Source organism: Hippoglossus hippoglossus, chromosome 15 (assembly GCF_009819705.1).
Source record: "Hippoglossus hippoglossus isolate fHipHip1 chromosome 15, fHipHip1.pri, whole genome shotgun sequence".
Lineage (NCBI taxonomy): Eukaryota > Metazoa > Chordata > Actinopteri > Pleuronectiformes > Pleuronectidae > Hippoglossus > Hippoglossus hippoglossus.
Window position 1 is genome coordinate 13169929 of NC_047165.1, and position 60124 is coordinate 13230052.

The 60124-nt window shown below is 41.2% G+C and overlaps 3 protein-coding genes across 6 annotated transcripts; all 3 read right to left on the reverse strand.

The window, feature by feature from the left end:
* Positions 1-3294: 3294 nt before the first annotated feature.
* On the reverse strand, positions 3295-14857 carry bmp5 (bone morphogenetic protein 5). Its single transcript, XM_034609624.1, has 7 exons — positions 13877-14857; positions 11155-11347; positions 6837-6985; positions 6237-6434; positions 4901-4977; positions 4659-4769; positions 3295-4549 (listed from the first exon to the last, which is right to left on the reverse strand). The coding sequence occupies exons 1-7, from the start codon at positions 14388-14390 to the stop codon at positions 4400-4402; spliced, it is 1392 nt and encodes a 463-aa protein (XP_034465515.1). The 5' UTR covers positions 14391-14857; the 3' UTR covers positions 3295-4399.
* Positions 14858-16580: 1723 nt separating this feature from the next.
* col21a1 (collagen, type XXI, alpha 1) lies at positions 16581-40084 on the reverse strand. 4 transcript variants are annotated; one of them, XM_034609587.1, is made up of 30 exons: positions 39896-39910; positions 37925-38026; positions 34566-34693; positions 33800-34360; positions 33500-33665; positions 33188-33416; positions 32385-32555; positions 30864-30941; positions 29909-29992; positions 28078-28140; positions 27604-27657; positions 27461-27514; positions 27326-27379; positions 24481-24534; positions 24339-24392; positions 24204-24257; positions 23830-23883; positions 22257-22301; positions 22089-22142; positions 21954-22007; positions 20977-21030; positions 20732-20803; positions 20255-20290; positions 19602-19646; positions 18637-18669; positions 18404-18550; positions 18223-18277; positions 17950-18141; positions 17800-17877; positions 16581-17708 (listed from the first exon to the last, which is right to left on the reverse strand). In XM_034609587.1, coding segments are annotated over exons 2-30 (2913 nt in total). In that variant the 5' UTR covers positions 37927-38026; positions 39896-39910; the 3' UTR covers positions 16581-17520. The 4 variants fall into 4 exon arrangements, with proteins under 4 accessions (XP_034465478.1, XP_034465480.1, XP_034465479.1 ...); XM_034609589.1 differs by lacking the exons at positions 37925-38026; positions 39896-39910 and adding an exon at positions 40037-40084; XM_034609588.1 differs by lacking the exon at positions 37925-38026 and having other exon boundaries at positions 39896-40031.
* A 5080-nt stretch (positions 40085-45164) lies between these two features.
* zmp:0000000760 (collagen alpha-1(IX) chain) lies at positions 45165-59807 on the reverse strand. Its single transcript, XM_034609610.1, has 27 exons — positions 59732-59807; positions 59056-59165; positions 57974-58097; positions 56159-56552; positions 55978-56055; positions 55787-55882; positions 55646-55699; positions 52963-53016; positions 52815-52868; positions 52680-52733; positions 52488-52541; positions 52349-52402; positions 52215-52268; positions 51783-51836; positions 51606-51650; positions 51452-51505; positions 51309-51362; positions 51162-51215; positions 50947-51018; positions 50826-50861; positions 49041-49085; positions 48904-48936; positions 48376-48522; positions 47757-47933; positions 46989-47079; positions 45857-45934; positions 45165-45654 (listed from the first exon to the last, which is right to left on the reverse strand). Exons 2-27 carry the CDS (start codon positions 59138-59140, stop codon positions 45452-45454), a joined length of 2298 nt encoding a protein of 765 aa, XP_034465501.1. The 5' UTR covers positions 59141-59165; positions 59732-59807; the 3' UTR covers positions 45165-45451.
* Between the last annotated feature and the right edge of the window lie 317 nt (positions 59808-60124).

Genomic DNA, 60124 nt, shown 5'->3' on the forward strand with positions numbered 1-60124 from the left:
ATTTCTACTGAGACTCATGTTTTCCTGTATTCTCATGGAAAAATATGTTCATAAAAAGCTGCCTCCAATAGGAAAAAAAGAAAATGGAAAAACCCAGCTAGGATGTATGGATTTATTTAGATTTAATAACCCTCTCATAAAAGCTGTGGTGTTGAATAATGAAATTACCTCGCTCAGACATTTTAATGCACGCGTTTAACTGAAAGAACGAGATTTCAAAATACATATTTAACTGCACAGGTGCCACCCCTAATGGTAATGGGAAGTGACAGTTGAGTTTACAGAAGGTCTGTTGTAACTCCCAGAATCCAGAGTCCTCTCCTCTCTGGCTCGGGAAGCTAATGTGCATTTATGTGAATAACAAGCAAACAGAACGGAGAGCGTCTGCGTTTGCCCTCCGTTAGGACACATTCCTCGCCGGTCCTGCCGCAGCCTTGTCATACCAAACAACATGTAAAAATGTGACCCATCTGGTCCCCCTCGCTCAAGAGGGACTGATTGAGCTGTATGGAAATCATAGCCCACCCACAGAACACAAATAAGGAGAACCATATGTGGGGAGATGAATTAGGTAAACTGCACAACATTTTTATTAGATACAATTTCACTTGCCTTGTGGATGGACTGCAACGTGAGACTGTGCAAATAAACGCGGGGCGGCAGAAAGAAAAAGGTCTCTGGTTAACAGAGGGCGAATCGATGAAACATGGAGCCACTAAACCAAACGAACAGTAACTACTATGTTTTGCAGTCGTAATAAATTGAGCAGAGTGTGATCAAAATAAGCGCCGCGTCAGTCAACTGCCAACATTAGAGAAACTGAGCACTTTGCAGAAACTTCGTTAAACTAGAATTGTTTCTTTACAATAACTGGCCTTTTGAACCCTATAGACGGTGAATACATGAACATCTCAAAATAGAGTAAATAAAACCGTGATGGGAATTTAACTAAATAAATGTTTAGGGAGCCATGCAAACAAAAATAGTAAGTGGAGTTCTTACACATTTATCTGTATATAATCTACCAACTACTTCCACAAACATCTGCCTGTCTGTGTGAGGAACCCATATCTCATTTCATTTTATAAAAATAAACGTTGACTTTTAAATCTTCATTGCAGATAAACCAGGTAGGATGAGTTTTCTTACTTCACTCTGCACCATAGACAACATCCAGCTCACCAATGATAAAAAGTGTCTGAGGAGGACTCACTAATGACAAGGAAGAATTCTGATGTAGCTCCAGAGCATTAACAGGGGAAAAGATAACACAACATTCCAACAGACAAGTTTCAAACGAGCACTTCACCAGCAAGGAAAATAAACTATTTCTCTTTCAGTATTTCTATTGCATACTTATGAAGTGTTATTTATCTTGAGATGCTTTTAATCTTAAATGTTTGTAGACTATTTTACTTGGATGCCAAAGATGTAACTATAGAAGAGGGTTTTAGCTGTTGTTCAAAAAGACAAATACTCATTTTGTTGGACGACATCTTTGTGGCCTCTTTTGTCGGTGGTCTGACAAGATCATCGTCTCATCACAGCAGCCGCAACAGTTTTTGTTTTGCGGGGGTATCTGTCAATGTCCGTCCGACTGCTGGTGATGATTTGGATAAAAAAATGATCTGAATCATTAAGCATTTGTAATTTTTGACCGACGGCCAGTTCCCGCTCTTCTAAGAGCTTCAAGATGATCTCTCGTAACCAAACTAAATATATCCCATTTTCTGAAAATAAGAACATGTTCCTAACAGCCGCTCACATGGACACATCTGTTTTCTCAATCACTTTAAGGGAATAAACATGTTTGTGGTAGAAACAAAAAAAACAACTAAATGTCATCAGCTGGAAACACATCCTGACATTATGTAAGAGTGTTTATGTAAAGCCAACAGTGAGCCGCGACATGTACGGTAAACCCAAATGAATGAATGATTGCATGAATAATGCACGAGAAACCCTTCATGAAAAGTAAACTGCCACTGGGTCTGACCCTTTTTCCAGCTTGTTTCAGAAGTGGCCACTGGAAGTGCTGAATCTGATGAATGTCGAGGCACCTCTGACTCACTGCAGGCTGCGTTTTGACCACGGGGGTCTCAGAGGAGCAGAGGCCAATATATTAATCTGCCCCCGAGTAGGGCAATTGTTACCCTCTGGTTTCATGTGGTCAGGGGGCTGCTGTCGGGAGGACTGTGAGGCCGAATAGGCGCTCATTCATTGCCACTCTCCACTGCTTTACAGAAAAAGGAAGAAATGGAGTTGAATTGGAAAGAATCCATGATATTAAACAGTAGATGGGATTGTGAAGTGCTAGGAGTAATCATGCCAGGCAACAGGCCACAGGAATGCAAATCACCCTTCAAGCCAAGAGTTAAGTTAGCAGGTGGCCTCCTCTATTCACCGAATGTCAACACTCCTTTAAGATGCAGCCCACATAACATCTGGGCAGGCCAGCCACTGCTTTTAATTAAGTGAAATACAGTCACTCAATGTTCTGCCGTGTCAGAGAAAAAAAATGTTATAAAGTGGGAAGGTGGGAGTAGAGAGAGTGCAACAGTACATATCCTGTGTTCGGCGAAGGCCAACACAGTTGTGCAAATAAATATTAATCCTTAACCTAATCCCTACATTTCCAAGACCATTGAAAATCAGTGTGTTACCAGAGCACTTCTCTGCAAATAGCACTTTCTGGAAGTTCTGCTCGTCCCGACCGCGACGGAGACACAACAACTCGCTCGGTTTAGTTTATGGTCTCCACTTTGTTTCCAGGGGTGAATCCTATAGCCCGGAGCAGATGGCAAAAGTCAAAATATGACTGTAAAGAATGCAAGCAAAGCAGAGGTGTGTCATACACGACACATAAATCATGTGATGGATGGTGTCTTCCCCTCCATAATCTGGAAGGGATTGGTTACAAAATGATATACATTTCTCCACTGGCAGCCTCGCGATAATCACCCTTTTGGGGTCGGCTTTGGAGGTCGCAGCACCGCTTTACTGTTAGTGCCGGACCACTAGCATTACCACTCCCCATGAGCATGTCAACAAGCTCTGTGGGTGGACTCCCAGTTTATATCATACTTGTCAAACATTTATAAATCTGAGGCGGTCTTCTGGAAACAGGCCGCAGAGCACCGAACAGAAACACAAAAAGGAAGTGAAAAAAACAAGTTTTAAAACTTTTAAAATGGAAAAAACTTGAAGATTAAATGTATTTCTGCATTTATATATTGGGGTGCAAGAAAAGCTGTGAGGTCAAGTCAAGTCAAAACACAAGACACTGTGGGTGTTTTCAAGTGGTATATTTATTAAAATACACATCACTCTACATTGAGATATAGCTTCCTCAAACACACACTAGATTTAGCACGGAGCGTTCTGCAGCGTCGATCCGGCAGAGGAAACGAGAAACAGTGTTTAAGGAAGAGATTTACATTACGGTTGCGTAAAAGATGACAATAAATTGTAAAGCATTCACAGAGCATTTTTCATTCCAGGCCGACAAAATCCCCTTCTGAGAACAAAACGAGAAGAAAAAGAAAAAAAGCTGACATGGAAACGGTGAAACAGTATCAGTGCTGAAAGACGGTGACAGCTTGAGAATAGCTTTGGGCAGTTTGGTTTATGTTAGTGAAAACTCACTGTTTTCCTTTTTCCACTGATCCAATTTGATTTCAAATATTTCCAACAGCCCGTTCAAGTTGTGACGTGAAAGCGATAGAAGAAATCCTGAGGTCTAACTTGTTTATCAAATGAATTTTTAGCAGCACTTTCCACCCATCAATCCATTATCTATAATGCTTATTCATGGAGGGTCGCAGGGGGAGCTGGAGCCAATCCCAGCTGACGGTGGGCGAGCGGCGGGGGAGCAACCTGGTCACCAGCGTATCTCAAGGCCTAGTGCGGCATTTTGTGACACATTCAGTTTGCAGTCGCCATTTGTAATTGTTGGTCCATTAAGGAAACAAACAATAAATGAGCACCGAAGAAAAAAAACATCATATCTCAAAGTGTGATTCTAGATACCTCAATGTGCATCCACAGCACATTTTATTCAGTAAAATGGGAAAACAAGCAGAAGGGTAATCGACCTCATGTATTATAATGACTCCAGTGAATAATTTACTCCTACACGCATCATACAGACGTAACTAAGAGAGAGTATATGCCAACGGACACAAAAGTAATAAGATAACTGGCGTAGGAGTAAAATCATTTTGTCCTAATCATTTAAATATGACAATATTCAGTGCTATTTTTAAAAAAAAGAAAATAAATTAGGTAGTAAAACGTTATATATACATTAAACTGTACATCACATGACACCTGCAGCATGGGTGTTTTTTCCAGCGATTCCCATCCCAGATTACATAAATTAAAGTGAGTCCCCTGGTCGCTAATGGCAACCACAAGACCTAACGACCATATTTCTATATTTCTTGAGGATGACGTTGGAGCTGTCGTCAAAGTAAAGAACTGATATTGCGTTGAGCTTGGTCGGGGCACAACACGGTTTTGGCACGTTGTCAGGAAACATTAAATGGACCTGGAAGTGAGAGAATAAAAAAAGGTGCAACAGTTTGAATATGAATTATATCTGCGCTGAGAACATTATGTCAGGTTTGGATTTTATTGCATGTGCAAAGAACACTCACCAGGGTTTGCACGATTGCGTGATTTGTTGCGTTCATGTGTGCGTTGAGTGGAAACGAGCATTCGCCGTCACAGTAGAAAGCGGCGTAGCCCTCAGGTGCAATGATCCAATCCTTGACCAGAAGGACACAATTTACTTCCCTTATTTACGACACAGGATGCATTTTTCTTGACGTCACCGTACAATCTGAATGAAAAAGTGTGCTATTCATCTTGAGTTACTGCTGAAATCATATCGACTCACCTGCCAGCCCAGATCTCGGAAGCTGACGTAAAGCTCGTGCTTCTTACAGGCTTGCTTCTGCTCGCTGGCGTTGAAATCTGAAAATTAAGATGACTCATTATATGACTGAAAGCAACACATGCTGTTCACTTACTGTTGGAAGATAAACACGGCAGTTAAAGCCATAACCGAATGCATTAAAACCATATGCAGCGCTGAGCAAATATGGAAATGTTCACTGTGGATCCATACATTAACATGACGCTTGGAAATGCTCCCAATACATGTTGAACTAACAACAGAGAGCGAATGTTACCGCAAAATTTGATTGCACGTGGAGTCAGATGTGGAGAAGCTGTAACTGGAGAGCGGCGGAACAGGCAAGTCAAACACGGGGATAACAGTAATTCATCCAATCACTCTGCTGGGATTTTTAATTAATCTTCCAAATGAGTAACGACAAATGATTAATGAACTGAACAGCACAGGGAATTAAGGACTACACCAAAATCTGTTGTACTAATTTAGTCGCAGCAATATCAGTATCACTTAATACTTAATACTCCTGACGTGTAGATCAGAGGAAAACTTCCGAATAATAGAGTTTTACCTCCACCAAGGACGTTATGTTTGCATTTGCATTTATTTGTTTTTAGCAGGATTGCACAAAAAACACAGATTTCCATGAAATTTGATGGAGGTGTGAGACATGACTCAAAGAAGAACTTATTAAATTTTGGTCCAGATCTGGATCAGCGGGTGGAGCCCTTGATATTTTTGCAAGTTTTCAACATTTACATTTATTTCTCAGAAAATAGTTTGTGGATCTTGTTGAAAAAATGTTTAGAGGACTGATACTTACGAGCGTGCAATTTGGTGCAGATCCAAATCAAAATTGGATTGGATTTAAAATGTGGTTTTAATGAGAGGAACTGCTGGGCCTTGGCGGATGTATTCACTCTACTTTGTGCCATTCTAGTTAAAAAGTCCAAATGTTATTGTTTTGCCAGAATAACAACTTAAAAGAAAAAGTTTCGGAGGAACAAACAAAACATCAATTTGCAGGAGGAAGCTAGCGACTAGAGTAAATATCTAAAGTCATGCAAGTGTGAGCTCATTCCATCCCAAATTCATGGACGGCTGGCCTCTAGAATATATTAGTGCACATTTCTTATAAACAAGTTGAAACTGTGAACAGACAATGACATTTTTTATTTAACAGCATTCTGGTCACTGTGGAGATATACGGCTGCAGGTTAAGTCTGATAAAAGAGATAAACAGGGCAGATGGATGTGGTTTATTTAATGATTTCATGTCCATAATGTGAAAACAGCGGCAACATAAAAGTGCACGTACCTCCAGCTTTCGGTGCCCGAGATGATTCTTGTTGATTGGTTGATTTATTGCGATTGTGGCTCTTCTTTTTCCCGCCTGCAGCTCTGACAGAGCGAAGCAACACCCCGCTGGCCTTAAAGAAAGCAACCAGGAACGGCTGCTTGGACTGGGGCCCATTTCTCCCAATGATTCCAGCAGATTTTATGTTGATACTCCGTCCTTTGAAAAATCAAAAGGTAAATAAAACTTAAGAAAGAAGAAATAAAACGAAAGAAAAACAGTATATTTTATACTTTTATGACTGTTTTCAGTGTGAGTCTGAAGACCGACATTGTACAAATGTTACAAACACAAAGACTGGGTCAACCCATGAATCTTCTTTGTGGATTTATGGTCATTTACCGGTGATAAATAATCACAAACTACAGATTGTCAAACATAAAGGTTGCATTTGTTCTTAAATCAATGAAAATAAGTTTTTTATCACATGCAGACATTGTGGATTATCTTAAAAGATGAACTTCCTGACCCTTTCTAGATTCCAAGAGTCTGAGCTAAACCCGGGGAGGTAATGATGAAAGGAACAAATGTCAAACTCATTGAAAGAAATGCGGAACTTGCCATCGACAGTCTCCACACAGAGCTGCAGGCCCAGGTTCTGCTGCGGGTTCATCACCCAGTGGTTGCTGGTGGCCGTGATGTCGAACACCAGCCAGCCGCCTTCCGACCCCTGGACCTTTCTGGAGTCGAGCAGGAACGTCTCTGCATCTCTGAAGGTAAAAGAAGGGAAACAAAGGAACATCTACGTTGAATACACCGCAGTTCCAATGATGCTACACTCAGGCAGCAGCTGCCGTCACAGAACAAACAGACATACAGCGTGTCCTCTGATTAGTCCAATCACAATTGGTTTGATATTTTGTCTCCGTGGGTATGTTGGTTTTTCAAGATTGTTCCTCCCGTGTTTCACACCGGTGTCGGTCAGACAGATGGTGAAATGAATGTGGTCACTTTACAGCTGTGTTATAAACAAATTACAAAACCTCCGAGCCTGTTTCAGTTTAAGCTCTATAAATAAAAAACGGCCCTTGCACCTTAATGCAGCAGCGCAGTAATGGGAGACAGCAGAGAAACCACATGCGTCTTCGAGGCCATTCAAACTGAATCCAAGAAGTCTTAACCAGTTAGACCAGAACAGATAAACAAGGTATCACTGACTGATCACAAATGGATGCTTTCGCCAAAACTCTGCAGCGGAAACCAGAATCTGTGCAGCTGCAATTAGTCTCTTCATCTCTTTATCCTTTCGAGACTAATCATTCTCTCTCTAGAAAGAAAAAAAACCCTGGCACTGATATTTGGTGCAGCGGATCACCGCTATTGTTGAAGAAGCTGCAGCTTGTAATAAACTGCAGAGTTGTGTGGCGAGCCATGTGCCAAGGTTTCAGACATTCGATGGGCAAAAAAGAGTCGGGGAGTCGTGTCTATCAGCCCGTGTGTATTTTTAACATGAGCCTGACATAAGGCATCAATCAGCCCTGTAGTTGAAAAAGCCCAGCTCCGCAATTTGCATTGGATTCCTTTCAGGCAGCAGATCGGATAAGGCCTATTCAGTTTTTGCGGTTACATGGTGCAGCTCACAGGGAACAAAGATTTTTCCATGTGGCCTCGATGAATCAGGAACGATTCATGTGTTTATTACAGGTGTAATAAAACTCAACCTCATGTGGAATTCCATACAAGGTTAATCCTTATGACTGACTGAACTTCCTCTTTTAAATGTACAGCGTTATAAGCTTATATCCCGTGATAATTTCATTTCTGCAGGTAAGAATCCACGATTCCCAGAGGAATAGATTTTTATCCACCCTCACCCTTTAATCTGTGATTACTGGATGTACTGTTCCGCTGAAAGGAAGTTTAACTGAGTGGACACCAGCGATAGAGGAAACAGGTAACGCCTTGTTTTAAACTTTGCATTGACTCTTTAGTCCGTTTCCTACTAATTCTGTTCATACACAGCAATTATCTATTAGACGTAATAAGCTTCAGGACAGGACGTTGATGTAGTGAAGCGAAAGAAGGTCTGGTTGGTGCATAGTGACTTGTAAAGTAGCCTGAACAGTTGGTTTCAAATTCCTCCAAGAAACTGGCTCTGCACATGATATAAAAGGAGGAATTTCATTCTATGAGTTTGTTGGACCTCAGCGATAAACACGTAGCACTTCAGTGGTTGTAAACATCACTTCATATCTTGTCCAAAAGTATATCTTTCACACAAGTATCTGCAGTTTAATCTTAACCTTAATATTGAATGCAGTCTTGAAGTGCTTTTCAAAGTATTGACAGGATGTGAGAGAGGAGAGACGGCTACAATTTTATATCCTAGACCCTTGAAAAAAGCCCTATTGAAATTCTTTTAATTCACTCAAAGAACTATAACTTAAAGCTAGGGTTGGTAATCCTGGAAAAACTAGCAACAGCAGGCTACACTGAAAAATACAACCCATACATCCCCCTCTCATCAGCCCCCCCTACCCCCCCTTGAAAGCTACATAAATAGATGAACTGCAAGAAGACGACTGACTCGCTAACTTCTGACTATCATCATGATTAAATAAGATAAAAGGTTCTTCAGAAACAATTTACCAATCTTTAAATGTACTCAATTCAATTTTACAAATAAAAGGCCTTAAAAAGTATTAAATTCTGATTGGATGGGTCCTAAAATGTTTTTAGACATAATCATTAGTTCATCATTAGAATATACACTGAATCATTAGACCATCTCCGGTTATGGTTATGAGATTAACTAATGCCTTTCAAGCCAAAGTTTATGAACATGGGGAAATGTACGTTTAACAATAAGTGGTTTGAGAATGATGAGTAATCGTGGTGGTTTTAAATCAATGTCTGGAAGTGTGCTGTGTGTCAAAAGTCTTTGAAACATGGGACAATGAGGATCAAGGTGGTGGAGTCTAATGGGCTTAAATGTGTTTAATTGGAATTATATTTTCCCTTTTTGTGTCTATTTCCATGGTAAGTTTGGTCTTTCATTTGAAGTGGTGTAAAAAAAGGTCTTAAAAAAGTCTTGAATTGAATTTTTATTATAGCTGCAAAAAAACGATTTAGTCAGATACATTGAAGAAAAACATGACATATCGTGTGTGGTTTTAAAAAAGCTAATAGTACTAAGATATAAATTCACTGTGGTTTGTGTTTTTAAATCACACACTCTGATAACGTGTCTAAGATTTCTCGCACTGGGGAAGCTGAGCTTTTCGTTAGCGAACACTAACAGAAACATGTTATTCCCCATGAAAACCTGTGTGAAAACTTAAACTGCAGCCGTCTTCCCCTTTAAGATGGCAGAGTCCATTGACTTGGACCTTTTCAAAGCCCAGGAGGGCCATATCTCCCCTTCAATCACCCACACACATTTTTGGCAAGCGAATGTGGGCCCACTTTTAAATACACCCCTGTGTATTCAGCTATGTCATGGTTTAAACTTCCGGTATATTGTTAAGACAGGCAGGTGGCGGGCATAACAGTGATCAGGGGAGCACCCGAAGGAGGGCCCCCCCCTAATCTGGGCCCTCATGGTTTCATCTGGGCCCCGGCCAGTTTGGCAGGCAACACAAGACGAGTGATAACTGACGGACCTTCCAAGCTTCATAAGTGGCCAACTCGCTAATGGAGCTCTCTTTATCCGCGGACTATATTTGTAAGGCAGACATGGTGCGAATGAAGGAGAGCAGAGTTGGAGATAGAGGGACGTTCTGTGCGAGTGGAAACTTTCAGCCATGCAAGACAAAGGCTGCCGGACTGTTTGGCTTTTTTTTTTAAACTGTGAAATGAGATTAGTGCAGCGGATCAAAGCACAGCTGAAGTAACAGCTATTTCTGTTTCCTTTCAATCAATTTGCACTTTCAAACAGGGGGATGTTTGACTGCCTGATTTGTGTTTCACAGCATTTTCATTAACTGAGAGCAAACTTCAAGTCAAAGTCCTTTTCTTTGAGATGTTTGATTCTTCTGGGATCATATGAGACCAGATTCATTTTGGATGTCATCAATCCACATCTGTTTTTCCTCAACAAATGAGGACACTCAAATTATTCCATTTAATCACTGCGACAGGATGCATTAAGATCTTTAACTTGAATAAAAGTAGGAACAAAATAAAAGCATTAATGATTTTCACAATGACGTACATTAGCAAGTACATACTAATAATAAATAATAAATACTTTTAATTATCACTCAAGAGGAAACAGAAAATTCCCTGTTATATTACTTTACTATGATGCTACTGAGAAAGCAGCATGTTAATGTTTTAGCTGGTGGAGGTAGAGCAATTTGTAATCACCTCCGCCAAGAAGGTTATGTTATTATTCGGAAATTGTTTGTTTGTTTGTTTGTTTGTTGGCAGGATTACACAAAAACTAGTAAACGGATAACCACAAAACTTGCTGGAATTAAGTTGTTTGGTGTGGACTGGATCAGGGGGCGGATGCAGGATTTCTTTTTCACTTTCTTCAACATGGCGAGATTGGCCATTTTTCAATATTTGCATTGATTTCTCTGAAAATAAGTCAAAGCTCTTGATGAAATAAAATCAGGCATGTTTAGGGGACTGATATTTATGAGTGTGTTTAAAGTTAAATGTGGTTTCACAAGGCGGGTGTGGGGCCTTGTTGGAGGTATGCTCTCCGCTGAGAGCCATTCGAGTTATATATATATATATAACTTTTTATATATCGTTATTGGTTTAATGTAAAAACAGTACAACACTTTTTTTTCTGGAAAGTAACTTTTAGTATTATATTTGCATATGAATTCTTAGAACTACAAAGCTGCAGAAAATAGAAATACTCAAGTATAATAACAGTAGCATACTTTAGAATTGTACTTAAGTTTTCCCTTGGCTCGTCACTTACTTGTTCGGATACTCCTTGATGACTTGATATATGGTAACCTTCAGAGTGATATTGTCGTAGCGGGCGTGACTGCGGTCCTTGTAGATCCGAAACTCTGCTGCCGTCACGGCCTCTCCGTCTGGGATCTGAGTCAGATCGAAACGGAACTCCTTGTAGTGCCTCCGCTGATGAGAAAAATCTTTATCTTTCTCCACTGGGAAAGAAAATATTTTAGGATGAATTTCATTTTTACTGGCAGCAAAAGCTTCACACACACACACACACTGATCAGAAATTATGGCTTCACCTCCTTGAACCGCTTGCATGTGTTGCTCAAAAGACAAAATATGCCAGCGTTAGCGCGGCGAGAGAGAGTAATTTATTACATCTTCTTCGACATTCCAGCTCCAATCCAAACATTTTGACTACCAACAAAAGCACTTTCCAGTTCATTAAATCAGTCAACTGAATACAGGTAGCAGTTCCCAGACAGGCCTTCTACTGTGTGCCTAACTGCATTCTCTGGCCATGATGAATGGGCTGTCAGTTAAGAAAAACAGGCTGATTTCAATTAAAGACACTTTGGTCTGATCCTCAAGTGAGAGAAAAGAGCAGACAGGACTCCTCCACGTCATGGGAGTATCGACTCCGACCTCATTCCTGACCTCACACCGACCTCCTATAGGTTGCATACTATGTGCTAAGAGAGTTTAATGACCCTTAACCTTTGAATCTAGCCATTTCCAACATGTTGAGTTCAGTGGAATATCTTTTGGGGGCTTGTCATTTTTAAAAAACATTTGCAAACTCATAGATTTTATTGGTATGGAAGGAAATAGAAGGTGCTGCATGAACTGCTTGTTTTTTCAAACTAAAGCCCCTCAATAAAAATAAAAACCTCAGGGAATGGACACAATCCCCTGCAGACTAAAGATACTTTGATGGGGCTAAAAAGTGGCTGCCAACAGCCTCGCACCCCTGATCAGTGCGTTTTCTGACATCAGCAGTGATATCACATGGAGCACTTCCCTGATATTTTATCTAGAGCGAGCGTCTGCGGTTACTTAGCACAAAGAGGTCAGAGGTCGGGTCTGACTTTTATCCATTGAGCGTGTTCCATTATAGTAGCCACAGGCAGTAATCTGAAGCAGAGGTGCCACAGAGAGCGCAGAGCATTTAACTTTCGAATAGCCAAAGATTAAATAATAATGACCTCACTCCCTGGTCAGGGTTAGCCCAGTGCATTGTTGATGTGCTGCATATTAACCGGACTCTGCTGGTTCTACCAGGATACTGTCTTTATTCTGTTAATATGATGAATAAATAACTCATGTGTCGCGGTTAATTCTTTACCCCCCTTGCGTACAATCTCATTTATGTATTTAAACGTTTTTTTTTTTTTTAAACTGACTTCATATTTATAGTTACAGTAGGCATATTAAACTGCATGAGGCCCCACATAGACATTTCTAAAACAGCTGAGGTCAGTAGCTATATTTGAGCGTACAGTACTAAAGACAGAGGCCCATTGAGCACTTCGCTGACAGTCCCCAGAACGAGAACAGAGCTTTCAAGGCTGACAGTGTACATGCCCTGGTATACTGGTAAGTGGAAACAGATGGGCCCGGGCCAAGGTGAGGGATTATACTCCCAAGAAACTCTACGCAAAATGACTTTTAAGTGTTTTATATATTTAAGAAAATAAAAATCCTCACCACTACAGTGCCGGCATTATGTTAAGTTTGTTTTATGGTGTTGCATTTAATCATTCATTAAGGTTTCTGCAGTGCTGCATGTTCCACTTTCGAGTATGTTTCCATGCTTCGCGTATAAAGTCTCATTAAAGAACAATAAATGCTGCAAAGGCCACAAATATAAGGAATAGGTACTACTTCTTACTCTAAGTGTCCGAACCAGGAGAAACACATCGGCACCAGTCAATATCACCTCCCCTTTTAACAACAGGAAATCATTTAGACCAATTTTCCCCCAAGGTCAGACAGTCATCTGATAAGTTTCTCTGAACTGCAGGGTTAAGGGTCGTGGCTACTGAACAAACACAATCATTATACTGATCAGCTGCTTTGTTCGAATATAGAAACCAGCACAAAATGATACGATCAAACAGTTCATTCTGTTACAAATGCAAAGAAAAAAATTCACAAAAGGCAAAAGCAGCTTGTGATGCCAGACAATGACATTTTCATGTTTTAATGTAAAATATGCAACAGCCTGTAAATGTTACTGGGTGATAGGAAGCTGAAAACTAAAACTTTGATGCTCAGCACAGTTTTTGTAGTTCTTGTGTATGATTGTTCAAACAAAATCTTGAGTGTGTTAAATTATTTTGACAAAATGAATGAACTCCATGTGCTGTTATTTCCACGTACAACATCAGAGGCAGGCCAAGACAAATATAAACTGATTTAAATATGGGCCTTACTCTTGAGAGCTGACTTTCTTGCTGCAGCAGCCATAACTTCTTATTTCCTCTTGTCAACAAAATTACATCTAATGTGTATAAATGTAAATTTTCTCCTCCTGTGGATAAAATAAGAGCATCCGGTGGAGAGGGACTGTTTTTTATTTATAGATGAGGATTATGTATGGAAATTTCTTCATTGTAAATGTTACTGAGACCGAATTTCATCTAATTTGAATGAATTGACTGGTTAAAATTCATTGATTTTGATCAAATAAAAGCAGGTAACCAATGAGGCTACTTTAACAGGCCTCCACTTACCTAAATTGACAAAACTCATGACCATGTCTGCGTCATTGAGAAAGTTGGTGTCGTGCGCCGTGGTGAGCGCGGGGCTGTGGCCCAGCAGAGGGGCCGCTCGGTAGGGCTGTGCCACGCGGGAGTACCCGGCATGCTGCGGGCTGTAGTACCCCCTCCTGGAGTGCCCTTGAGCCTTGGCACTGACGCTCTTCCCTGCGCCCTGCTGCTGCTGCTGCAGCTGCTGGAGCGCGCTCTCCTCCTCCTCCACGGCCATGGCGTTGTACAGGTCGATCATGAAGAGCGGCGCGGAGGACGCCTGCTTCCCGGGAGAGAAGGGCCTCGGACGGTGGGGCAGGCCCAGGATGGAGAGGATCTCTCGCTGGATCTCCCTGCGCTCGTGATTGCGCAACCGCCTGTAAATAAAGCTGGAGTGCACATGGTTGTCAGTCAAGCCGCAGTGCGCGCAGGAGAGAAAGCTCAGGCAGCTCCACGCGAGTCCGAGCACGGCGCGGTTCAGAGGCGTAAGCGCTGTCATCTTTGGACTGACTTTGGGCGTGAGGTTGAACTACATCGCAACTCTCAGAGGAAAATAAAGCAACTTGGACGCAATCATAGAGTCTCCATGTTAGCCAGAGGCATAAAGTTTTTTTTGTTTTTTACCAGTCAACACTTTTAAAGTGAGGGATCAGCCTGCAGGAAAGTCCAGTGCGCACGGTTCCTCCAGCTCCCACTACTCCAGGCTCCATCCACAGTCTGTGCCACAGCAAGTATTTATGGAGTAATGACCCCGTCCCTCACCTTACTCCTCTGTGATGAAAAAAAAAAACACGGAGGTACGCCCATATAGAGTCGAGGGATCACCCCGCACTTCCAAGAGGATGAAATGTGTTGAACTGTGTCACAAAGTGAGCTCTCCACTCATGGCCCCCGTGCGCATTTCTCTTCTTTCCCTCTCCCCCCACCAGAGAGTGAGCGCGTACCGGGGCGAGTTGCCCTCTGAGTCCATCCCACACTCCCAACTTTTCTTTTTTTTGTTGTTTTTGCATCCACCTCTAGTGGCAGCAATAAAACTTCAGCTCCGGTCCCATGATGAATGTGGTGGCTCGGGAGTGAAAAAGGAGACACTTGAAATCCGAGAGGCCGCGTCTTAACGAGTGAAAGAATAATGACAGAGCCTGTTAATCACCTCAACTTATTGAAGTCAGAGTGTTTATGGGAGAGAGAGAGAGGCTCTGCAGCTGCATTCAGCCACAACAACAAGGATCCTAAATGTGTTTCTTTAAATACTGGATGAGTATAATGATTGCTGCAAAAATAAACTTCATTAAGTTCACAAACAAATGAGCCAAATTGCCCCAAATGATCTTATTATAATATGAGATTACAAAAAGATTGATGTAGATACTGCACATTCACTCTTAGGAACCACAGACCGAGAGCATGTTCCAAAACCATCTTCATCGTTTATGAGTTTAGTTCCCCAAAGAGGAAAAACGTGAGTGGCCTACAGAAAAGTTCATTAAAGCCACAACCTTTACGCAGAAAGCTCCATCCCCTGAGGAGCTTTAAGTTTAAGTTTAAGCATAAGTATATGCTGGAATAATCAGACACATTAATAGTTAGAGGTTTCCATGTGATGGCTGGCTGCTGTCCAACATGGAGGAAAAAAGGAAGCTCCCACTCAAGTTACTCCTGGACACGCTGCTGTGGATTACCACACAGCGACACCTAGTGGACAAACTGATAACAGTTAAATTGGTATTTCGGAAGTCTCGCTCATGGCTTTCCTTACTGGGTGTCTGCATCGATTTCCATTCATTGTGGACAGCCAAACAAAAAACCTTCTGAACCCATTGATTTGTTTAGTCTCTCCGTCCTGACCCCCTGCCCTGTCTGTTTACCCTGACCCTACCCCAGGGGTCTCTACGGTCTGTTGAGGGGTCAGATATAAATCTGTGTCTACTCATCACCCTCATTAGGTCCAAGCTTTGGTCCCCATGAGGTTTTACTGGTCATGACAAGGTCAGTGTTTCTACTGGAGAAGGTATATATATCCACCTATCCACCTATCCATCTATCCATCTAACCACCCACCTATCCATCCATCTATCTATCTATCTATTCATCTATCTATCCATCTATCCATCTATCCACCCATCTATCCATCTATCAATCTATCCACCGACCTATCCATCCATCTATCCATCTATTCATCTATCTATCAATCAAATTCAATCAAATTTTATTTGTATAGCCCATATTCACAAATCACAATTTGTCTCCTAGGGCTTTACATTCTCTGCCCTTAACCCTCAACAAGGAAAAACTACAAACAAAAAACTTTTAACAGGGTAAAGAGAACGTAGAAATCTCAGAGAGAGCCACATGTGAGGGATCCCTCTCCCAGGATGGACAGAAGTGCAATAGATGCCACTTGTAATGGAGAACATCAGAAAGATAAGGGTATTTGCAGCATTGATTAGAATAAACACTTTGTAGCATAATGGTAGGAAAATGAATTGATGGATTATTGTCAGTAATGGTAGAGTATCTGAGTAGACATATTGTATATCCAGCAGTATTGTCTAGCCATCCATCCATCGATCCATCGATCCATCCATCCATCCATCCATCCATCCATCCATCCATCCATCCATCTTAGATGATGACATTTACAACATGACCTGAAATAGAACTGAAACTTGAAGCGCACAGCTGAGGACTATCCAGGTTCACAAGTCAGTGGGATATTTTTTAATTCTAGTTAGAAAAAAGAAAAAAAAGAAAGATTCATACAAAAGTCAACTTAACACACAATAAAATTACAAAAGTTACTCAGGACACGTCACTGCTGAAATACACAGTCATGACTCTCTTATAAATAACAATAAAATACTTGCTACAGTAATGAAAGGTACGCCTCAGGAACATACGTGACACAAAACTTCAAATTAAAATGTCAGCATGTTCTTAGATGGTGAATCTTTTAACATCTCACTTCTTAACTGGAATTAAATGACACATGGAGGAACTTATCATAAACAGAAGTATTCATTTATCTCAGATGATACGCAGTATTAGCTTCTGTTTTCATTGAGAGTTACGTATTAACAGTTAAACTGGATGCTTCAGGAACACAAGCTTACAGCAGCTCATCAGCAACCACAGGAAATCAAACTCACAGTCTAGTGCTGAAACATTGTCTGATAGGGTGAAATCACCGAACATGGAACTAAGAGATTATAGACGTCTTTGTTTTTTGTTTTTTTTGTTTTTTTTTATGTAACATACAGCACCCATTGTGAAAATGTAGACAGCGTCATGCAACGAAGCAACACCAGGGGGCAATATGAGAAAATGTACCAGCCATACTGCCCTGAGGGACACCCAGACATGGAAACCATGGTGATCATATGAGAGGTGTTAACTGGAGCCAATTATTGATTCTCTATTAAAAAAGCATGCTCTTAGATGTCGGAACAATGATACAAAGCACCAATAGAATGATGAAAATATGACAGGATCTGGTTGTGTTGTTTGAGATCACGTGACAGACAAGAGGTCCGTTCTGTTTCCATGACAGAGATAAACTGTAAAGATGAGATCTTCCTGAGAATGACCGTTAGTTCCACATCAACTTGAAACTGGTGCCTGCAGTTGTGACGTCAATAGATTGGTCCTTTATTGTAAGGATCCCGCCTCATCATGCTACTGTAGCACATGGATGGATCACACACCCCATGCGGACCGGGTTTGCCAGGGTTACCAGTTTGACCCTCTGCTCCGTTCAGACCAGGGGGTCCAGGGTTACCTGGAGGACCTGGTTTACTGTACCCCTGGGGACCCATTGGACCTGTGGAGACACAAGCACCTCATCAATTTAACTTCCATATGGTCTCAGAAAATAATGAATGATGAATTGAATGATTAGTAACATTATTTACCTAGAGGTCCCGGTGGCCCTTGGTCTCCCATCATGGTTCGACCCGGACTCCCCTTCTCACCCTTGAAACCTGATTCTCCTGCAAACACAAGTGTCCTTGTTCGAGCATCCTGCAAAATAATTTCAATGTTGTCTGAATGCTTTCTTTTACCTTTGAGTCCGTTAATACCAGGACGTCCCGGCCGACCAGGGTGGCCTGGCTGCCCCCTGGAGCCGCCGAGTCCAGAAGGACCCCTGAGTCCCTGGGGCCCAGCTGGACCTGGAGGACCCGCAGATCCAGGCCGGCTTTGACATCGGGTGCAGCTACTCTGCTGGTTGCTCAGCAACAATAAAGGCAGCTCAGCTACAATTGACAAAGAGAAAATTTCAGATGTGTGTGGTCAAGACACAGGGATACGACATTTGTTTGGATCTATCTACTCACTCTGGAGAATGTTTCTGCAAATTTGCCGAATGTGGTTGTCCGACAACTCGCTTGCCTGTGATAAAGTAATGGATCATATGAATCTCCAGTAAACTACAGTTCATCGATGTCATTAATCTCAGACATGATTAATCATGATAAAGACATTATCAACGTGTTACATGATGTGAATCACACATACAGATCTTCCTTCAGGTCCAGGTAGACCAGGTGGACCAGTGTCCCCCTGCAGCCCTCGGGGGCCAGATGGGCCTGACTGACCCAACTGTCCAGGCCGTCCCCCTTGACCTTCCTGACCTCTCTGCCCCGGATCCCCTGATGTCCCTTTCTGGCAAAAATACAAGCCCAGGGTTAAACAACACAAATGATAATTCAGACTGGCTGGAGGAAAAGTAATTAATATATCAGACTTACCTCTCCTTTCAGTCCCATGGGACCAGCGGAGCCCTGTCAATCAAAGTCATTAAGTCGAGGGAAAAGTCAATGAAAACAGTGGAAAAATGCAGGAAAAGACTGTAACAAGATTGCAAAACCTGCATTTAGATCTTTATCAAAATGCACAGTCACAGACATTAATTGGGATTGTAGGATAATGTTGAAATAATGGAAATTGTAAACTTTGTACTGAGTCTGAATTATGTCTGCTATGAGCAGGTAAAGTCATCATGTTGCTGTACCTCCACCTTTAAACTACAATAGCATCAGATATCAGCAGAATCACTTGGATATGGGACCGTGTCATAAATTAGTTTACCGTTGCACAGTGTGTTCAAGAATGATGGGAAGTTACATGAAATAAATTATTTCTCTATGACCGTGGCAGCAGAGTAAATGAGAGTATGGAGCATCAAACACAAATTATCCAATTCCAATATGTGATAAACCTGGTGGAGACAAGATACAATCTTTACCAGTGATAAAAACAGGTTTGCATTTAAAGTAGAAGAAAATCTACAAATAAGCCACAGAAATAGAGTGTGACCTTTTCAGATAGATAAGACATGCACTGGACCAAACAGGAAGTCAAACTTCATGGCTCAGGAGAACTGGTTTGTAAATGGCCACATGGTGGCACTGTGGACCCTCAAAACTCTTAAAAAAACCATGACTTCCCTGGCCAATGATCAACGTGTTCAAGAGTCCATTGAAATCAGTTTGTAGGAAAACAGCTACAGGTGATATCATTGCTGGAGGTAATGACTTTATTGTATATTAATATATTGTTCATGGCCATTTACATCATTCATTTCACTCAGTACTATTAGATAATAATGTTTACATTTCTAATTTCTGAATCTAAACACAAGAAACGTCACATCATTAAAGAAAGGCTAAATAATTTGTTATCGTACAAGAAAGCTGATCCAAAATAAACTCACCTCATTCCCTGGTCGACCCTGTCCTCCTATTTGTCCTTTCAATCCCTGGTGACAAAAATCATTAGATCACCATGACAACACCACACTAGTCTATAAGGTTTATACTGCAGTGATGTAGATACACATCCATCCATTCAGAACATAATCATTGGTTATATTCACAGGTGTTAATGTGGTTTAACTGTGGTACATTAACACCCATTAGATTTGATTACATAAATATAATTGCACTCATTTTCTTCACATAACATGAAATTGATCAGATGGAGCATACTGGATAAAAACATGATGGAAGTCAAACATCCAGTTATACCTCTGTAAGACAAAATACAGCTACTATATGATTGTTTTCCAAACCAATGTGAAATATGTGATAAATGAAGCTATATTTCCACTAGAATATATTGATTTCCATATTAAACGGATCAAAGACAATATTTCCTTCACTTTTACCCGAGCAGTAGAGAGCCTTAAATACATGCTTACAAAAATGATCTGATTTAAAGTTCCACTGGGATTTTGGCAGACCAGTAATGGTTTCTTCAGACATTTTGAAAGGTTGATGAGCTGTTGTTAGATTCTAGATTAGCATCAGAGAGGTCGATAACATGAAGGCACAATCTGCTTGTTTGATTGGATGTCTGGAGTCTTACCATCACTCCTCGGTCACCTGTATTTCCTCTTTGTCCCTGGTGAACATAAAAACATGGTTTATAATTTCATTGATGTTTTGCAGCAGGAGAAAAATACAAGCAACAAAGGATTCATAGAAAAAGTGTCGAACTTACTTTACATAACAGAGACAATTTCTCATGTATCAGGTTTATTTAAGTATATTTTGTATACATGTCCAAAATAAAATGTGCCCGTGAGATTGCTTAGAAAAATTACTTGCCTAAAGAAGTGACTGTAATGTAAATCAGTCGCTAATATAGAAGATGGGACATTACAACAACTCTGAAAAACTAATATTTGTGACTAAATTCCAATGGACATACTATAAATAATCTGTTTTGACCAGATGTCGTGAACATTTAATTATGAATTTTCATAATAATAAATTATTATTCTAAATAATGCTTTTTTAGATTAAAGGGGGAAAGAATGTTGGTTTAAACAGAAAACCCCACCGTGCTTCCCTTCAGGCCTGGCATGCCCGGGTGCCCCGGCTGACCCGCTGCTCCTGGTTCTCCTGCACTCCCCTTTAAAAGCATGTAAATAAAGACCAATCATCAAAAACAAGAACACAGTTCATTTATCTATCTATTACTGAACTACGTTATGTCAAAATGTTATTGATTTAATACAGTTGACAGTACTTTAAGTAAAAAATACAGCTCCCTGTTAATATTGGATTATTTAAACAGAAACATACCACAGGCCCTGGTGTTCCTTGTAAACCTGGATTTCCACTTCCACCCTTATGCCCCTTGATAAAGAAATAAAACAAGGTTATAGAAAAGTCACAATGTAAAAGTATCCGTATAATTTCACTGACTGTTGAGCAGCTATTATTTTCATTTTCACTGTCTTATAATAATTACTTTTTTAATACATGCATGATTTCATGAAGTTTTGGCATATTGCACGATTGCAGCATGACATTAAATTGTGTCTCGTCAAATTTATTTTTCAGTTGAACAAAAATAGCTTCAGTCTGAAGTCTGCTTTTTAACATGTGTGCCATTCACCAATACACACTGGCTCGTTACAGGCAACATCAGCTAATGAAACGTGATGAGGAGTCAGGGCGGCCAGACCAGACAAGCCCAGACTGCTTACATTTCCACTGAAGTTCCACTGACGAAAGCAGCACGACCGGATCACCGCTGAATTTAGCACATGCCTGTGACGCCAAGAGGTCGTTACTTCGCGCTCAGTTTATTTTAGAGAAACAGTCACCAAACGAAACATGTCATGTCACGCTGCTGACACAAGCAGCTTTCGAAGAACGTTTTTTTTTTTCTTCAAGAAGGCTTTAACCGTTTCTATGACCTTATGCACTGCAGTGTGTTTTATATAGGCTGGATGAAATCGACATCAATACATCACCCGTACTTAGTTAAATGTTCTACACTGTGGTTAGAGTCGGCTTTAATTACGACATTGCTCTTGTAGATTGAGCTGCAGTGTTTACTTTTCTGACTCACAGTTTGAGCCAGTGCTCTCACGGCCTCAGGGATACAGAGAGGGATCAATTGTCATTATATGTAGTGCAGAGTTTATCCTCTGTAAAGACCGTGCTAAAGCTTGATGTCTGTTGCGTGGGTGTAATCCAGTTACTAACTCTGACAGCTTCATTCTGACAGCAGCAGACTTAAGGTGAATTTTCTGATAAGAATAAAGGTTTACCTTGGATCCAGTTGGTCCTTTTAAACCAGGTGCACCAGGTAAACCCATCTCACCCTGCAGGAGAGTGACGAAATCTTTTATCGTTTTTTCGAGGTTAAATATACATTTTGTTTTGTACAACAACTGTGAACTTACAGGAGGTCCAGACGATCCTTTAAGGCCCCTTGGTCCGGGCAAACCAGTCTCCCCCTTAAATGAGACTCGAATCAGTCAAATATAATGATATCGGTGAAATCTTATCAGTCAAACTTTATCACAAAGAATAAGCTAAATTAAAGAGCACATCTGTCGGGACATTGTTACCTGATGACCATCCAGGCCTGAAGTTCCTGGTATTCCAGGTAAACCCTGGAACCAAGGGAACAGATTATATGTCGTCTGTTTATCTCAAAAAATGACATGGAATTAGAATCAAGTCTTAAGTGAATTCTCCATATTTTAAACATGCTCCAGTATCCATAGCATCATCTTCTGCAATAGCTTTGCAGCATTGACTTTCTCCCACTTTCCAGAATTTAAGCCAAAAATATCGCACAATGACATCGATGACTAATCATGAGTCAGTCTCAGGTGTCAGTCATGAAGATTACCTCGATTAATATATCATCGAGTAAATGGAAAAATGAAATCGTATTTTGTAAATGTAAAGCCTTTAAATACAATCGTATTTCATGTAACTTCTTGATCTAAATTGCATCAGCCTGTGCACGAAAAGTTTTGTCCAAAATTGAATCTGCATGTCAAACTGTTCGATCCTGAGATGAACAATATAAGTTGCAAGTGTTTTATTTGCTGATGAATGCAAAGAGACACGATGCAGTTGCAGTTTAAACTGTTCCTGGGAAAGAGAATGACAGCAGAAACAGATTTTAAAATAAACAGTTTAATACGTTTAAAGTTTATTCGGTTCAACACATGCAGCCTCTTTAGTTTTTTTTTGTCATAGTTGTTTTCTTCTGAGATAAATGTTCTCAGATGTGTGGTTGTTGCCTCACACAAACGATTGAGTAACATATGTGCATGGTGAATGGATTAAAGGCAGGCAGGGAAGCGGAGATACAGATCAAGCCACCCACACACTTGCACTTAACTTATAGGTAAAAAAAACATCCCTATATTGGGGCCCACACTGAGCCGCATCGTGTTTTACCAGGAGGAAGCACAGCACTCATCCTGTCTCCTTGGAGACGTAGCTAACTCTATTGTTCTAGTGGGGGAAATATGGCTTACAGCCGTGTGGAGCAACTGACTCATCCTCTTGTAGACCCATCTCAAACTTTTGGACCACGCTTAAGATCCTGATCAGTGGGGTGGCTGCCCGGTTGAAAAACACTTTCTTCCTAAAACAGATTTGCCAGAGCACCAGAGCGTTCCCCCAATGAGTCGCTGCTTCAGATTATAGCCTGAGCCCGGCTGTTACATAACAGGGTTATCCTGGGATGAACTACAGGGGAAATACCCTTAATTTACTGGCTGTCAGGGGTGTTCTCTGCACTGCTGACACTATGTTAACACACTGCAGTCCTGCTGCGGTTCAAACACGTTATGCATCTATTTTATTCATTATTTTTTTATGTCAGCTACGATTTACTTAGAGCCTTTTTTCTGTGTAGAAGTGTATGAACCGTAATGTAAAAGTATCACACACACACACATCAAGTTTCCCCCTTCTCTTGTTGGCAAAATGCTTTGCTGCAAAGTTTAAACGTTAACATAGCGTGACAGTCCATTTCATGTTTCATTCATGCACCATTTGCATCACACTTTACATCAAAATCATCGAGTCCAAGTGAAAATGTAAGGCAATACACACAGCTGGAGCAAACTCTAAAATACTAAACATTTACACTGACTAATGTATGTGTTTACAACTCACAGGATGGCCCATTCTTCCATCAGCTCCAGGAATGCCAGTGGCCCCGACTTCTCCCTTATTAACACATCGGAAAAAAAAAAACCATGAGCTTTTAATTAAATGCATACGAACCATTTTCTAATGCATTTTACGTATCATGTTGGATTAATTAGAAAAGACATTTATCTAAAACATGAAGAACATCTTTGATCTTTACTAAAATTGTCTCTTGGGGATTGGGGGGGAAAAAAAAGGGGACACCAGCACTGTTATGACTCCATTCCCATGGTTGCCAAACATCGACAGCGCAACTGTGGGGAACAGTAAAGGCTCTTAAGATCGTGCACACTCAGCCAGATCTCTAATATTCTCCTTAAGTGTCAAAACAAACAGACCTTTTGACCAGGACCTCCTGGAAATCCATTCTTTCCATCTCTCCCAGGTCGGCCCTGAAATCAGAGAAAATTGTTTTTCACAGAACAATAAGACACAAGAGATCTGGATATGGTTCTGAAGTGCTTCATACATACAGGTTCTCCTCGATGACCAGGCGGCCCAGGAGGTCCCATACTTCCCTTTTCTCCCTGGAAATATCAAGCAACCCAAGATGAAGTTATATTCCTCAGTCAACTCAGTGACAAACTGGTTTTTGGTGAATATCTGTGCTCTTACCAATAGACCACTTTTTCCTGGTAACCCTGCGGTACCTTGAGATCCTATAGAGCCCTGAGAAAAGTCAAAAGATTTGAATCATCTTTAGATGTAATCTAAAATAGTTACATTTTAAGATCCGAGCTGGCTTGTAATGAATCTTCCACTTGTTTGACTGCATCATCCAGTTTCTACTATATATTAAACGACTCATCTTCAGCCCGATCAGGAAGTTATACAGTGTAAGACAAGAACACACATAGATCTACTGTATATTCTACATGGTCACAGATATGAAGTCAGTGTTAAACAGGAGTCAGCAGCGACAATGAATTCAATCATTTCTTGGAGTGAAACTTGAGTGACTCGTTCTCCCCTGCATCATCCTGGCATTTTAAAAGGGTCACTGCCTGACCTGAAACTGGATGTGAGTATCTGTTCAATGCAGCCTCTACATATGATGTGAATCTATTTCACATTGTCAGAATAAAAAGGACAAAGCCTTTGATTTTTCCACTTTTGCATCCCAGCATTCAAAAGTATGATCCTCAGCTCATGAAGAATCAAATCTCTGTTCGGTGTAAAACCACATTGTCTGGCTCAGGGACTTTTGTGGATGATATTTTTGGCCTGATTTAAAAAACCTTTTTGTGTATAAAAATACATTGAAGTCAATGAGTCTTTCTTTTACTTTAAGCTGAATGCAGTCAACATGAAAGAATTCTCCAGTGGTATCACAACGTCTATCAAACATCTCTCCAGCTGCGTCCATCACAACGGTTCTGTTAGTGAGTGTAGAACAAATGAACCAGAGGTTCATGGAAACCAACTGGTCGTTTTAGTGCTTTATTTCTGAGTTTTACTATTGTGTTGGCCTGTGTTGCAAATGCTAGGGTGCATCCACATGGATCATAAAACTTGGATAGATTCTGGCAGGAGTAAGGTAAGCGGTGGTGGGTGAGTTTACAGATCAGGTGAACAGGAAACCCTGCAGCAGGCAGATTTGATAATGAGGAGCTTTCACTAAGAGGCTTACTCTCTCCCCAGGAATGCATGACAGTGTTAATGAACTACAAAGATCAACAGAAGACTGGATATGGACTTTGTTATCTTTAAGATGTTCCTCCAAAGGGTAATGCACGTCTGTGGCCATGAAGACAGAAGTGGCTCAAAGTCTCTCTTCCTCTCGTGTTCTTGAATTATGGTCTTCTGACTTAACTTAGAGCACAGCTCATGTTTCCATTCTCTACATCCAAGGCCAGGAAAATTAGACTACACCCTTTGGTGGTCTTACAATGTGGGAATGATTTGGTGTAGTAGTTTGTAAGTTTGTGATTTTGCATCCAAGAAGAAAATCTTCCACTCTACAAGATGAGGAGTCCCTCTATAACTCAAAGAGAAGAGGCTCCCTGCTGCTGCAAGGAGGCTCTTCAGCTTTCCTGGATGCAAACACCTCTTGGCCAAGACAGGAGGGGAATTCAGTCGCATGGACCAGGGGTCCTCAAAGTGGGGACCGGGGACACTTAAGGGTCCTTGAGGGGAATTTATTTTCACTATAATTTCATCCATAAGTAACACACTGAGATAATGTATGACAATGTTGGTCCTGAATATCACACAATTCCAGAAATAAAACATCTAAAACAAAACATCTTGTCAGGGTCCTTGAAGCCACTGGTCACTGTGTGTCTTATGTTGTTTTTAAAAGTGACCTGCACCCTGATCTGTGGAGTACAGCATTTCAACCCCATGTAAGTTGTAATGTACAAAGAAACCGAATCTGGGTTTGAATCTGGTCTAACTTCTCTCGGTAGCAACAAACGTGAGAAAGGTTGAGCTCGCTCACATTCTGCTAAAAGGAGGCCAAATCATATTTTGTACACGTGTCTTCTCTTTAAGAATGTAAGAAACATATTGGAGTAGATGTGCACTACAGCAAGGTTTGTCTCATTTCATTTCACAGATGTCATAACTGATGGCCTCCACTAAGGGACAAACATCCTCTCTGTGGAGGCCTGATCAGTTCCTTCAGGCTTTCTGGTATCTCATGTTGTCTTGATTATCTCCACCAAGGACGTTGGGTTTCCACCCTTGCCCGTTTGTTGGTTGGTTTGTCTGTAAACCGGATTTCGCAAAATCTATTCCAAGGAACATCATGAAACTTGTTAGAAGAGTGTGGTGTGGGTCTGGGAAGGAACCATAAAATATTGGTCCAGACCCGGATACGGGGGCAGATCCAGGATTTTTTTTCCCCCTTTCTTTAACATCGTGGGTTAAGATGTTTTACAAAAATTTCCGTTGATTTCAAAGAGAACAATTGATGGATTTGATGAAAACAATCAGGCATAGTTTGGGGACTGATATTTATGGGTATGTGTAATTAGGTGCGGGTGAGTTTCCTTATGAAGAGCAAAGAAATAATCTCTGTTTGATTTGACAAAGTCAACGTGCAGAACAAAAGCCAGGAAATATCAACACATTTCAAAAGTCTCTGAAGGCCCTCATGCTCTCTCTGCAAAGCGCTCCTGTCCCACAGTAAAGCAGCTCCCAAGAGATCTGGCTTTATATTAATAACATATGGTTTTCAGAGTGATTGATGCAGCAGTGTTTCAATACTTCACGGTGATGTATCTAGCAGGGGTTTCCTGTTAATCCTACATTTGATAACACAAAGAAAGAGGATTAACTTGGACAATTTAGTGTTTTTTTGCCACTTTGGTCAGTGAATACAGCAGCTGTTTGCCTCAGGCCTCATTTAAACATCATATTGTGAGAAAGAAAGCTTCTAAAGCTGAGCAATCGTGACACATTACAGGATTATGAAGTAGAAACGTAGGCGGCATGTTTGGGTAACACATATCTCCACCTTCTCTCCAGGCTTCCCGGACGATCCCGATAATCCCGGCACGCCCCTCTCACCCTGAAAGTACACACTTGTATTAGTTTTTAGTCACACATTAGTGTTGCAGCATCGCAATGAAACCCATTGTGACCTTCCTACCAAAGCACCGGGCCTCCCTTGCTCCCCTTTGTACCCGTGTGACCCTCGTAGCCCCTGGCAGAGGCAACAAAAGAAAGCAGCTTTAAGTTTTTCATTCTTGATGCTGAATTGAATATTAAGGTAGAATCTGTGATTTTCTTCACCTCTACTCCTGTTGGACCTGGCAGCCCTGGATTCCCTCTGCTGCCAGGAATGCCCTAAAATTCAAACAAAACAGGACAGTAGAAACACACACTTAAACATTTAGATCCCTTCAGCTCTGTATATGTTGTCTGTGTGGCTCCTGGCTACGGGGCCAATTACTTTTTGGAGTTTTTGATCACGTATAGAGCATGTGGTTCACTTCTGTTTGGGTTTCATGCACAAAATCACCACTGTGTTGTCACTTTTGCTCAAATCATACATTTACCCAGTGGAAAAACAAGTATATTTAGTCCACTTATTTAGCAGTGTGTTTAAAGATTGTGATGCAGTCCTGACCACACAGAATTAACAAGCAGAAATTGTCATGACCTAATGGGTACATTAACTCAGATGAGTTTGGCATTTCCTCACATGCTGCTGTGACAGTGTTGTTGGCAGTTGTATGTGTGGATATTGAACTATTTAGTACTCACAGGCTTACCATCAGCACCAGCAGCTCCAGGCTGACCAGGTTTACCACTGCCTCCATTTTCTCCCTGTACAGAGAGGCAACAAGGCAACTTAATCCCATCTACTTACTGATTCCACAAACGTCTGGCTGTCTGTATATGGAAAACATATCTTGCAAACCGTTCATCTTATCAACTTCACACTTGGCACGTGTATTGTAAATTACCAGAGGAAGTGCAGAGCAGAGTTTAGTGCAGTTTGGACACGTGAAACGTTTGATATTGATAGAAATGGAATAAACAGGCAACTAGCTCTCTGTAGCAGTCAGTGGGGACGGGACAGTGCCTTCAGTCTGTGGACCAAGTTGAACATTTCTTCTTCTACAGATAAATTACAACTGTGGTGGCTAACTGGTTCTAACTGCAGGTCGAAAATTGTCTCCAGATCATTTTCATCTTCTTTTTTTATTTCAATAGAGCAGAATAAGACAAAGACATCAACATCATCATGTGTGCTGCCTTCCATCATGACAAAATTATTCATAGAATCACTCTATCATCTCTTTAGAAAGATGTCTTCAAATCAAAGACACAACTTTTGTAAATCATTCAAACTTATATATAAACCACAAATTCAGATTAATTTTACGGAAAAACATTGATGGTAAAATCATCATTGCAGATAAACCAGGTAGGATGAACACAAAGTTTTCTAACTTCACTCTGCACCATAGATTGTTTATAAAAACGTCAACAAAAATAAAAAGTGACAGTATATGGTAGAACTAAGGAGGACTCATAATGACATGGAATGATTCTGAAGTAGCTCTGGAGCATTAACAGAGGACGGGAGAACAGAACACCCCAAACAGGCAGGTTTAGACCAGACACTGCATAATTACATCATGAATGAATCAGTTTAAAACATCTCTGGTAACAATGAGCTTTCTCATGCCTTGAGTTGATTTAATCTATCTATAATGTATGATGCTGTTGAGCCCTGTGTGGGGTTGTAAGGAACATCTGTGAACCAGCAATGGCTGCAACATTTGATCTACTTGTACATGTACGAGTAGACACATCGGTGACCTAATAAACGCAAAACATGCTGGAAACCATGTAAGTTTTCCTCACAAAGCGCATGATGGCTAAGATAAAAATCTCTCTGACGTCTTTGTGTGAAGACCAGGGCTGCTTTTATTTGGTTAATACCCTGTGATCAATAGAGACATGGGGTTTATTCCTCGTCTGGTAAGTTTCCATTCTAACCAGTGTTTATCCTAGGCAGTGGTCTGGTTTGTTTTCAGCAAACAGTACAGTACAAGAGGATCTTACAAGACTAACTGTGACTCACTCACCGCGACAAGCCTCAATTTGCCTCAAGTGGAGAAAAGAAGCTGTTTGGTGCATCAGGGATTTGTAAAACTGAACGTTTTCAACAGGTAACTGTGTATCTAAAAGATGAAAGAGTTTAAAACCTCCTGCCCTGTTCCTGGCATGAGGGACATTTGTGTTTACAGGCTGTAATCAGATGTAAAGTGCAACCTCATCACATGAGCAGGATTTAAGACATCACTTGGGAGCTCAGCACATATTTTCTAAGCTCTAATAAAACCAAAGTTTTTTCGCTCCCTTCCAAACAGAAGCCATTTAGTCTCTTTGTCTCTCCTGCATGTATACACAAACAGGCGCTGCTAAAGTTTCAGTTATTTTGTTGTCACTTTATCTAAACACACCACCGCTGTCTAAAGTAAATATTTAACCATCGGTCTGAACGGCATGGAGCGCTGAACAAACTCTACAAGTCTGATATCCAAGTGAGTGCATGACAAAAGACAGAAAGAGATCAGCTGACCTTCATTCCTGGAGGTCCAGGGGGTCCGGGAGCACAAACACAAGGTTCTTCAGTAGGTTCAGTGTAATCAGGACTGTTGGAGCACTGTAATCAACAAGCAAGGCAAAAAATATATATTATTTTTCATTACTATTTTCTGGATTGATAAATGATAGAAAAAATGCATATTGCAATTTTCTAAAATGTCATAATATGTCTTGTTGTGTTTAATATTTCAAACCACATCCAACCTGTTCAGGGTGCACCCCACCTGACACCCAATGACAGCTGGGATTGGCTCAGCTCCCCCTGCAACCCTTATATTACGAGCCGTACAGATAATGGAGGAATGTGTTGAAAATGATCTTGTTGTTGAATATGAACCATAAATATCTTTTTGTTTTTAAATCGATTGGTGTGAGATTTTGCCCCGAGAGGCATCCGAGCCTCCGCGTTTGGAGATTTCATTGCAAATGCTTGCCAAGAATTTTTAGGCTTCTCATCTTGTCTCTTTTGATATTTGTATCTAGCCTCTTCACATTACAAACAGTCATTTGGCTCTGGTTGTGCGGATATAGCGATTTCCAAGCCAGCACAATGGGCCACTGATTCACGACAACACACTCGGTGCCAGGAGACGGTGCAGAAAACTCCACTGAGTATAGTATGTTTGAAGCCGAGCCACACGTCCTCCTCCAACACATTATTATATGCATAAACAGATGTGACTGAAAATATGGATGCTGAGTTTACACTTTCACATGCACAATAATGCAACACTGTACTTGTGAAATATGGAACAGGAAAGCTTCATTTCATGCCATGCCAGTGCGTGGAGGTAAATGATAATAAAACCACTGGCTGAAAAACAGCGCGGTGTGTTTCAGAGCAGAAACAGATGTAGGTGGATTGAGGCGTGAAGTAGGTGAGAAGAAGTCATTGTCACAAAACAACCAAGCAGATTGTTGGTACTCACGACTCCAGGTATTTCACATGCAGTCTCTCGATTATTCTGCTCAGGGTCACAGTAGATGCGAAGTTTCTGAATTTCAAACTGAAGAAAAGGAGAAATACTTCCTGTTAAAAACACAACCACAATCTGCTGGGGGAAAAAAACACAATGTAGGGGTATTTTTATAACAAACAAGCCCAGTTTTTATCAGTGCTTTGCTTCCATTGAATTGAAACTGCTCTTGTGTAACTGTTAAAGTAAAGATTAGGGCCCTCATTGTGTTTTGGGCAGCGTCGAGTTGCCAGACCTCCTCCGGTGTTTGGACGTGTTCTGCAGAAACGTTACACCATTCTTCCATTATTTGGTATTTTGTTGATGTTGGTGGTAAAATGGCTCCAGTGCATCGGCTGTTTTAACTTCTGTTACTATGCGAGGGGGGAGACGATCATTACATGTGATTTATATTAATTCCAGCCCCATGAAAACACAAGTGCAGTGTGGTTTACATTTCATTAATAGGGGATTGTACTTAGTTTTAAACATAAGAATGTTTGGTTTAGTCTGTTGGGTCACACTAAAAATTGCATTGTGGTTTGATCATGTTGTAATTTTTTAGGGTCCAGTTACAAAGATCTGCTTCCAGTTACAAGCTTGCAAGCTTGTCTTATATAAGAACAACCACTTGGTTATATTCCTTATAACTTCACGATCCTAATAAGAGTGGCCCGGGACATTCACTTCATATTGATGTGTCAACATACTGGCTGATACGTGAGATGTAAACGTCGTGAGTGAATTATATTCCTCCTTCCTTCCTTCCTTCCTTCCTTCCTTCCTTCCTTCCTTCCTTCCTTCATTCCTTCCTTCTTAAACAAAGGGTTCTTCTGAACAGTCCTTCTCCAAATATTTCTCATGGAACTCAGAGCTGTTTCCGATTAAATCATGTTTATTTTTAGCTTATATTATAATCCACTGCTTGACGAATGAAGGGTTTCAGTTTAAAAATGGCAGTATTTCTTGAATTTAATTTATTCTGTGGATTCTATTTCATCCACCATCATTATGAACACGATTGGCCCAAACATTGTCAAACTAAGTGTTCACATATGTGTCTCGAGGTATTTTTAAACTGTCAATTTGTGCTATAGTTTCAAAATAAAAGATCTCTTATGTATCATTGTATTAAAAAGCTGTATCATGCAGATATTTGGAGAAATTCCACAGCACAATAATGATTTATAGCAAACATAGCAAGTTTGGTGGAAATGATTCCACCGGAGACAAGTAAAACAACGATTAATAAGAGCTTTCGGGGGAAAAGGCTAATTTATGCCAAGAATTTACTGTCCAAGGAGTTAACCATGTCTCCCAGGAGTCACCAATAAACCCAGCTGTGCGATGCTGTAACATTTATCAGTGTGAAGTTTCCCCAACAACTCAAAATGTTCCCTCTGTCAAGATAATGTACTGACGATTTAATTCTGAACCAAACAACTTTATAGACTATTTTATAAAAAATGAGGCTGTTGATAATGACGAACTCACTGGAACCGTTGTTTCCTTTCTGTAATATTTCCCAACTTGGGTTTTTCCATTGATGAAGATGCCAACAGGGGTCTCCAAGGGCAGAGTCTCTATTTCCAGGTCGTCAACATATAGAGTCACATCCTCCTCAGTGACCAGCAGCCGCAGCTGGTGCCATTTCTCATCAAACACCTTTTTTTGGTCATTGGAAAGAAATAGAAAATAGTTATGATTAACACAGTGACACATCCTGGAATTGTTCTGACAAAGACGTTGAACAGTAAAACAGAGAAAAATTCGAAGGAAAAGGGTGTGAAAGTTTCTGAATAAAATCCAACATGATGTGTTAGTTATTAAAGGGCAAGAACATGAACTGAAGAGTTAAGATCCAGACACTTTGGATCCTATATTTCCTATAATGCATCTGAGCAACGTATCTTCCTTTGACCCACACTGTATAAACGTGTTCCTCGCAGTGGCCAGCAGCAGCTTGCATACAGATGTGAGTAATCAATCTACCATGTGGCTAGTACCTGGTACTAATATTAGATTTGGCCCCTAAAATGTATTAAGTGCAAGCTGGCAGCACCCACAACATATTTTGGCTTCATTTTTGTACAATGGGAGGAAGTTGAGACACGTCTTCCATCTTTATATAAAGTCAATGGCTTGACCCCTCCGCTCTGGTGAACACCCACATCTTTCAAACTTCTCACTACAAATTTCTCCAAATACATGAGCCACATTATACATGTGATTTTGCAGCCTGTGTAATTAGATGGATAAGCTGTCCCCTTTAAGATTCTTTCAAAGCGTTGCTTTACCCGTGCTGTCTGTTGGGAGAATCTGACCGTCTGCGTTCCGCTCTGTGCCTGACTGGTTGAGGTGAACATGACGGTGCGGTCGAAGCCATTTAGAGTCACCGCCATCTGCGGCGTCCCGTCAATCTTCTGTATCCTCCACACGTCCCACTCCTCAGCTGTCACAGATCCTTTGTACCTCAGTGTGGCCACGATAACATACGACGGAGGCAGGCCGTCAGGGAAAAGGTTCCTGGTTGACCGAATTAAAAGTTAGACAACTTTGACTGTGCCACACTAATGATAATCAAGAAAGTATAGAGGCAAGGTGTTTACCGTGTAGCTTCACTCAAGTCAATGCGAGGCGTCACTTCATAGGCCTTGGTGCCGGAAAATGTTCCTTGTGTCTTCTTTGCTTTTTTGTCCAAATTTAGATGTAAGAGAATATCAAAACCTTTCTCATCGCGTGAATCTACGGGGATTCTTGCTTGGCAAACGGTTTCTGCAAAGGAAATAAACAGTGACAAAAATAGCTGATGAGCTGACACTGATGCTGCCAGGAAAGGGATATTTATATCATAATATTTGTGCTGGAAAAACACTTTTAGCTGCGCACACTGATGAGCAGCTGCTTACCCTCACACAGCTTCTGTCGTATGACCTGTATGATCCTGGAAATAGCTTTGTAGTCCTCCACAGAAAAGACATAAGTTGAAAATGGTTTGTTTGCAATGTCCCTCAACTCGGTCTCTTCTGTCTCTGACCCGACACCGATTGCAAACAGAATTACTCCTTTTTTCCTTGCTACCTCCGCTGCTTTCACAACCTCATCCTGAGACTTCCCATCTGTGAGGACGACAGCGATTCTGGAAATGCCTAGCGGGCTGCGCTCGGAGAAGCCAAACAATCTATCTGTGGCGAACTGAATGGCCGTGCCTGTCCTCGTGTTTCCCCCCATGTACTCAATGTTCTCCATCGCTTTGATGAGGTCTTTGGTGGATGAGTACTTCCCGAGAGGTATTTCTAAAACGGGGTCGTCGCTGTACTGGACCACGCCGACCTGGGTGAACTTCTGTCCGATGTTGAAGCTCGACGTGATATTGACAAGCCATCCCTTCACTATTTCAAAATTGACATCTTCAACACTCCACGAGCCGTCAAGAATAAAGACCAAATCACACGGTGCGGTCCTACAACCTGAAGCAGACATGAAATATAAACAGTTAGTAGCGTATAATAATAACGTTTCAATAGATCACAATCGTTTGGTGTAATATTTAAAATAAAATGCATTTACAGTACATTAAATCACCCTTGCCAGTTGTATGCATCTGGCAGGTTTTAATGTATGGACAATAAGCATGACAACGTGTGAGAAAAATGAAGACAGAAGTGTTCTTACTTCTTATGTCTTCATCTTGAGCTGCACTAAACAAATGGAGAAGCATGAAGCACAGGCATCTTAAGACACAATGCATGGAGGTCGCTTTGTAACCCATTATGCAGCAGAGCCAAGTTCCAAGTGTGCACCTACAGGGACAAGGAAACACATGCTTTGTATTGCAGGGAAAAAGACAAGGACAATGCAGGCATTCTGTGACATGTGGTCTCTGAGATATTTCTGTCTCAGACTATTGCTTTCTTTCATTATAAAGAGATTTGGATGCCATTTACTTAAGCTCCGTGTGGTCAAAACCTTCACAAACAAAACTACCCCACTATCTGCTTTTTGGCACATAAGTAATTAAAAGGAATAAGTGATGCTTTGAGTTGTATGACAAGGGTGTTGGTTATGTCTCCAGCCTCTCTTTCATATGAGCTAAATCAAACATTGAATGATTCAAGCATTGTGTACACACATGCGATTTAGCTGCATTTGTGCATCAGAGTCATGTTTCTGGACGATGCACCAAATGTCAACCTGACTGTTAGATGAAGGTGAACTTTGAATGAATATGACTTAAGCAGAGTATGAAGCATGCACACATTCACACTTGTTTTCAAACATTTTCAAGATGAATTTGAATGTCAGTTTAGGTTTTGTGACTCCGCCGTTCATATCCTGGTTGATGCATTTCATTTTGATCCTTTGGGATTTCCGGTTTCACGACGGAAAGAAAAACTTTTCATCAACTATGCTGTACATTTTACCGAGGTCCAATTATGTCCAGGACAGGCATTAGCACAGATGAGTGTGCACATAAAAGCTGGAATATTATATATAGTATTATAGACAACATGATATCATATTACTGTTCACTTTGCAAATGTTAAGTCCAATATTCAGTTTTTGTTTTGCCTGATAAAAATATGTGGCTCTTATGTTGTACTGTAGGTTCAATCACTAACTTTTTTGATCTGCAACTGGAACAATAAGCTAAAAGCTAATCAATCAATCAACAAACCAACCAATCAAGGTTCATTTGTATAGCTCATATTCACAGACCATAGTCATGTGTTTAACTTTATACATGAAAATTCTAATTAGAGCAGCATTAAATTCCAAGTTAAATGCTGTTTGTTGATTTGCGGGGACCTCACTGTTGACACTTGTCTGGGGTCTAGGCATCAGCCGCTTAACATATAATGGAATAATATTGTGTCAAAAGTCAGCACCAGTAGGTTATAAACGTGATACATATTGTCTTTCTTACTGTGTAAACCAAAAAAGGAAACATACAAGGCACCACGCTGTGCTGAGGCCCTTAAAGAGGCAGCGCTACTCATTAGCCACCTACGCCGAACATGATTGAATGTCACTGCGGCTCCCAAGTGCAAATCCCATCAGCCCATGTTTGCTTTTTCCAGAGTTACTTTCGCTTCCCACCTCCCACTGCGGCCACAGACAGTGCTGCACATAAGTCCATAATTCACTTCCTAACCACTAAGTTATACTCAGAGCTCGGCCTCCATCCTCCATGCGGCGCTCTCTATCTTCCCCATCTGGCCACATGCAACAGTCTCCACCGCCTCAGTACACCTAAGCTTTTTCCTTTCAAGCCTCATCTACCGCACGCTCGCATGGCACTGCCAGCAGCGCTAAATAAACAAGTCGCTGAACCTCTGACCACAACCAGTGTTCACTGTTTCCTGTGGGATTATCAGCTGTTTCCTCACATGCGCTGCCATTTGCCTCTCGCTGCCCGCCCTTGGCCTTGAATCCAACACACCCAACCAGAAAAGCTTCACTCCTACACTTTTCCTCCCTCGTGGATTAAAACTAAGTGTAATACCTTCCTTCCTGAAGTCATTTTAACCAGTTACTGTCACATGCTGCTGGAGCACTAAGAGTAGTTATGTCACCTGGTGTGTCGTTTCGTAAGGAAGTACGGTTATTTTTACAACCTGGCAAAATGTTTTGTGGCGTGTTTGAACATTTATCAGCTGATCAATATGTTCAAATGATTCATCTCTTTTGGTTCACCGCAGTTTTTTTCCACATTGACCCACAGTGCCAGCTCTGCTTTAACATCCTGGCTTGTGACTCAATCCATAATGATTTTCCTGCCCTCAGCCCGGAGGCTCCCCACGCCACACCTGCACAACAACATCCTCACTGAATGGAGGACTGCTGACTGCTGAGGAGCCTCGCCCAAACTCCAGAGATTCCAAACAAAGATAAGGCGTTGATATCCCAATATAACCTCTGTGCTAGGTGATATATTAGGATTTAATCAGGTCAACACGTTCACCCAACATAGCTCGTTCAAAAATATTGTGATCTGGCATCAGGATCAGTCGGAAAATTCACCTGCAGTGTTTTTTTTCAAAATGTTGCAGCTGAAACAGTTTGATCCAAAACCTCTCTTCTCCATCAAAGGCCTTCTTCATCTACAAGCCAAACTGATGTATATCTCATCATCTATTATATATTATGCTGCTGTGACAGTTGGTACAGATATCCATGTTGTGTCAAATGTACCCAAATTACTTAGGTGACACCCAAACTTTTCATATTGCACATTAATGAGGTCAAAACCTGGATCCATCCATTGAATGCATGATTTGATACATTGTACCTGCTAAATAATGAGCATGTTAGCATGTAATCAAAGCAGCCAAGGACTCAGGAGGCTCACATCAAGCCATTGGAACAAATTCTTTCCTTTTATGGTGAGAACCATGGACTGTATAAAGATGAACAACGTGACTGCCCCTGAAAAGTGAAGCCAAATCCTCTTGATTGCCTCCTGTTGGCTGGATGCAATATAGTTTATAAACCCTACATCCTCCATATTAGTGGATCGAACATCAATTAAATTTGTCTAAAAGAAGGTTTCTGTCATTTTCGGTAGTTCTTATCACACTGATGTTTGCTTGATTGACAGCTGTGACTGACTGTGATCAAGGCTCCAAACCACAATCACAACTGTGCAGATGAGGCTCCACCCACACCCATGATATTTTAGCCAAAGTTTTTTAAATTGCAAGATAGTGGAGACATGTCCTTCCTCTTTATATACAGTCTATGATGAGAACAATCTTATCCAGCGCTGAATTAAATGTCATATAGGCCCAAAAACAAAATACCACTCAGATTTTAATGAATCACCGCCAAGGTATGTCCAACACATGATAAAATTAAGTTTATTCTTTAAAAACAGTTCATATAAAAATGCCAGACACGAAAAACAACAGCATGCTACTTACAAAACATGTAGCATGAGAGCTGAGTATAATGATGGTTATGTTTATGCATGTTAATACATGGAGTGAGAGAGGAAAATGAATTTGAAGGAACCAGAAAATACTCATATTTACATTTGCAGCTTGAGAGCTGCATGTTGATTGTGAGAAGTTTCTGTTGCTGCTTATCTTTTACGGTATTTTCCAGCACGTGTGAGAAAAGAAACTGCTGACATCCTAAAAGGAAGCAGTTGCAAATGAGGACCAGATATGCTGCATACAGTCTATGGCTGCATCCAGTGTAAGAAAACAGGACTCGTGGAAGGAATCTGATAGGAAGGAACTGACCATACACCTTCTTCACTGCTGTTTCTAATTGTGATATATGAAGGTCAACAAAACAGCAGCCAGGATGTAACCTTTGGAATCCCGCTTGATTCCTATGGAGCCAACGAGGGGTCACACTCTCTCATGTGACAGACTTTTTCCACGGTGCAACCTCAGCATCGATCGGAGTAACACAGCCGAAGGGGGCGTTAAGCTGCTTCTTCAGAATTTTTCCTTCCCTGGAAGAGCTGGAGGCGGCTGCTGGAAAACCCCCTCATGGCAGCGTCCGTGCAACCACTGTGACTTTTCCCCTCCACTGACTTTCCCCAAACCGAGTGTCTCTACACCTAGGCCCGAGCCACATGGCGTTCATTTACACCTTCAGATGGTGAAATTCCGGCCGTGGACGGTGACCAAACACATGTAGTCGCGATGAAGGGAAGCCGCCTTTCTTCCAGGAATCAAAACGCAACATTACACGTGTTGGGCCGCGATGCTCGGAGTTGGAATGGATGCACGGTGTAGCAGAAATAACAGGTGCATGTGCGTTGCAGGTTCGCAGCAGAACCCAGTGATCTCTGGTTTTATTGGAGCAGCTCAGACACTTTATAGTTCCAGGTTTCGATGATGGAATCGAAGAACTGTAGCGTTGGTATGTTGAATATTCGGCTTCCAAAACTTATTGAGAAAATAATAGTTACTCTGGTCTTGTTGTCTGTTTTAATACTCTAGATTTATGAGACTTATAGCTGTAGGTCCAGATGGATATTGTTTTCAGGAAGCTGCCAAACAAATCATTTCTCACATTTCACCAGATAAAATTTCACCTGTGCAGGGTGAATGACTCTGAGTCATCATACAGTATTCAAACACAGAGCCAGGCCACAGATCTATGTGCTTAACAAGTTCTCACTAAGCTCGGAGAGAAGACACATTGACAAAGTATATTTGTTTTTTGCCGGCAGTTCATGTAATAGCTTGTAACTCCATTTGAAAGGCTGAAGTCATAGTTATCTGTAGTAAATTTGGCAAAAGGAAGTTGTTCCAGTCCAGAAACAACAACTGCTGTTCAGCATGAACTGCGGTTGCCAAGATCAGTGGGATATGTTGCTGCCAAATTCTTCATCCAACAAGGGAAAGCCAAGCCCCACCAGTATTCCATAGAAACCTGTTAAATAATGTCTCGTAAAACACTGGCGCTTAGACATGTTATTGCTTTTTAGTCAACATGTCCACTTAATATTGTCAAAATGTTTATTGCTCTTTACATGCGTGCAATTTCCACACCTTTAAAATCTGAATGAGGAAAATGCAACACAGTGGGGCATTATGCAATATTCTCACACAGATTCAAACAATGTGCAAGAAAAAATCCATTTGCAACAAGAGAAATGGCCAGAAAAAGATGATTCCATGCATTCTTTGCATGACATTAGCACAAACAAGGGACTGATAACTTGCACTTAATGTCTTCAATGTGCAGCAGAATCTGCAAAACTCCGCACAGAGTGCAGGACACTGGAGAGAACGTTGACACAGTAGATCCGTTGCTAATCTGGACGGTGTTACCACATCATAACAACCAAGAGACTGGAAAATAAATTGAATCCGGCCCAACAGGTGAACATTCACAAACAGCCAAAAGTTAGATGTCCGAGAGTTTAAAAAATAAGACAAATGTAACTTTATAAATAAACATCAACTACAAAATGCAAATCAGCATCTCTAAACTTCATAAATACAGCACGCTGCCACACAAAAAATCCAGCAAACAGTTACCAGTCAGTGTCCGAGCCCTTGTGTGAATTCCTGATAATCCTTTCATTGAGAGCCAGTGATCAATACTGTTCTCAGCCCTGAGTTTACAGAAACTAAATTTGTGGAGACGTGCACGTGTTCCTCTGCTGAATGAAAGCCTACCTTTTTCCAGGAGCTCTCTCTCTCTCTCTCTCTCTCTCTCTCTCTCTCTCTCTCCTCTGTTTCTGTCTTCCTTCTCCGGCGGCCCCCCCTCCAATCACTTACTCCGGACTTTTACTGGCCTTCAGCCATCCACAATTACCACGGGTGGAAAGAGAAGCAGATAAGGAGGGGGTGGGAGCATGACACAGTGAAGCGGACAGCAAATCTCTGACAGTCCAAAAAGGAAAATAATTGTAATGAGCTGCAGCCTCCTTCCAAAAGTGTTGAGGGTTTGGATCGCATGTGCATTGCTCGGGGGCATTGACCAAAGAACATGGAGTTTGCTGGATGCAGGACGAGCCCAAGTGTTACTACAATGAATCACTTTTACTATAATGTTCACAGTACTTACAGGGGGAACCTGAAGAGTTCAGCAGGTAATTCCACTGCTCCTCCATCCGTCAAAGTCAAAACAAACAAGTTGTGAAAAGCTGCAGTGTTTTTTTTCTTTTTTCTTCCTGCGTGAGCAGCTGGGAGTGTTTAGAGATGCAGAGGTGAATCTGTTATCAGCGGGACGGCCGCATCTCAGTTTGATCCTCGCTAACAAGTTTGATCATGTTTGTGCTCAGTGGAAGTCTGCTCCCCATCAACCAACATGTTTTCAGGAGGCTCACCAAAGTCTGTGCACTTCACAGCGTAGTGTACAGCACTGTTTGATTCAGATTGAATGAAAAAGAAGGCTGTTGTTGTTAATGCAGCACAGAAGAAGGTATAACAGTGATGTTCTCAATTCTAAGGATTCATTTAAAATGGAAAAAGTTTGATGAGTCATGTGTCAGCAAAGAGTCAGATTAATGACAACAAACTAATTTTCTTACGTTTTCATCTTTATGCTTTACATTTATCATAAACTTGAGAAAATAAACTAGATTCTAATTTACAGCCACTTGCTCAGACAACATAATTCATGCAATAAAGGTTTGTGTGTGTATGTTTATATCTAGTGTTGGAAAATGCATTTAATCTACTACATGTTAATGCATCACTAATAATAACTCAATTGTGTAATTTATTTAGTATGTTATAATATAATATATAATAAACATCTTCATAACTTTATACACTTTTTACTGCTCATGCTTTTACTTTGCAAGACTTCCACATATAACGCAGTATTTTACAACACAGTATTTTATAAGGGGTTTGGCTTTTCACTTAGAAAGAACATCTTCTTCCACCACTGCTTATATCATAGCTGGCATTCACAGGGTGAGCAAAAACCATCAAACTCCCCTGTGATGAAACATAAATATCACATGACAGGTAGAGCTAAACATGTCGTCAGATGTGATCTTGAGCCTCAGTGGTTTGCTCCGCTGACGGACTGGTTGACCCTGAGCCTCAGCACACTCTGGTGGATCACACAGGCAAATACTAAGCTTTGTTTCCAGCCTCCTGGTGAGACTAGTCTTGACTGGTTGTTGTACATTCATGGAAGTCCCAGGGGCAGACGATGCTCATTGTGTTTTTCTGCAAGAATTGGATTTGTCTGTTTTCAGGAGCTACACATTGATCTGTATAGAATAACTTGGAGCATATCTGTCAATGGGATTCTGACAACATTCAGTAGTGAACTTATCAAGATTACATAACTGTTAATAAACAACCAGATTAGATACCAGGAGAGCGAGACAGATACTCAAGTTAAACAAGACAGCTATGATAATCTTGTGTAATGAAATCCAGGTGCCTGAGCTCTGTTTAATGTGCACACATTAAAGTGAAACTGTGGCTCAAGTCAATATCGTATCTTTCAGTGGCTCCTGGACTAATAAATACAGTGATGGCCCCAACTTTTTGGGGGTTGTGACCCCATAAAACTGACCAGTAGCTCATTACAGAGTCTATGACATGTGTGCAGATCAGTTTAAAAGTGATTTTCTTCTTTTTCAGATACCTTTATTTGAGTAATAATAACAACAATTTGAGTTATCACCCCAAGAGGTAAAATAATTCTGTATTGGACATGAAAAAGACATATATACACAATCTGAATTTTGTGTCTTATTTTCTTGTTTTCATCAATTATGCAAGTCCTCATGTCTGAATCAAATCAGTTAAAGACTGATGGCGACAAACTTCTTTTAATTTTTGCAAGAAAATCTAATTTCTTTTGATAAGTTAAAAGAAATCAAGTACTTTAAAGGGTCTTTATGTTACTGGCAGAAAAACCTTGTTATCAGTGCCCCTGCTCTAAATGAGCTGCAGTCAGCATCTTGTTGCTCTCGCTCATGCTTGCACTTCAAAGGTAGATGTAAGCATCCTGAACATGGGCCAAAAATAATGACTTACAACATACACAAGACTGAACGTGATCAACTGATCTTGAAGTCTGTTTCCCCCACAGCCTCTGTAGTTAGGGTTGGGATAAGGTATCACTTCAGGTTCATATAAGGAGAAACAGACTTTAATACAACACTGGTGGGATGTTGATGAGGCGACTTTGTTATCATAGTTTGACTATAAACTAGATTTGAGACTGTTTGACTCTCCAGCTCTGGCACGGTGCAAATATCAAATGAAAAGAATGTGAGAATTTGACAAACATTATATTGTGATCATGTCATTTTATGATCATGTTATATAATTAGGTCCCTTCGTGAATCAAATAGTCTGGATGACCCGATTGTCCCCTGACATTGGTTAAATTCACGTTTGAGCCTCACAAGACAAAACTCTTTTGCCCCGATTCCTTCATATAGAAGTAAAGTCTTCAGGCTGTTGTTGGCAGTTGGAAGAAACTTGTTGAAGGCCTAAGTTACTTTCAGACGTTGGCAATAAAACCGTGATTTATACCTGTAAATTGCTTCAGGTTCTTGTTTAAAGTTCCGTTCAACACATATGCAGTTGGTTTGCACACATAACAAAAACTGTTTACACAAATAAGGAGGATAATTGCCCCGGAAAAAAGTTTTATGACCCCTGCCGCTCCAGCGGTATGTTATTGTGCCAGTTAATTAAAATGTGTGAATGTGGTAAAAGTTTGCATCAGTATGGTTAATTGAATCTAGAGTTGGGCCAAACACCGTCAGCACTCTGCTCACTTTCACTTCTACCAAACAGAACAACACATTTGGATTATTACTTACATCAACTAACATTTACAGTGTCTGGCAGATGCTCTGAAACTTTTCAAATAACTGCCCGAGGACAACATAAAGCCTCTCCGTCTAATATAACCTCTGATTCTGTGCCATCACTTTGAAGCTCTGCAGCTCTGGCTTTTTAATCAGCTCGCTCGCATTAAGCTGTATTTACCAGGATCACTCGTACGGTTCGCCGCAGAGATAAATAGTGAGCATGTCTACGGCGAGTGGTTGAGCCCACAGACAAAATGTTGGGGATAATCGTGCATCGGTAATTCTTTCCATGACAGAGGTGGCCATAGCATGGTTTGATGGAACAAAACAGAGCAGCATGGCACACATGATGCTGCAGTCCCACAGGGGTGGAGGATGACGATCTGCAGTCACCGGCCTTCTCAGAGGAAATTAATGGAAGCCAGGAAAGACTCGGAGAGGAGCCACACGCGGAGCTCCCAGGGTGTTTCCCCCTTTTCGAAAGCGTTTCTGTGGAAAACACTCATTCATTCTATTTCTCAACCCATTTAGCCTTTTCTGGGCTGCAGAATGGCTGGAGCACATCCCAGCATGCATTGATCTCAAAGCAGGGAAGTGCATGGGTGTCGGCCCTCCGCACGGCTAATGCAGACAGACATGTGTGGTACCTCATACACTTCAGAGTCTCCACTTCACTTGACCGGCAGGTTCCTCTTCTGGAAAGTCGCACGCAGGCCAAGAGTCCAGCCAGCGCTGTTGTTGCTGTGAAGAAACAACACTACAACAGTCTCTGCAGAGCTGCCATGTAGGAAACATTGATGTGGGTGTCATTGTTTGTTCTCATAGCTACAACAACTTCTGGGAAACACAGGTTGGAGATCATTAACCTTTCACCCATGTAGAATCACTGTAGTACAATGAGATATAATTGGGATTTGAAAACACTTAGGGAAATGGATAGAGAATACAAAATAATGTAGTATGCTCCTTAATTACGTCCGTCAAGGGGGGGTTATGTTTTCGTCTGTCATTGTCTGTCTGTCAGTTATCAGGATCAAGTGAAAGCTACTGGACAGAACTTTGTGGAGGGATGTGGCATCGAACCGGATCAGAGGGCAAGCCCAGGAATTGCTTTTCATTTCTTTACCATTGTGAGATCGGGCGTTTTGTTACATTCTCCTTGATTTCTCAGAGAATAATTCATGGATCCAATCACACGTTTAGGGGACTGATATTGTGATATTTATAGAGTGTGTGCAATATGGTGCAGATTCAAATAAAAATCTGGATCTAGCGAATTGAATTGTGGTTTCATAAGGGGACTGTGGGGCCTTGGTGCAGGTCAGTGAGTGTCATTCTAGTTATATTATAGGACATCGCTGCACCCTTACACTCGAAATTCAGAGACGTGGGGCTAATATTTGTTGTTATAAAATAAATTATAATTAAATTATATAATAAGTTTATATTTACAGTGCTGTAGTGGGGATGAAACATGTATTTTATGTATCATAAAGAGTATATGAAATATTAAATATTTTGTAACAATTTTGCTGTTGGCTCACAGCGATACAAAATAAGTGAGGATATGGCTCTTTTTGAATATTATATATTGTATAGATTCTATTAATAACAGGAGCCATCTATTGATCGTTGGAGTCTTTGCGGTAAACAGTTTACTGTATTTAGCTTCGACAGCTATTTAAAGGGAACAAATTAACAGATAAATGAGCAGATCCAGGAGTTTTTTACTTTCATTAACATGGCGAGATAGGATGTTAGCATTAGCAGAGGAACACACTCTCCAAGCAACCTCCCAGTTTTAAATTATTTGCCAATTTTTCCTTGACTTACTTTTCAAAAACGCTAAATATATTCTATATACTGTATGAGTATAATGTAAATTATGTTCATGTTCTTTAAACATTACTGTTTGTTTGTTTTGGGTTATTTATCACACCAGGTCTCAGATCCCGTGCCAGATAACAGAGCTCTGGTTTTCACACAATAGTCTAAAAAAACCAAATCACTTTTGTATTTTTATTATAAAGCACAGGTGTTTAGAGACAACTCAGACTGAAATCAGTTCAAATAAAAATATCAAATGAAGATGGTCATTTTATACAAACATATTTTGTTCCCACTCACATACTGTGGTTGTTGTCTTTGTTTTCGCAGAAGTTCAGCTCAGGTTTTAGTTGCATATTTACATGAAAATGTCCATTTATTTGATCAAAACACATATTAACAAAAATCAATCTGTCAATGTTTTCCTCCTTTAAGCTCACTATTCAATTCACTGTCCACTGTTCTTCCTCTATGCACGATTCCTCAACCTCCGCGGTGCTGGCTGAGGTGTGCCACTGGTGGCTTCAGGCTGGGAGCACCCAGAGGTGAGACAGACACCGGGGGGGCCTCTGAGACCCGGGTGGCCCCTGAGTCCAGGCTGGCCTCCATGTCCCCGCTCACCCTGCTTCCCTGGCTGCCCGTTGAAGGCTCTGCCAGGACGTCCACGCTTACCTGAAACAAAAATGAGGGTATTTACAGAGAAAAATCATTAGTTTTTTGGCAAAGGAGACGCTCCCCTTACAATAATAATTTCCATCCCCCTTCCTCTGAAGCACAGGCTCAGCTGAGGATAGTTCCACAGGCTCAGATTTGAAAATCAATTAATGACTCAATAACTCATCAAACAACATGAAAACCTGGAGGATGGAATTACCCTGTGTTCCCTGGTCGCCAGTGTAGCCAGGAAAGCCATGACCCTTCACTCCTTTATCCCCTAGCTCTCCTTTGTCACCTGGAAGACAGACACACACACACACACAGACACAGACACACACACCATGTAAATATTCTTTTATTTGTTTGGCTTGGTGTGGGAACGTAGCGTGAGTGTGAGATCACGCTTCAGCCACTGACAGCCTGTGAGTGTCACACAGTGTTGAAGTACAGGATAAATTGATTCAGCAGATTCATACATTGGGTTTCATGATCAAATGTTGTCATGATCTTTCCAGGGATGGAAATGATCTTACTTTTACTTCTTTTTAATTTTTAAGGGAAAATTTGTACTTTTACAAAATATGTTTGAATACTTAGCCTACTGTTGATCAAGATTTTGCCAAATAAACACAATCATCTTATATGAGGCATTCTTGAAAAGAAAACTACCCATCAGCTTATAGAGGAATAAAAATCCAGCTTAATGTAAATATAATGAAAATACACAAATATAGGATGAAATCAAAGTACTCATTTTGTATATCGAGTATTTTTTACTTCTACCTTCCTATTGTACTTAAATAAAGTTGGAGGGCCTGTAAAAGACAATGCAATGGTCCAAGTTGATGAAACACAGGCCAACATGCTGACTGTTGTAACCCTTCAATGAGGTCCATTCCAAAAATCCAGGAATAATAAATAATAGCTCCCATAATTCAGCATGACAGCGTATTTTCGGTTAGACCCTCGCTGCCTGGCAAATGCCCACATCTTTAAAACTCAATGACTCCTCCAGTTTATATTGCCGGTTGGCTGTTGAACATATGTCAAGTCCAAGTGGAGGCCACGATAACCCAGCGATGACATGAGATGTCTGCTGGATATGTAAATAAACCACTGTCTGCCAACACATGATTCTCCGTATCGGTTCTTTTAAGGTGATAATAAGTTAATGATATGTTTATAGTTTGTTGTTCTGCCAGAGGCCAAAAGAATCAGTTCATGCACTTTTAAATAAATGAGCTGGATTCTTTTCCCACTGCTTCTTTATAAATAAAACAAGCTCCTGTGAATTAGGTTTGTTGTTACTGATTTTCATAACTGTGTTCTGCCAGGTTTGTTTTCCATACCTGTTTCTCCCTTTCGTCCCAGTTCTCCAGCTTCTCCGTAGAATCCCTGTTGACCCTGTTCTCCACCAACACCGTCGTTACCAGGGTCGCCCTGACAACAATCATCGATAGGAAAATACACTGTTAATCTATTGTGCGTTTTTCAGTGTAAACTTCGTATTGGTTTCATTCAACTTTGACCGGCTCTGTAAAAAAGATCCTTCAACACTGCCTGGGATAAACATTGCACAGTAATGGGACATCACTGTTCTTGGTTTGGCTTTAAACACCACATCATGAGGCTTTCTGGCCATAATCTAATATAGTGGAATATCTTTATATGTTAATGGCTTCAAGAGCCTTTATCAGTCCGAGGGTCTTTGTGATTAAAGAAGTCGTGGAACATGAATCGGTCCTACACTGCATAATAATGTGGAAAAGGCTTTCCAATCCAAGGACAGTCTCGATACTCTCCCAAAACCATTCAGCGCAGAGACAGTGTCTAGTGTGCGACTCCTTATTTGTCCTCATAGAGACGTGGAAAGTCGTAATGTTTTCATTCCAAGCTTTTCTGCCAAATACTTCAGCTCTTTCAGTCCAGTCCAGACCCTCAGAGAATGTTTGAATTTTACACAGCCAGGGAGAAAAAAAAAAATTAACAATGTATGTTAAATTCACTGTGCTCCAGCAGCGTGTCTCAGCTGAAGGTCTGAAGGAGGTGATGTGATACATACAGCTATGATTTTAATAGAAAAAGAAAAAGGCTGATTAAAGTTAAGACCAACTCACAGAGGGTCCGGGGGGTCCCTTCTGTCCGGGGGGACCGGGGGCACCCATGGGCACGTCACCATACAGAGGACAGACAGCAGCACATGTCCTCTTCACTGAGTTGGCGAAGGTAGACATCTGCTCCAGCACCACCCTCTTACAAACCTCGATCACGTGTTCGGCGGGGAGGGTTGGACCCTGTGTGACAAATCAATACCACATCCTTGAGTTGGAGGGGACCCAACTGGGGGACATGAAATGTGGAGCGCTCTTACAGGACGGGGCAGGCTGAAGCAGCGGCTGCCTCTCAGAGGAAAAGGAAAGGCAGCAAACAAGTGAAGCCAACAATATTTCCTGAGGCTCATTATGGATTTATAGCCACACTAAATTAAACCCTTGCTGTGAGTCACTACCGACCACACGCTAAATGAGAAACTGTTTAAATGTGCTTTTGACATTGAAGTTGTTATCAAACACAATGCGTGTGCTAGTCTGTGTTCACGTTGCTGATTCTGTGCCATCTTTCACAGATACATGAAGATATAGCCAGTTATTAATTGTCATAATTAATTATAGCCGGGACTGAAGAGCAGTGTATTTCATCATTATACCAAGATTCAGAACCTTGCATTTTACTTACTGGTGGACCCGGGGGCCCCTGAAAGCCATCTGGTCCTCCTTCACCTCGAACCCCCTTGACTCCGACCGGACCTGAACCTCCAGGAGGGCCTGCGGGGCCGCGCTTCCCCCGTCCTCCCTGGAGACCCTGCTCCCCTCTGTCTCCAACCTATGGAACAGGTTAACAACTTCAGCAGGACTGGGTTCAGGACGCAGGCAGTCGCATCCATCCAGAATACAAGAATGAGAAATCACTTTTGTATGGACAGAAGCTTCACAGAAAGCGGTAACAGCTCTGGAGTGTTATAAAAAAATTAACAGTTTTGACAGGGTTGTGTTTATATCTGAACGTATCAATAAATTAGAAGTGTTCATGTAAAATAAAAACCTAAACTGGAATAGAACACCTGGTGAAATGTGCAAGACTCATTGTCCTGCAATTGTGGGTGTTATAATCACATCGACAGATGCCTGAAATATGTGCGGAATGTGATCTGATGGATTGATATTTGATTTTCTGACTATTCACTCAGACAATATCACAGCTCACCTTCGGTTTTGGGCCTTTAACTCCTTTTTCTCCCTATGAAAAGAGCAAAATCATGATAAGAAAAGAAAAAGAAGACCAACAAGAGGATTTAATGATGAAAATAGATGAAATATTTGGTGAAATATTTAGGGCAGTACCTCTCCACCTTTAACTCCTTGGATTCCCTGGATTCCTGTGTTACCCTGCACAAGGCGAAAGAAAAATACAATGTTGAGAAACTTTCAGATAGTTGCTGTATCAGGATTTCACAGGCCTTCTGCTCTATGAATGGACTTTTCATTTACTGGTGAAGAAAAGCATCCATCAATTGAACACAGTAAAGCTTGGAGTAATTCTGAGTCCGAGGCCACAACAGACACAGCTTTCATTTAAAGAGAATGGTGCGAATGTGAAATTGCATGATATAGATTAGACCTTTTTTTATACTTATTCTTTTATATTGTCTGCATTTCACCAGCACCTGACTACAATGTACCTCTCAGCAGAGGATTTGGATTCTATTACTGTTTGTTTCTTGTTATATTTTGCACCAATTTTCAATGTGGGAGCAGTAGAAGCGTGTGTATGCATGTGAAGCTACTACCTGGAGTTATAAAACCTTAAACATAGGGGCATTTCAAATTGTACATTGTCTGGTGGGCCCAACACATTATTTGGTTTTTAATAGCATCTTCATTATGAGTTATATTTGTTTATTCAAGTTAAAGATATCAACATTTTAATGCTTGTCTGCAGTGAGTTTGTCTTACTGTCAGAATTCATGCCATAAATCAAGGCTGATTATAAGATTCTCCTTCACTGCCGTGCTTTTGACAGCCACTGCTCAAGCACTCAGGGTTTTTTTTGTTTTTTTTGAGTCACGCTATCCCAATGTTTCCCAGTGTGGAGCTGCTCTGTTTGGGACACCTACACCAAACCAGTTAAGGAACAGGATCAGTCATTGTTTTCTCCTTGTCACCCTGTATGTGTTTGTGGATGCCTTCATGGCTAAATGTTCTGGAGACACCTACTATGGTGGGAACTTCCACAGTAGATGTTTCCAGCACTTTGGTAGGTGGTTATATGTCTGTCTGTCTGTGCATAGATATTGTCACCACAGTAGTGTCAGAACCAAGATTCAGGCACAAAACTTTACAGGTGTCCAGTTGAGATCAAATGTAGGCGTGGTCCACCCCATGAGTACTAAGTACTTTTGTAATGATGCAGTAGTTACTACTAGGTTAAGTACTGATGGGTCGGAATGTCAACATGATGACGGACATCTAAGCTGGTCTCTGGTTTCTTAGTCTGCCATTCAACTTATGATAATCAACTCTATAGTACACAATTACGACTTCCTGAATAACTAACAAAATTAACATTTACATAATTTAAAACAGATCAGTGCCAACCTTCTACTTCTAAATATACATTTTCATTAGATTAAAAAAATAAATAAATAAAGATTTGTTTGCTTTAAAACCCGCCACAAAAACATAAACATGTGACAAGCGGTTTCTGCAGAAAATATCTGCCTCTTTAATCAGCGTGGGACAGAAACAGGTCCCGAAGGGCAGATCAGCGGGTTGTGACCTTCAGTCCAGATGAGGAGAATATGACTGAGCCAACATGAAGGCTCCAACCTCGTCATAATGGTTTATCATGAGTTTGTTCACAGATGAAGCAGGGTGGCAATATGACGATCAAAGACATGGCTTGATTAATATAATTAAGAAGATAATGAGCTGGAGACTCATTTGACCTTTAATTATTATCTGAACACAAGTTTAAAAAGTCAAGTAATAAAACCCGGTTTCAACAGAGAACACATCTGCATATTCTAGATTAGTAAATATTTCCTGAATACTGTAAATAATTGAGCAATTAATGGTAATTTTGCCTTCAAATAATTTCTCTGATGGGTAATGATGAGGCTGTAATACCTTGGATCCTGGTTTTCCAGGCACACCCACATGTCCCTGTGAAGAGATGACAAGGTTTAATGGCTTGAAGAAAATGAACTAGTGTTTGGAAGAGTTTAGAAAATTCATCTGGAGCACTTACAGTGGGCCCCGGTGGGCCGATAAATCCAGGTCTTCCTGGTTTCCCCGCAGAACCCTTGTAACCTCTTGGGCCCTCGAGAATAAAACATATATTAAAACGACCTAAGGGACCGCTCATTCTTTGTAGTTTTTCTTTAAGATGGCAGACTACTTTACATGCAAAATGTATTATGTGCTTGTCTTCAGTGATGGAAATGTCTGAAAAAAGTAACTTACGGTTCGGCCTTGGGGACCCATTTCTCCTGCCGGCCCCAGGGTGCCTCTCTCCCCCTGTTAGAACACACAATCAGCAACGAGCTGATGTGCCAAAATCAACTAATTTTTACATTTATTCACAAAAAACAAATAAGACCATCGAGCTACCTTTGTTCCAGATCGCCCAAGTTTTCCACTATGACCTTGTGAACCTTGATAAGCCTGCGAGGAAGAGATGACACTTATATTAAGATGAGTGCTCGGCTTCCATGATTCCACATGAAGACATTATTATAAGAGGAAGGTAACACCTCTATTCCTAGATCGCCATCTCTGCCAAAGAAGCCTGGATCTCCAATAATACCCTAGAGAGAGGCCACATCATTACAAAACAGACAAATAATCTTGGCAGTGCGAGTGAGCACTGAGGTGTGAGGTGTTGTGCGTGTGCCAGCAGTGAATTACCTTTGGCCCGACGGTGCCAGCTCTGCCCACAGGACCTTGGATCCCCTAGTTTTCAGACAAAAAATCAGTATAGAATATTGAGAATAAAAATATGAAACCTTTGTGATGTTTGTATATCGAACATAATCAAACAGACACACATGATTTAATGTCATTGTGATGTTTTAATGTACGTACAGGCTTCCCCTTCTCTCCAGCTGCACCCCTCTCTGCAGGATCTCCCACAATTCCCTGAAAAATAAAAGTTTACATTTTATGCAACAAATTTCACTCAGAGGGCAACACTGAGAACCAGAGAGCTTTTCTTCATTTATAACAGAGAGAGTTATCATTGTGGTTGGGGCTTTTCTCACAGTGACTCACAAGCTCATGTTGATATAGTTCAAGACCCTCAGATCTCTGCAAATTTCCGGCCACATGGACGAACATTGTTTATGGAGACGGCAGAAAAGCCCAAAACATAGCTGTCCTCCAGTGTCTTACCACATTTGAAATGATTTACTGGCTCTGCGCTGCTTACATGAGGGGATTTTGTAGACACTGAATTAGCACAGTCTCAAAATGGATTGTGGGAATCCCATGAAAAGGGAACCCCCCGAAAAAACCCACCTGCTTTCCTCTGGGCCCAGGACGCCCCGTCGCACCAGTCTTCCCTTTATTTCCCTAAAAAGAAAAGCACAATGGAATTAAGTTACAAAATTGGTGGATATAAAGAAGACATAGAAATAAGGGAATATGAATACCTTAACTCCTTGAAACCCAGGAATCCCTTCGTATCCTGTTTCGCCTGTAGCCCCCTTTAAGAGTCCAAAATGTTAGTAATACAGTAACTACACAATAACTTGTGAAATTCTTACCACAGCGTCTGGAAGGTTAACTTACAACTTCTCCTGATTTCCCAGTCTCTCCAATGTCTCCAGCAGCTCCGCGAACTCCCTGTAATTACCCTCTGAGTTATTTATAAAGTTATAAAAACTTTCAACAAGCAAATCCAATGAAAAGTTTGAAACTTAATTAACTTGCTGCCTAATTGAACACATCCAATCAAAACCTGCCCCCAGCAGAGATGCTTACCTTGAACCCTGCTCCCCCTCTTAATCCCTTCAGCCCCTCAGGACCTCGGTCTCCCTGATAACACAACATCACATTAATGCACATGTGTAAAGTTTCAAGGTAAAGAAAAAGCTGAATCTGAGAGCGATAAATTACCACTTGGCCCCAGAGTCCTCTCATTCCTTTCTCGCCTTTGATTCCTTCTTCCCCCTGAGGATGTGTGTAAAGTTTCATTAATGGGTTTTGAGAAGAAGCCAAACTGAAGCGTTAAGTCCTGACAGGAGCCTATAGAGGACTGTATTACCTTGAGGCCTGGCTCGCCAATGTTGCCGTAGTCTCCTGTGTTTCCCCTGATGGCCTGCAAGACACGTCAAAAGCAAGACATGAGCTTAAACTAATTGTTTGTCAATCAACCAGCTTCTATGATATATCATATTGTAATAATAGTGTGTAAAACATGAATTTTAGAGTGAGTGAATGTTTCCAGTGAGAGAAAGTCACTCGTAACGTCTGAAGCATCAGACAGAGAAACTGACGGACATGACGGCATCTGCTCCTTAAATAAATACTCAGAAAGCAGCTGTTGATTTTTCTGCTGTCAGCATGGCAAGATGGACAAGGAACAAAGGAAAAAAGGTTTTAGTACCAGTTTGACATACTGGGAAATACACTTGTTCACTTTCTTTTAAAGAATTACATGCACTCATGTGCCCGTATAAAGCTCAGGCTTTTAGCAAAGCTTTGCAGAAAGATGAGGACAGAGGGAATTTCGCTTGGTTCTGAACATAGGGAACAAAATCCAGCTTCCGGGACCTATAAATATAGTCAACATGCTACTAAGTGTTTGTTAAAGCTGTGCAAGAACCTTAGCTTAGCACAAAACCAAACATTTATCTTAAATATAGGATAAAGAAGATTTAAAAAAACAACCTTGTAACTTCTCTGACGCGTAGAACATTAATTTGTACAAAACAAGTGTGAAAAAGACAATGTTGCTTTAGTGTGGATAAGCCAGCTAGGCTAACTGTGAACATCTCTTCCTGGTCTTTGTGCTAAGCTAACAAGCTGCTGTCTTTAGCTTTAACACACTGACATGAATCATCCCCTCGGACTCTTGTCAAAGAAAATGTTGTAAATGTAGCAGTATTTCAGAGAACAGTTAGCTTAGCTTAGCACAAGGACTGCAAATGGGGGAACTGCTATCTGAGAGATGGACAGTTTAAGAGAACAGCTGATGTGTAAAATCTGTACAAAACAAGTCTGAAAAAGACTATGTTGGTTAAAGGGGGCGGTTAGTGAGCCAGACAAGCTGACTAACCAATCCTTGTGGCTAGGTGGTATTGATATCACAGCAAGAAAGCCAGTGAGTTCACTCAATATGAAGACACTATAAATTTCAGTCACACATCAGTCACATCAGTGGAGAATATACAGTTTCAGCAGGATTTAGGAAACATTAGTCACTGACACAACAAAATGGACCGTGATCGTTTCCACAGATGCTTACGTCCCTGGTAGTAGAGGGACAAGTGTTTTCCAGTTGGCTGCATGTCACTGATTCAACAAACACATTCAACTACGCCAGGATGCCTTTGTGTTGTCTGTTTATTTGACCATCTCGCCCCAACACTGTTTTTACGCAGAGTCAGCTGGACGCAGGCTATAACCTCAGAGATGGCCGACAGTACGGCGAGAGCCATGACCGTGAACTTTACAACGCCTTGAAGGCGGGTGTAAAGCCCCTGAAGAGGAAAGGACCACCCACCACCTGAGATGGACAGTTCATATATGTGTGCCAGGAAATGCCCTCCTCGGATGCCAGCGGGGGAGGAGATAAACATGTTGGGGCTCCGTGATTCAGGAGCTGGCAGGAGGTCAAAACTCTAGCAAGTTACACAGGACTGATTCCCAGATGAGCTACAGCTGCAGTTCAAGACATGAATATGTAGCATGTACAGCTCTGGAAATGCACTCTGGACAGTGCATCGCTCTACAGACACACATTTGTGTTTGCTCATGCAGCATGGGCTGTTTTTTTTCTTTTCTCAAGTGCAAAAGCATGTTAAATACTAGACATCACACATGTGTATAAAATCCTGTCCTCCTTTAAACACATGTTCTCCTCACCGTTTTTTGAAAGACACCCAGATTCGCTCCGACGTAACAGTAACTGCTACGCTTCCAAGAGATTAACAAGTCATAAATTTAAAGTGGAAGTAATCAGCACTGTGCTGCTCCCTGGAGAATTCAAATATGAGTGTATTTGTTCATTCAGTGATCCATGTGTAACTGGCTCGTGCAGCAGAATACTTCCGTCATTATCATTGTCTCAATTTTTTTCGTCTTTTTCCCAGTTTGGTCTCCCTGTGGTGAATTAAATAGCCTTATATCCCAAAAAATAGAACACATTCGAGAGACAAATCATCTGACAAAAATTCCCACAATGGTTAAGCAGACTAATGCCGCTCATTACCAGACACTTGGAGGGTATGGTTGTAGCTCAACTCGCCTGGTTTTCCTGTGTGTGTGGGATTCATTACTTTTGGCTCAGTTTCTTCCAAATGGAAAAGCAAAAGCGGTCACAAATCCTGTGATCCTTCGCCAACTTGAGTTAAAGCCTATATTCTAAACCAGCACATCCTGCGTTTGATGCAAATGGTCTGGACACAAAATGTTTTGCGCAACGGACGCAAACTATGAAAGGAGCCCCCGTGTTTACTATCGCTAGGCGCTTCTGCTTCCAGATCCGTTTCCATCCGGCTGTGTCTCAATTGTACGTCTATTGCCATTTTCCACAGCTTCGCTGTTTTACAGTGAAGCTGTGGAAAAGTTTTACAATGTTTTACAGTGTCACAATTCAGTTTTACAATGTCACAATTCAGTTTAATTCTTTGCTGTCCATCAAGAGGAAGGGGGTAGGAACACTCTGGGTGAACACAGCGGAACAGGAGGTTTGATATTTGCATGACTCAAAGACATTTATTTACCCAGTTTCCTTGTCTTCCTTGGTCTCCGGCCTTCCCTGGAAGACCTCTATGACCCTGCAGAAGAAAAACAAATTCGTCAACACGGACTCAACTGATCTTTCTAGTACCTTCAGCCAATTTTCACTGTACAGCTGCATTTACCTTTGGCCCTGGAGGTCCCTGAATGCCTGGTTGTCCGTGCATACATTTGCAAGCTGCTCTTCCAGCTGTTAGACCGATCTCTGCATACCCTCCACACTGCCATGCACAGGTAAAGAGATATTAAGGTTTTGAAACTGCAGAGATGTCTGTAACAGAGGGAGAGAAATGATGTTTAATCCCAGGTGACTCACCACACTGGAGAGCTCACAGCAGCCCTCTGAGTAAGGCTGCTCTGGGTCACACGACACATCCATCTGCTGGAGGTCCAACTGGAAAAACAGAGGAGATGATGTGACAAATTGAAGTTGCAATCCAGACCAAGGGAAGTTATATATAGACCAGAAAATGTAGAAATGCAAGCTGTTAACGTACAGACACGGAACGATCTCCTGCAGCTCGCTTTACGATGGATGTGTACCCTTGGCGGATGACAGGCCTCGACTCATCCATGGACTCCACACTGACCTCCTCACAGTCTATCAGCAGCTTCACTTGTCTGCCCTTCACGCTCAGCGCCAACTTGTGCCACTCTGCGTCAAACAGTTTCTCCACGCCATGGAAAGTCCTCAGCATCTGACTCCCATGGGGGCTGGTGTAGAAGAAGTCTAAAGTGCGCGTGTCGCCCTGGAAACGCAAGCCGACTTGCTCCCTTCCCTCCGGGTCGCTGACCTGCCACAGGTTCCAGTTCCTCTTGGCAGTGTCATTGGTCACCTTAAATGTGGCGATGACGGAGTAGTCGGAGGGAAGTCCATCTGGATACACGTCACTGTGGCACAGGAGTGGGGTTTATAGGACACTGGATAAAATCATACAGAGGCTGCTTTCTTTCACAAAACAACAATTAAGGGCTTATGTGGGAACATGAGGGTTTAATTGAAGAGGAATGTGCATAAGTTGAAACAGAGACTTTAACTCAATGCTTAAATCCCCAATTAACATATGAGTTGGGACTGATTCAATAGCCACATTTGTTTGTAGCTTTTTTGTGAAAATGCAGAACAATTGTTTATTCAATATGAGTAAAGCACTAAAGGCTCTAAACCTTGCATTCATTTTCAGACGAAGAGCGTTCAAAGAAAAAACATTTGACCTAAAGACATGCTCGCAGCTCTGCGAAGCTACAACCACAAACTGTATAAAACGATGGATGACATGTCCCCACTTCCTCCCACTGTACAGAATTAAGATAAAATAGAACAGGCACAAATGCTGCCATCTTGCACATTTGGAGCTGGAGTCTGCACAGTAGCGATCGGAGGATGGAGCTGCGGTAGCAAAGTCCGGTTGATACACGCTCTCAACCAATCACGAGTCAGTCTCAGCTGTCAATCATGACAGCATCAAATCACTAATAACTGAAAACTTATCGGAAAATTAACACTTGAAGTGCACTTGACTTTTCACTTTTCTGGTCCATGTCCCTTCCATTAATGTGGAGAAGGCTGGATGTATGACCTATACTGCAGTCAGCCACCAGGTGGTGATCGCGATGCTTTGTCTTCACTTTTAGGGACCTGTCATGTCATCCATCTTTATTTACAGTCCATTGGCACAACAGTGCTACAGCTAAATGTTAACATTAGAATGCATCAACAACCATCCAGATATTTAAGTGACCAAAGAGGTGGACAGATCAGCATGTGGAGACTGCTTTCCTTAGAGCTAAGCTACTAGCATAGCAACAAACTGATAGACCTCAAGTATTCTTATGAGAAACTGTGTTTATCCTTTCTAAATCCAATCCAAAGCTCACATATGAGACAGAGTAGCGCATCACTTCCCTAATAACCTTATTTATGTTCCCTACAGGCTTTAACTGCTCACCATGCTACAGTGCTGCACAGGTGTCTCTTAGGACCATGTGACATCATTGTGTGGTGGGATTACAGGCACATCCACACTGCTTTCAAACTGGTGTTAAGTTACTCGATGATTAGTAACTTAGCACCGGTCTCTGAAAGGTTAAAAGTGTCAAGTCTGTTTCACCTCTGACCGCATGCAGCACGACTGATGAGTGTGTTCAGAAGTGAGCTTGAAGGTGACATCACAGTGTAGTGACATACCACAGAGTATACGTATTCCTCACTGTCGCCAGATGAGAAGTTAAAGTGCTGGGAATTTAGCAAATATACGATTACCAGTTCCCCTTTAATCATTGACTAGGCATATGTAGTCTTGTACTTTTACCTCATGGTCTTGCGCAGATGGATGGAGGGGTTGATGCGGTATGCCACCGCCTCAGGTTGAGAGCCATCCACCCTCCTCACTCCTCTGGACTCCGGCACACGAAACTCCTCAAGCAGATCAAAGCCTCACAGCACAAACACAGAGCTTAGTATGACATCAAAGTGATACAGCATCAACTTCCTCTACATCTTATCACCACTGACATCATTGATTTTCAAATAGTTACTCATTGTCCTTAACAGTGTTATCGCTTTAAAGGTAATTTATTAAAGCCCATCAACATGTAGAGGAAGTTTATTTTCTTCCATGGGTGGATTTGGCGACTGAAGCTGAAACAGTGGACGCTCTGTGCTGCAGTTAGAATGAGATCAGCACGGCTGTGGTGTTTCCTGTGAGGTTGAAATGTGCTGTCTGCTGGTGAAAGACTCTGATTGCAATGTTAAGACTTGAGTGGAAAAACTCAGAAAAACGACTTCAGAGTTAAGACTGCAGAAAGATCTGTGACTGAAACCTGCAGTCTTGTCTCATTACGGATCTGTTTTACCCTTTTGTGTAACAGCCAACAGGCCAACAATAGCCTAGTATTTCTGCAGACAGACAACTTTATCTGTTGGGAGGACACCTCAGGTTGAAAAAGAAACATTGTGCTAACTGGTTTATTTATGGTAACCGGGAGGGGGGGGGGGGGACTCTGTTAACCCCAGCATGACCCTCTGACTCCTGTTTGTCTACACAGGCGCTGAGAGAAGGAAATATGACACTGTGCGGCCTGCTGTGAGGACAAATAATGCACTGTGACCTGACAAACACTGACATCTGCTGGTCATGGTGCTGAAGTACAGTATTCAACCAAGAAAAAACTACTTAAGCAACACTTAAAAATGATTTATGTGTTTTGTATATAAGTGCTGTTGCTTATGATAAGTTAACTTAATAACATCATCCCTAAGTCTTCTCAACAAAGATAGCCGCAACACATATTAGCATATTGTTCAAGTTACAATGCAGAGTTAGTGTCATCTCTCTGCTGCAGGAAATATGCTGCAGTCCTCGATAGAGCATGAAGAAATTTATATACTTACTAGACAACTTTTGACACTGGGCCAATCCCAAGAAGACAGAGAGTGCTGCAAACACCAGCAAATCTTTGTAGGCTGGCATTTTCATTCTGGCTGTCAGGGGCTACAAGTGCCTGCAGGGCAGCAATCAAATTAATCAGTGATTCAATATATCTGAGTTATTGACATATGTGTATATAATAGTTAAATATTACAGCTCACTCAAATATATCACAAAACTTTCTGCTGTATGCATACATTTTAGAATTAGAAAGAATAAAAGTAAGGAAAAAAACAACAAGAGCATAAAAAAACGTTAATTCTAATATTCAAATATTAGTAAATAATACATCAAATAATAGTAATATTGGAAATCACATCAAAGATAGTGAACATATCCTTTTTTAACAGTTTTTAAAAATGAAACATGTAAAAATGTTTAATGTTATAGTACATTTATAATTTGTAATTATGTGATAAAATTATCTTACCTTCATACAAAAGCAATAAAGTTGTATCCACTAAATTGTTTCGTCCATGCAAACAAGTTTCACCAGTTTAAACAAAACAACTACACTAATCAGTTTTTTCTTCTGTTGTCAGCAACCTGACATCATTGACAAGGCCAGCTTAAATTTCTGTTTCCTTAATTAATTTTACAAAAGAAGGAAAAATTACAGAAGATACAAGCATTACTCACATATTCTTGAAAAAGAGAGTGATGGAGCTCGTGCAGATGGATCTTTTCCAGTTCCTGGTGTGAAGCTATATCCCCTTTTCTAAAGTGCCATCCCTGGGCCAGTGTTGGAGCTGAACAGGAGGACCATTCAAACCAGAAGCTCTGGCTCTCACAGGAACTTGGCCCCTGAGCTCCACTCCACCTTTGGTCCCCAGGGGATCTGTCTCCTCTCATAGGCCAGTTACGTACAATCACCGTCCAGAAAACTGAGTCGTCATATGAGGCGAATGAAGTGAACACCGCTGAGGCCTTAATGAGGCTCACGAGGAGAAAATACCACAAATATCAAGGAATATAAGACTTAAGTTTTGTTCAGTGTAGCCGACAATAAAATAGTTATAGTTAAAAATAAAC

Coding starts and splice junctions, on each gene's coding strand:
- bmp5 (XM_034609624.1), bottom strand. CDS start 14,390: ATGACAGCGCTTACGCCTCTGAACCGCGCCGTGCTCGGACTCGCGTGG. Junction 6,986..11,154: donor ATCAAGGAGTATCCGAACAA/GTAAGTGACGAG, acceptor TTTTACCTTCAG/AGATGCAGAGACGTTCCTGC. Junction 4,550..4,658: donor ACGCAATCGTGCAAACCCTG/GTGAGTGTTCTT, acceptor TCTCACTTCCAG/GTCCATTTAATGTTTCCTGA.
- col21a1 (XM_034609587.1), bottom strand. Junction 33,666..33,799: donor ACGACAGAAGCTGTGTGAGG/GTAAGCAGCTGC, acceptor TTTCCTTTGCAG/AAACCGTTTGCCAAGCAAGA. Junction 27,380..27,460: donor AAGGGAGGCCCGGTGCTTTG/GTAGGAAGGTCA, acceptor GTGTACTTTCAG/GGTGAGAGGGGCGTGCCGGG.
- zmp:0000000760 (XM_034609610.1), bottom strand. CDS start 59,140: ATGAAAATGCCAGCCTACAAAGATTTGCTGGTGTTTGCAGCACTCTCT. Junction 51,506..51,605: donor CTGGCACCGTCGGGCCAAAG/GTAATTCACTGC, acceptor GCCTCTCTCTAG/GGTATTATTGGAGATCCAGG. Junction 51,363..51,451: donor ATGGCGATCTAGGAATAGAG/GTGTTACCTTCC, acceptor TCTTCCTCGCAG/GCTTATCAAGGTTCACAAGG.